Genomic DNA, 72,089 nt, shown 5'->3' with positions numbered 1-72,089 from the left:
TAAAACTCAAAATGTGGCTCAAATACATGTTGGATCCTGCAGACAGAGTCCAGGGAAAGCCTTCAGACAAAACCAACACCCTCTGTGGTCTGAGACCTCCCCAGCTCCTCGCTGGACTCCAGAGCACTGCTGGGATGGGTTTTATAGGGATGCAGTGACATTACCAGCCAGCACTCTACGTAACTGTGGCACTTTCCTAAGCTGTTACAGATGTAGATGAATAAAATCAAACCTTCTCCTAGCACTGAACCCCCTTGGTGGGCACAGGGCTCCCTCAGTGTGAGGCTATTTATTCTATTTATTCTAATTTACTGTGCTCTTGGCTGTGTTCATGAGGCTCAGGACACCCAGGGAGAAGGGGCTGTTTTCCTTTCATTTCTCCCAAAGCCTTGGGCTGCAGCAGAAGCTCCCCTGCCTCACCAAGTGTGCTGCTCCTCATGGCAGCTCATCAGCTGGGAAGGTGTCAACCATGCTACAGCCCAGCAGCAAGTTTATAAAGAAATGTAGAGGGAATGAGAAATTGAAAGATCTAATCTGGAAGAAATGTGTGTATTACTCCTGTTACTGAAACGCTGGAAGGCAGGCCAAAACACAGATGAAAGAGTAATATGACCTCTAGAAAATTCTGAATAACTGTAGAAGCTAGATCTATTTAAACTTCCAAAGGTGACCTGACACTATTTTGACCCTAATATAGAGTGAAATGTGGGGAAAAAAATGGTACTAGAGGATTTTTAAAATAAAGCATATTAAACAAAGACAGGCTGAAAGACTGGAAGCTGAAGGCACATAAATTCAAAGTGGAAAACGGGTGATGACTTTTCCTCGGTAGCAGTCAGTCACTGCAAGAACTTCTCATGCATGGTTTCCCCATCACTAAAAATTTTTAAACAAAAGTGGATGTCTTTCTAAAACATATCCTTTTGTGGAATAATGCAGTCTGCCCTGGGTTACATAGGAAGTCAAATATTCCCTTCTGGCCTTAATCTAGGAATGGTTATGTTCTTTTTCTATAAAGTTACTTGCTCCTGTGGAACAAGTTTGTTTCCTCCCCACTCGAGGTGATATTTTCAAGACATCAAATGAAACTAGACAAGGTGTGTTTGACAAAAACGTGCTGTCAGCTTGATTTCTGTGAATCACAGCTGGACCTGCAGGGTCCTTAGCAAGTCAATCTTGAGACAGGGGTCTTAGAGCACCCCAGATACACTCCAGGGCTGTGTCACACCCATGGGTGTGCCATCCTGGGCTGCTCTGGAGGGGACAGCCACCACCTTTGGCCCTTTTCCTCATCCTTGTGCTGCCCAGTGATGATGGGGAGGTGATTTTCCCTCACACTACAATTACTGGTGTGTGCCCATCTCATTGGCAGGAACAAAACATCACCAATAAATAAAGAGGTGCATTGCTTTCCTGCCTTACAGATGTTGTTGCAACAGCTTTGCAGAGAACTCACAGGTGGGCTTTGGGCTCCCGTTGGGTGTCATGCAACAAAGCCTTGCAGGTGTTTCCCACATCTTTGTGGTCACTCCTTGGGAAGCACAGCTTGCCCACTGCTTCAAAAAACACAACCTGGCACTGCTGGGTGTTTGCCTTTGCTTTAACTGCCCACCCACACCGAGGCAGAGGGTGTTTTATGGTGTTTAGGAAGGCTGTGGGTACAATGTGAGGCTTTGAACAGTGAGGCTCTCCCCTCCAGAGCGGGAGGCACGGTGAGGAAAGGTGACCCAGGGCTGTGGTCACGTTTTTCACCTGGACCTCCCTCTCCAGGAGCTCTGCTGTGATGGTTGGCACTGGCTGCTCTCCCACCTGCATCCCCTCAGCCTCCCAGCCCACAACTGCACAAACCCCAGCCTGTCCCAGCTAACTGCACTCGGAAAGCAGAGGCAGGTCACCCCGCCATCACACATCTTATTAAGCACCTCATGATACCTAAAATTAAGATAAATGAAAGCAAATTTCCTAAAACACTTCTGTGGTCACAGGCTGTGTAGTTGACATGAGTTTGGTAAGCTTTCCTAGGCTATGAGTCTATACTTCCTATAACCTTTTGGAAAAGCTGTGATTTATTTTCATTTTGCTTCCGTAATAATTACCAATACCCCACCAAGCAATCAAAATAAAAGAAGCAATGGAAGCAGGGCATAGGAAAACAGACCCAAAAACTTCCAGCCTAATGTAGATGGAGGCTGTAGAAAATTTTCTTTTTAATTTTTATTGATCTAAAAGCTAAATTGGACTTTCAAAATATTCTGGAAGTCAGAGGATTATATTAGACAGTGCTAATCGACTTTAATTAAAACTAATCTTAATTTAATATTGATTAATTTTATTATAGGAGCAGCATAAGGTTGATTTTTTCCCCTTCAAGATATGGTTTAGACACCACTGGGAGTTATTTGGATGCTGCTTTCCAAACTCTGGGCTTTCACTTTTAAATAACATCATGCACTGGCTAGGCCAGCACTTGCCAAATTCGAGCCCATGCCTTTAGAAGCAGAGCCCAAACCAGACAGGGCCTCACTCACACCTAATTGCTTTTGGAAAATAAACATTTTACTTCATATTTCCAACGCTCTGCCTGACAACATGGTGGGTCCTGTGCTTCTCCTGCGTGGAGAGGGATTAAGGAGGACTTGAGAGCCCATCTGACCCCAGCCACAAATGGGAGGGGAGAGCTGCTACTTGGTGCTACCTCTTTTCTAAACCAGGCAATCTGTTTGGCAGAGGATCCCAACTTTTAAACAGTTAGTGGCTCATGCAATACGCCCAACCTCTGCTGTGAAGCTTTAAAAGTTCTTTTTCAGGAAAAGTTTTGCACTGGAGGCAGCACCGGTAACTGTGGAGGTACCAGGGTGCTCCTGACCCCCAGCAGTTCTCTGCAGTTTCCATAGGACAGCAATCTGCACATTTGCTTGCCTGCTAGAAAAAAAATCTTTATATTTCTGGTGCAGTAGATGCCTTGAAGAGAACATCTTTGCAGCCAAATGCTCTGTAGAGCAGGTTCCTGCTATTCTGTGCAGAAATTCTGTGTAATTCCCTTCCAGCTGGGTTAGTTCTAAGCAGCATTGGGATCTCAGAATGAGGACTTTTAATGCACTGATGTGTTATGCACAGGAGCCCTAAGTTCCCAGGTTTTTCATGATTCCCAGTATTGTACTGGTGACTATAGAAGTTTCAGAAGAGCAGCTCTAAGCAGACAAAATCCTTCCAGTCAGAATGGATTGGTCAAGACAGCTACCACAGACTAATGAGTCCAGTCCACAGTCCTGATATTAGGCTGCTATCTAAATATATTTCCTTAATTACATTATTTATCTGAATGACAAAGTTTTTATGTATTTTAATATTTTGTGTCTTCTCAGATGGTATCCTGCTCAATTTTTCTTAATAAATTCCACCTCCTCCAAAAAAAGAATGCATGTTGATAGATTAATGAATAACTATTAATGAATAACTATTTCCCACCCTCTCTTGTTCATCTTTTCCCCCTGGATACCTTGGTCTTCATACCACAGGTACTCAGACAGCTTTCATCTTCCTTACATTTTCATTTCTTTTTACCTCAGGCATAGTAGGTGTTTTAATGATAAGATACACTGACCTAGCTTCTTATTTATAAGTCTGAAAAATGTATTTTCACCCACAAAGCACAGGTCAACTGCATTTGAAATAATTGCCCTTAAACAAAACCCAGCACATTCTATTTTGTTTTGCATCCCTGTTAATGAAATTCTGGATGGGAAGGGAGAAGTGTTGAGCTGGGAACAGGAGATCTGTACTGAAGAAAGTGGGAGATGGAAAAGGAATAAAGCAAAAATGTAGGATCATTAGAGGTTTGCAGTAAAAAGAAGGTAAATAAGATGGGGGGATACAAGAAGTTTCTTCAATATGTTAAAATATATCAAAATATTTATATAAAAACATACAGAGCCATTGGATGGCTGATAAGTTAGCACCTGTGTTCAAATTGTGGTAAAAACTATATTAAATAATAAAGAAACTATATTTTCTAATACTAATGTAAGTATTTCAGATGGAATTTCATGTTCAGGCCTGAGAAACTCTTACTATGCTTATATAGCTAAAAAAACAACTAAACTGAAATGTGGGTTTGTGTTTATCACTATTAGAGAGTAACATCATTTGGAAGTTGTTAGCTTAAAATAAATTTATTCCATGTAATGTCACCCCAGACAACTTTGTTCTTTTTAAAATTGGCTTGAATTTCACTGAAGCCTTTGGTATAGACACCAGATTTGGCTCTCAAATGCTAAATTCCTAAGTGAAATACTTTCAAAATAGGTTTTTGAAACAGTTGGGACAGAAAAAGATGACCTGTACTCAGATAGTGTAAAACCAAACAGAATTGCTTTCAGACCTAGAATCCTTTCTCTTTTCCCAGAGTGGTTTTAATTTGTTCTCTCTACAGCATTACTGCCTGATCACTCAAATAATGTCATCATTGAAAACCAAATAATTAATAAACCCAAGCCCACTGGTCTTCTCAAGCCCTTTAATTTCCTGAAGGATGCATTTCCCACCAAGTCCTCTGCAGAATGATGCTGCACTTAGGTTTCACTGGAATTAGAGCAACACTTTGCACGTTCCCCATTTCCCAGCTTCAGGAAAACGCTGGCAGGACCTGCAGCCTCTCACCCTCCCTCAAGCTCTGCCCTCCTCTGCAAATTCTTGCTGCTGTCTTGTCTTCAGGGAAAGCCTTAGAAGTGCAGGCTTATCTCAGTGATTTAAACTCAGCTACCTGAGGATGTGCTGGGTTTCCTCTGCTGCTGATGGATGTCTCAGGGCCATGTTACAGCTCAGACACGCAGAGGTGCCCGATGCAGAAATTACAGGGTCAGACTCCCAGACCTGCCTTCTGTGGGAGGTCAGGCAAGGTGAGCTGGCTCTTCAAACCAGTGCATCTGCTCTGTAAATCTCAAAGATGTCTGCAGAACTGTGACAGGCACAAGGAATTAAATGGAAAGCACTTACTTTTTCTTTTTTGTCTGAGCTGTAACCCAAGGCTTTGCCTTTCCACCACATCATTTTGAAAGGAAATTGATTTCCCTGCTCACTAGTTTAACTGAAATTATTTAAAGCAATTTTTTCAGCTACCACTTAGTTGAGCATAAAAACTTTCTTAAGGCCAAAGCTCTCTCATTTCAACACTTCCCTCCAAAAGGAGTTCCACCTGAAACAAAATTAATTTCCCTACCTTTCAACTCAGGACTCTCTACTCAGCTTTAATTATAACTCTAGGGAAGAGGATTTCCCTCTCCTTTTCCTTCATATTTCCTGTGCCCTGCTTCTTATGTCCCAGCATCTTCTGAGCACCTGGCTGTGCCACATTTAACTTCTGGAAAAGATTCTGTGGAGGAAGAGTAGGCACAGAGGAGGCTGGACATTGCTGTGGGGTCATTTCTGGGCTTGGAGAAGCTCAAAAAGAGAAGGAAACAACTCTAGCAAAACAAGTCTCCAGCTTTGTTACAAAACAAGGCAAGGAAGTGCCAGGTTATCACGACATGGAAACAGCTGAGACACTTGCAGGATGGAGAAAAGAGGTCATTGCAAACAGTGCTGGGGGGAAAGTGGAGTCCTGTAACTCTAAACAGGAATGGGAGCAGGTTGGTTACCTGCAAAACCACAGCCTGGAGAGCTGAGACAGCCTCGGTGGGCTGGCAGCAGCTGCCCAGGGTTCTGAGCACTGGGCCTTTATGAGCTGAGCACTTTAATGAGCATGTTTTCTTTAGTGTTTATTTCCACAGAGTCAGACTGATCTCATGTTCCAAGAATGAAACCCTGGCATGGAAGTGGCATATCTGCCAGTTAATGTCAACAGTTGATGTGCAGAGTGCAAACAGGATTTCATGTTGTGGTAAAAGTTGAGTTACTATTTGCTTTAATTCTGTTTTCTTTGTGTCAGATATATTAAGAGTAAAAAGTAAAAGAATTTTGGTTTTGCTTAAAAAAAAAAAAAGAGACAAGAAATACCCTTATTTGCTGAAAGAAAATAAGCTGAAGAAAAATGTTCTATCTACCTACTAATGAATAGCTTGAAATGTCCTCTTCAAAAGGTATGATAATAAAAGACCCCAGTGATTTGCACAGCGCTGTTAAGGAGGGGAAGAACACAGCTGTGAATGAACAGAGTGAAAATCCTCCCTGATTTAAACACAGGCAGATGAAGTCATCACACCAGGCAGGTTCAGCAGTGTCTCAATCTCACAACAATAGAAACCCTGCCCTGCGTGAGCAGCCCAGCTCATCCCGTGCTGATCACTTGGGTGATCACAGGAGATCACCTTTCATCCATCGTGTCCCAGCTTTGGGGACAGCAGGCCAGCCTGGATTCCCTCAGCTCTGAGCTGCTGCTGGTGCTCAGAGCCAGCAGGGTTCAGTCTTAGGCTCAGAAATGCAGAGATTAATGGCACCCACCCCTGGCAGAGAACACCTGTGGCAGGGCAATGGAGCTGCTGAGCTCACAGCCCCTTCCACCCCCAGCTTCTGGGGTTTCATCAATTGTCAGTCACACCTAGGGGTGATCTGGCTGTAAAACCCCAGCCATGCAGCAAAGCTGGCAGGGCAGCCCTGTGGTCTGAGGTACATGCAAAGGCAAAATCCAGTTACACAGACAACAAACTCACCTGGAGTTTGGAGGCTGTAGGACAGATGCAACTGAAAAAAAAAAAAAAGGAAAATAAACCAAATTCCATCTAAACACCACCTGTATGAAAAAGAGACTGACACAAAGGTGTTCAAAAGGTTGGCAAAGATTTCCCTGTGTTGCAGGAGGTCCCCAAAACAAGGCAAGGGAGCTCAGGAAGGCTCTGTACCCACTGCTGGCTCTCAGCTCAGTGGAAGCAATTGAACACTGGGTTATCCACAGCACCTACCTGGCCACTGTGACCCTGACCCTGGGGCAGAGCTCCCTGTTTATTTATCCCTGTTTATTTATCCCTGTTTAGGGCTTGTTTCTGCAGGAGAAGCTCTCTTTGTTCCAAGCACAGCAAGTCTAATAAAGCAACAAAAATATGTACGAAACAGAGAGAAAGAACTGGTTTAATCTTCCCCTCCAAACTCCTGTGATGGGAAGGGAAATGCTGGAAAGCAGGTTTTCAAATCACACACCAGCACCCTAAAGCTGTCACTGCCCTTCATCTCCCTGGGTTGTGGTGTTGTGTTTATGTGGCATGGCATCTGTGCTTGGTTTAAGTCATGCTATAGACAAGGGCCATTCAAAGTGCAGAGCTGGAAAGTGCTCATGTAAAGTGCTCTGCACTTTTAAATGAGATTTCAGAGCAGGTCCCTCTCCACCACTGTTGGGAAAGGGTGTTCAGAGCTGCCATGGCTTTCCCAGGTGTTTCCTACAGGGACAGAGTGTGGAGTGAGCAGTTAATCATGAGTGCATTGCAGTGTCCTTGGGTGAAAGCTGCTGCAGACATTGAAAAGTGTTTAATAATCAGAGCCCCATGTCCTGAGTGCAGCCTGGGTTCACAGGAGTTCACACACCTCTGAAGAGCTTCAGGCCAACACATAAGGAGAAGCTGCAGCTTCAGGGCTGCACCTTGCTGGGACTGCAGCCCAGGAAAAGTCAGCCCAAAGGGCCCTTTGGGTGACCCAGGCAATGCTCCTGAGATGCAAACTGATCTCAGAAGGTGCCCAGGGAAACCCCTGCAGGCCACCACCCTGGGATCTCTGTTCTCTCTCCAGGGGCACTCAGCTCCAGATTTCCATGCTGCACATACAGTCAGGAAAAAAAAAAAACAAGTTCACAAAAAAACCACCCCAAAAAGTTCACAAGAAAACCACCCTAAACACCAAAACAAACAAACAAAAAACCCACCAAAACCAAACCAAAAAAAACTCAAACAACCTTTTTATCACAACTAACTCACAAATAATTATCTTTGAGAATACATGTAACAACCACTCTCATGAGGAATCAGATTAGGGGTCCAGCTCTCTGGAAATGCATTGGCAAGTCAAAATGCCTTTTTCTGCCTCATTTGCATTGTGCTCTCATAAAAGGAAACTGGAGATATGAAGGCATTTTTCCACTAGAGGAGGAGGATGAGGAATTTGTTTTTCCCTTTCTCTCTCTTTATCATCTGAGGGGAGAACAAACTCAGCAGGTCCTTCTCACAAACAGAGATTGGGTTTGGGTTGGAAGGGACTTGAAATCCCACCCAGTGCCACCCCTGCCATGGCAGGGACACCTCCCACTGTCCCAGGGCTCCAAGCCCTGTCCAGCCTGGCCTTGGGCACTGCCAGGGATCCAGGGGCAGCCCCAGCTGCTCTGGGCACCTGTGCAGAGAAGAATTCCTTCCCAATATCTCATCTAAACTTACTCTCTTTCAGCCTCCATCTTCTTTCCAGTCCTGGTCAGCAGCCACTGCTCTCTCCTGAAGGGTGGAGGTTCCCTGCTGCCCTAACCCCAACCCCAACCCTCCTCCTCCTGTTCTAAAGGCTGTTTAGTACGACTTGAATGCATTTCAGGTTTCACTTCAGACAGTGCACAAAACTCCTCCACACCACTGTGAGCCAGGCCATGGCACTGGGCTGGCTGGGGGATTTTTTCTACAAAAACCTATTAAGTATTAAGAGAAGTTAATCATTAGCTGGCTGGTTGTGCATTAGGACAGAATCCCTCCTTTGTCTCTCAGCGTTATTAAATGCTTTCTGCTTTGAAATGCCACATAAAAGTGACAGATGCCCTTTCTCTAAAAGCCAGGCTTCCAGTCAAGCTATGCTTGATGCTAGCTCAGCCACAGAGAGCCCCCCTTGTTTAAATCCTTGTTTAAATGTAGAAGCCTGAGGCTGATAAGGTGAAGCCAGGCTGGATGCTGCGCCAGGCTGTCCTGATAAGGAGCCGCAGGGACAGGGGAGTGCTCCCTGTGCACCATCCCCACAGCTCAGCTATGGCTGGGCTCCAGTGAGAGGCACAGCAATGACTGAGCTCAGGCCAGGGGTGCAAATGCTCAAGTGCATTTGGGATGATGAGGTGGTGGGAGGCTCTTGGCATTTTGAAAGATGGTTTAGAGTGGAAGCTGCTGCTTAAAACAGCTTCAGAAACAGCAAATCCCACCTGTGTAGGCTGAAAAAGGTTGTGTGTGTACCCACTGTGGAGTTTATCTTTCCAGTTGGGTTTATCCTTCTAGCTGGGGTTAACCTTCCAGTTGTGATTAACCTTCTAGCTGAGTTTATCTTTCTAGTTGGGTTTAAACTTCTAGATGGGTTTATCCTTCCAGTTGGGTTTATCCTTCTAGCTAGGATTAACCTTTCAGTTGGGTTTATCCTTCTAGCTGGGGTTAACCTTCCAGTTGTGATTAACCTTCTAGCTGAGTTTATCTTTCTAGTTGGGTTTAAACTTCTAGATGGGTTTATCCTTCTAGCTGGGGTTAACCTTCCAGTTGGGTTTAGGCTTCCAGTTGGAATCAACCTTCCAGCTGGGACTAAGCTCCTAGATGGGTTTATCTTTCCAGTTGGGTTTATCCTTCTAGCTGAGTTTAACCTTCAAACTGGGATTAACCTTCCATTTGGGATTAACCTTCCATCTGGGTTTATTTTTCCAGTTGGGTTTAAGCTCCTAGATGGGTTTATCTTTCCAGTTGGGTTTGTCCTTCTAGCTGGCGTTAACCTTCCAGTTGGGTTTAAGCTCCTAGCTGGGTTTATCCTTCTAGCTGGGTTTAACCTTCCAGCTGAGATTAACCTTCCATCCAACCATCTGTGTTCAGAGAGCCCCAGGACTGCTTTCAGGAGCAGTGCCATCTCCTCACACACACACACAGAGCCCTAAACAAGAAATGAGTGAACAGGGAGGCAGCAAATCAGGGCTGAGTGAAAGAGCAAGCAAATCCCCCTCCCAAATCGCTAGGAAAAAAAAAAAGTTTCTCCCCAGAGGAATGATAAACTATATTTTTGCCTAGCAGCTTTTACAAGGTGAAAGTGTTGCTCAGGAGAATAAATGCCTGCTTTGTGTGGCCCCCCCTGGAACCAGGGGGCAGTCAAGTCTGGGCTCAGCTAATGTATAATCTATATTTACATGTCAAAATCCCCCCTTATTTAGGCTCTTGATTTACAGTCCCTAGTTTTCATAAAAGTCAGTCATTCCTAGTGAAAGAATGCAGAGCAGATTTATAGGATCTGCATTATGCCTTAAATCTTAATAGCATTTTTAAAGCATTTTTATGACTCGTCCTAAGTAATGTTTTCCCTCTTTTTTTTCAAGGCATTACTGTGTAAAACCAAATACAAATCCTTACATTAAAAACAAGATCATTTTAACCAACCCTGCTGCAATGCCAAACCTTGTCAGGAATGTCCTTATAAGCCTCTCTCTTCAAACATTCATAGCTTGAATATAAAATGTGCTTTTCACTAAGGTTTGCCTGATAAGATCTCGACCTGCATGAGCAGTGAATTTGTTTTCACCATCACAGTCCAAATAAAATAAACTTCTGGAGGCTGCTGCGAGGTAGATGAAGGTAGAGGACCTGATTCTGTGCCTTCTCCCCCACACCAGGCTGCTCCTTGCTTTGCAAAGTCTGCTGGAAATATATCTCAGCTCAGGTTTAGTCCAGTCTGGAGCAGAAATACCCCAAGTCCATTAATCACAGGCAGAGACACAAAAATACTGGCTGGGCTCATGTCTTTGCACCCATGGGTGGGCCCAGCACTGCAGTGTTGCTGGTTCTTCACCAGCTCTCTCAAGAACTCTCAACCTTTAGACAGAAATTTAATTTTCAAAGAATAATCTCAGTGGTGCGTCCCAAAGTGGTTTTGTGGGGAATGAGCTTCTCAAGCATTTTCTTTTAGGGAACCAAGCACCAAATATGTTTTGGGGAAGACCTTGGAGCCCCTTCCAAAGGGGCCCCAGGAGAGCTGGAGAGGGACCTTGGACAAGGGATGGAGAGAGAGGACAAGGGGGAATGGCTTCAAACTGAAGGGGAGTGGGTTTAGATTGGATATTAGGAAAAAAATTCATCCCTGAGAGGGTGGGCAGGCCCTGGCACAGGTGCCCAGAGCAGCTGTGGCTGCCCCTGGATCCCTGGCAGTGCCCAAGGCCAGGCTGGACACTGGGGCTTGGAGCACCTGGGACAGTGGGAGGTGTCCTTGCCATGGCAGGGGTAGCACTGGGTGGGATTTAAGGTCCCTTCCAACCCAAATTCTGTGATTCTGTGACTTCACCTGGCAGAACTGACAGTGATGGGGACCAAAGAAGTGTCCCCAAATTCTCCTTGGCCACAGGAGAAATAGAGATTTCTTTAGAGAATATATTCTAACCTCTAGTTACTTAACCTGAACATGATCAAAGGAAATGGAAAATATCTGTTACACACTGAGTTATTGCAAGCTAGAGTAAGTATACATCAAATACTATCAAGAGAGAAAGAAAAATAAGTTGGGAACAGCAAATATTTCCAGTAAATTATAAATATACTTTAGGATATCTTGAATAACATTTCAAAGAACTCAGAATATTCTCCCACTAAATCAAGTATTTACTCTGGATCCAGACTTGCAACCTCCAGTCATAAGAGAGTCTCATTCATAGTAATTGGGTTTTGAAGGTGAAGACCACTCAGTTGAGTATACAGTCTTAAAGCCTCATGTTATTCCCTTAAATGCTTTAAAATTAAACATTTCCATTTACAATAGCATTGGATATGAGAAACAGGTTTTAAAACACCAGTCTCCATTCCAAGCTTGCCAAAATTCACAGATAAAAATCAATCATAAATGCAGCTATATACCCTGGCAAATATTTAGATATTTCAACAGGCTTTGTTAAAGTGTATGAAATTTTGTGTAAACAACAATTAAAATCAGTATACTATGCAGAGAAAAAAAATACATTAAAAACCCATCACATTGTGACAAATTATATTAAAAATACCTTTTCCTCAGGCAATTTATTAAATAGCCATAAAGTTTAACTTAATGACTGGGAGATACTGAAAAGCTAATCATATTTTGGATACCTACATACTTGTTTTAAATCCCCCAAAGAGGTCAGCATCAACAAGTAAATAAATCCCAAATTCTTACCTCCTACCTTCCCACAGACAAATACACATTGATATTTGTATACAATCAGTTAAGCATATTCTAAGAGAAGCATAAATGAAGAAAATAAAAAAGAAAGCCCTGAGGACTTATCAACAGAGCCGAAATTGCTTCCAGAAATCCAGCATTAATAATACACACCTGCTCGAACAGGTATCAACCTGAGATGTGATTATACAATATTCAGAGTTCTTGGCTTTGGTCAGACATGGTTAAACTGAAATTGGAATATGTGGAGAGTGGAGCTGGAGCATCCTGGGACTGTGTGCCAAGCACTGGAGCTCTTCAGGCTGCTCCTCCACACCATCATTTTGCTGCTCTTTGGCAATTTTCAGTGATTAAAGCTGAAACCTGAGTGCAGTTTCTGTGCTTTGCTACATCTTTGCAGTGAATAGGAAACAAACAGGAAACCTGTCCTGTATTTCCCCATGGAGGGCAAACAGGGGGGGCCACACCAGCCAGAATTCCTGGCTGCTGTCTTCCTAGAGGTGTCCAGCCTGCAAACTCTTCCTGGAGATATCCTATATCAGCTGGAACAGCTCCACGGACAGGCTGGATAAACATCCCCCCAAAACAGAGCAGGCAATGACAAAATTCTGTCCCCAAAACCCAAAGCTCTACATTCCTGCCTGTTTACAGAAAGAGAATTGTCTCAAAGGCCACCACGGGTCCCATTTTCTCCTGGTTGCCAGTCTCTAGAGCCCAGTGCCTGGCAGAAATCTCTCCCTGACAAGGCCAGGGGAGCAGCTGAGATCCCCCATCCTTGGAGGCTCCCGAGAGCAGAGCACAGGGAGCCCTGCAGAGCCCAGGGAGATCCCAGCGCTCACCCTCGCAGAGCACAAGGCTGGACAAGAGCTCTCCTGGGGTCCCTTCCAGCCTGGGGTGCTGAGAAATCATCCTCCCTCTCTCCCCTGCCTCCCCTAGGAATATTTTCATTTGTGCCTTAATATTTTCTTCAGGAAGTCTGCTGACACTGAACTGAAAGTTGTGTTTGAGAGGGAATTTCACTGTCAGCTGTCTCACAGTTTCACTGTTCTTTCATTACTGTCACAATCCCTTTCCCCCCACAAAGTGAGAGCTGCCAGCTCAGACCATTGTAATGAAACACTTGATTTCCAAATGTTCATTGAAGCAGGAAATATTTTACACCCCCTGAACTTTCCAATAGCTCAGGAGCACACTTTTTCCCTCTTAGCAAAAGTTTCTAAAAGCTCTGATGTGTGATCTGTGTGGAGGAGTTTATGGCTGAGCACGTTGGGATACCTGGATGCCAACTGAAAGGCAATGTCTCTTTAGATAAATTAGAGAATGTCATTTGTACAGGCTGTGAAAAGATATTTTTCAGAAATAAAACTAGAGTGTGAGACCATGAGATGCCAGTCACTCAACTCTCTGCCCCTGGACAATCAATCTGTGTTGCTCCCAGTAAATGTGCACCCTGCTTTCTTTAAAAATAAAACTTCTATTCTACAGATTCCAATATCTCCCTTAAGAGTTTTTTAATTCAAGAGGCAAGGACACTATAACATGCTCTGATGCTTTTGGCTGTTGCTGTTATTTGAAACCTCTCCTTTTTTTGCTCTGTTTCTATTTTTTGCCAGTGCATTATGCAAGGGGAGCTTGGACACCAAGTGACCTTGTTTTCTAAATAAATGTGATTACAATCCACCTCAGTGCCTGCACACCTGGGGAAAGCATTCCCTGCCAGCCTGGGAGTGCTGAACCCCTTGACCACTCAGAGCTGAGCATTCCCTTGGCAGGAGACAATCAGCAGGGACAAGCAGGGGCAGGTAATCAGCCTCAGACACAGAACCTGTCAGAGCACGAGTTACTGCTGCCCTGGGACTGCATTAGCTCACACATTCCTCTCTTGAAAGCTTCTTTTTATGAAGTGCACACCGTGGATTCCTCCAAGCCAGCACTCCCTTTCTGGCTCCAGCCCATCTGGAGTGGGAATAAACCACTTCAGAGGGAGCTTTTCTGGGATGATGAGAGAGACACTGGCTAAAGCCTGGAGCTGCCAGCCTCACCTGCTGGCCCAGTGCTGGCCCAGGGGCTGGGATCTGCTCGCCCTGATCAGGAGCTCAGCCTGGCCCTGCAGAGCTCTCCTGGGAGGGTCTGGGGCAGCAGGGCTCCAAGCTGAGTCACCAACACAGCTACAGGGAGGCTCTGCGAGTCAGGAGGGATTCAGAACCACAGAATTCACAGAATCACAGGGTTGGAAGAGACCTCCAAGACCATGGAGTCCAACCCAGCCCCAACAGCTCAACTCAACCCTGGCACCCAGTGCCACATCCAGGCTTTGTTAAACACACCCAGGGATGGGGACTCCAGCACCTCCCTGGGCAGCCATTCCAGAGCTTTATCACCATTTCTGTGAAGAACTTTTTCCCAATATCCAGCCTGTATTTCCCTTGAGGCTGAGTGCTCTGGCTGTGTCAGTGCTGCTGGAGAAAGAGCCCAGCCCCAGCTGAGCACAGGCACCTTTCAGGAGCTGTGAGAGCGATGAGGGCAGCCCTGAGTCTCCTTTCCTCCAGGCTGAGCACCCCCAGCTCCCTCAGGGCTCCTCACAGGGTTTGTGTTCCCAGCCCCTCTGGATGTGCTCAGTGTCCCAAGGCCCTTCCCAGGCTGAGGGGCCAGGACTGGGCTCAGCACTCCAGGTGTGACCCCAGCAGTGCCCAGGGCAGGGCACAGTGACCTCCCTGCTCCTCTGGCCACACCATTCCTGACCCAGGCCAGGAGCCTTTGGCCTCCTTGGTCCCCAGGGCTCTCTGCTGGCTCCTGTCCATCTGTCCGTCCACCAGAGCCCCCAGTCCCTTTGTGCCTGGGCACTGTCCAGCCACACCATCCCAGCCCAGAGCACTGCAGGGGTTATTGTGGCCAAAACTGGCAGGACTGGGCACTTGGATTTATTAAACTTCATCCTGTTAGACTCTGCCCATCCATCCAACCCTTCCAGGGCTCCCTGCAGAGCCCTCCTGCCTTCCAAGAGATGGACACAGCTCCCAGCTCAGTGTCATCTGCAGATTTACTGATGAAAGACTCAATCCCCTCATCCATGTCACCAATAAAAATATTGACCAGAACTTGCCCCAGCACAGAGCCCTGAGGCTGGGCTGGGAGTGATGAGACAAGGGGAATCCATCCTGCAAGAGCTTGGAGGAGACAAAGGTGGGGAAGCAATGGCAAAGCCAACACTGCTCAGAGATTGACCAGCTGGGTGGGCAGTGCTCACCGTGGCCAGGGGCTCACAGGGAGCTCCAGGTGCTGCCTTGGCTCTGACCTCCTCACCAGAGACACAACAGCTTCAGCTGCAAGGTCTCTCTTTGGAATCAGATGCTAAAGGAAACCTACAGGAAAGATGGAGAGGAATTTGTTACAAGAGTGTGTAGGGACAGAACAAGGGGAAATGGCTTCAAACTGAAAGGTTTAGATTAGATATTAGGAAAAAAAATTCCTCCCTGTGAGGGTGGGGATGCCCTGGCACAGGGTACCCATCCCTGGCAGTGCCCAAGGCCAGGCTGGAATCAGGCTTGGAACAACCTAGATTTTAAATTTGGGCTCAAAACACTACCAGAGGAAAATTATAAGGAGCAACAATCCCCAATAGACTCAGTTTATCTAAAGATCATCCAACTGTAGTATGTTCTACTCAGTTTTTCTTGGTAGGAATACAATTCCACAAACAGAGAAAAATGGAACTTAATAAAGGAAAGCAGTTCCAGTTTAGAACAAGGTGTTTTACTAAATGGAGGTTTTGCATTTAATCAATATTAAAATAACTGTCACCGAACCTGTTGTGCATTTCTGCATGCCTGAATTGGTGATGATGAACAGAATTTAAATGTCTGCATTTAAACAGAAATCTCAAAGGCTTGAGAGGGATTTTTAATCCCTGAACAGCAAATCTGACCCTGATTCAAAACCATATGAACCAAAAAACTCCCCAGGCCCCACTGATCCATATATCTGAAAGTTTGTACCCAAAAATCATTCTGCTGCTTATATGCCACAAACCTTTGGTGAATTTTGTGTATTTTTTAGCCAAAGTTGAGCCGGACAACACTGGAAGGATTGAGACCAGCAGAGAGAATAAATGTGCAAGCAGGGGGATGGCAGAGGAAGGGGCAGGGGCACATCCACTGTGTGACACCAGGTGGGAGCAGAAATGTGGGTGCCCCAGAAGGGGAAGGTGCTGCTGGGATCACCCTGCCCAGGGGCCAGAGCTGCTCCCAGTGGCTTTGGGCAGCAGAAAAATCCCCAGCTCCACCCCAGGATGGATGGCTACAGGCTGAAACCAGGCCAGCTCCATCTGGACAGGCAGCACACGGGATTTTAGCAGAATTTGTGATTTTAAATGAGACTCCAAATCTGGGGAGGGCGGCTGAGAGCTGAGCCCCTGCCTGACCAGAACCGGAGGGGCAGACGTGGGATCATGTGGCACCTTGGGACACAGGCTGGGTTTTCCACCTCAGGAATTCATGTGTGTCAAATATGAGCTTCATTTTTATCCTCTCCCACTGTCCAGAGATGTCAGAAATCAGTATAATTGCACAGGCTGGCAAGACTCCCTGGGAATTATGTGTATTTTCTCTCTTTCTCTGTCATACAGAATCCACCTCTCTGAATAATTACTGCCAGAGCTGAATCAGAGCCTGCCAGCATTACAGAAAAGAATCCAACCCTTTTCTACAAACTTTCAAAACAAATATGACTTCACTTTGCTGATTTTTTTTTCCTTAATTTTTTTGTAGATCCGCTGTCATTTGATTCTCTCTGAACAACTTGAATGAGTTTAGGGAAGGCGTGGTACACAAGAGATCTTGGGGCAGACCCTCAGCTGGTGTACAATTGGCTTCAGCAAAAGCCCTGCTCAGTTACATCCTGAAGATGCCTCCCAGTGAATTTGAAAAGCTCTCCTGGAGATTATTCACCTCATGTGAATGCCACTGCTCCCACCAGCTATGGCATTTTAGGGATTTCAGCTGTTAAGCCAGAGGGCAGACAATAGGATGGGACAGAGCCCAGGCAATTAACTCTCCACTTGGTTTTATTACTGAATCCTGAACTGGACTCCCACAGGGAACCTGTAACACGTTAGTCAAAGGAAAAAGGGCAAAACTTTAAATAATTAAAAGTTTGGAAGATGAAATTAAACAGCAGCACACAGAAACTTTTAAGAAAAACCCAACAAAACAAAATAAAACCCAAAAGGACATTAATTGAAACCTTTAATCCCAACAAAGTATTCATCCTGAGATAATTACTGCCATAAAACCCTCTGACACTGACAGCAGAGATGTCTTCAAAAGCTACACACGTAAGCAGCCTGGAACTGAGAGAGGAGCTGGCAAGGATGAAATCCTGCAGAGATGTGAGAAGGAGGGAAGATCCTGGAGGGAACTGGGCCTTGCAGTGTTAAGTCATTTCTCTGTGAAAACATGTTTTCATCTACCAGGGACTGAAAGAGGAAAAGGATGGGGAAGATTTGCCAGCAGAAAGGCAGCTCCTCCTATAAGTCAGAAACCAGTGGGTTAAAAAGAAAATAAGTGGCAACAAACTGGACCTTGAAATGGATTTGGGACAAATGTCAGCAATACAAGGTGGTTAAAACTGGGATCACACAATTCCTAATTCATGGTGCATGAAGTGATGCAATCTAAAAATCTCCTGCCAGTGTTCCTCTGCTCTTCCAATTACAGACTTTTCTGAGATGCACAAAATTGAAGTTTTCTCTGTCCTTTGCTGCAGTCCTGATCATTTTGGCACTTCCCAAAGATGACAGTGACTCTTGGAGCCCAGAAGGGTGGGGTCTGTCCCTGGGATCAGTTCTGCTCCATTTGCACCTTGCAGTTCATTGTCCCATTCCAGCTTTAGCCCCTGCAGTCCCACCCTGCTTGTTTTTCTCTCTCCAGCCCACGGGGTTTGTGCTCTTGGGCTGAGATTTGGATCATTTGTCCTTGGTGCCCAGCTGGAGCAGGAATTGTTTTGTCTCCCTGCTCTGTGCACAGAGCTCAGCATCCCCTGATGTGAACCCAGACCCACACACTAAAGCAGCACAGAATGGGAAAAATAGAAAAGCCAAACCTGAGGCATCATCAGCACAAAAATAAACGGAACCAGACTTGACCACAACCAAATTCTGAAGCAAACCCCACCTTTCCAGCATTAGATGCAACACAAAGCTTTAAATCACACCTATTAATGCATTGCCAAGCATTTCCTTTTTGCCAAATCAGAACAGATTCCAAGTGAGGGGTGACTTTGTGTTTAGTGATGACCTGAGCTCCTACTTTTATAGGAAAACTGGACACTCTCGATGCCCTTCTTTCCTTTCCTGTAGCTATTTATAGCTGATGCTAAAATCCATATCTGAGATCATTCCTGCTCGGTGGTGCCTGGGAGCTGCCACTCCTCCAGGACTGAAAAGAGGGAAAGAAAACCCCGGTCCCTTTGGCCGAGGCTGTTCCAACCCTGTCCATTCGCTGATCTCTGCTGCCCTCTCCTGCAGCACCTGCGAACTCCCAGGATTTCAGGGAAATAATAATTCTGTATTAAAGCTGCTATGGTGAGGTGTTCAAACTCCACGGGGATGGGGCAGGAGTTTTAGGAGTAGGGAAAATTTAAGCTGAAAAGGAAAAGTGCTCATGGCAGCGTATTGAGCACAGCAAGAGGCAAAATAATGATAAGAGGCAAAATAATGATAATTATAATAATGCTAAAATGATAATAATGATAATGGTAATAGTGATAATAAATGTAATAAAATAATAGGAACAATGGTAATAAATTAAATAATGAGTTGGAAAAGACATCCAAGATTAACAAGTCCATCTTTTGACTTAACACCACCATGCCCACTAGTCCAGATTGTCCCCAAGTGCCACAGCCACTTGGTTTTTGAGCACTTTCAGGAATGGTGACTCTACCACTTCACTGAGGAGCCTGATCCAGTGCTTGATCACTCTTTCAGAGAAGAAACCTTTCCCAGTATCCGACCCGAATGTCCCCTGGGGTAACCTGGGGCCGTTCCCTCTGCTCCTGTCCCTGTGCCCTCCTGGCAGGAGCTGTGCAGAGCCACAAGGGCCCCCTGAGCCTCCTTTGCTCCAGCTGAGCCCCCTCCCAGCTCCCTCATCCTTCCTGGGACTTATGTCCCTGAATTATTTAAGATGTTGTCTCAAAGCGCAGGAGTTTCACAGAAACGCAAACATTTTAAGAGTTCGTCAAACGTGAAAACGTGGAGGAATGGGAAAGAGAAAAATGTGCTTTGCAAATAATCTTGTGGCCAAAGGAATTTGCCTGCAAAGCAGTCAGAAAGGATAAACAGATGATTTCAGTTCAGTTCAAAGAATGTGCCTTGGCTTTTTGATGAGAAGGTTGTGGCACAAAATAAGAATAAACTCCCTCCACATTGGCTTAGTCCTACTGGGAGAAAAAACTGCTACCAGAAAACATCATATCCAGGTGATGTCTGACAAATTCCCTCCCTGCTCTCTTTCCATATTAGCCAGGCTGCTTTTCCTAGCATTAATCTGCCTTTCAGCTGCCTTTTAATCAAAGCCAGGCTTAACTCTCCAGTGGAAAAAGAAAGCAGATGCTGAGGTAAACCACAGAGCAGAACTGGAAGAAACAGTCAGAAAGAAAAGGCTCCTTGGCTTGATAAGGATTTAAGAACTATTTTTCTAGAGGGGAGGGAGAATGAAAATGCTCCATTTTTTTTCCAGCTTGGGTAAATGGCTATGCCTGGCTTCTTTTCCCAAATGTAGGAAGCATGGGGTTTGTACAGTACTTTGCATGTGCCAGCTCCTATTTAGTTGTGCAACATAGAAAAGGCAAAAAATCAATCCTGACAATTTGAAAATCAATCTTCAGATTGTGGAAATGAAATTTCTGTGCTGTCAGCAATTAAGTAACAAGCAAACAAGTACTCCAAACAAGCCAAGAACTCCAAGTCATTCAGCTGCTCTAGGAAGGGATTGTATGCCAACAACCAGAGACTCAAATCCAGCACTGCCATCACTGTAGGTACCAGTTAAAATTCCAGACACAAGAAATTATTGAACTAGAACATGGCAGGAAAGAAAAGACTCAGATATTTGAGGGGAGGGAGAGAGGGAGGGGTTGGTTTTGTTTTGGTTAGTTGATTTTTGGTGGTTTGGTTTTTTTTTGGGAGGGGAGGATTTGTGTTTTGGGGGTTTTTTTGTAGGGTTTCTTTTGCGTTTGTCAGCATTTTTTAAATTTTGTTTTGGGTTTTGTTGCAGAGATCCCCAGCTGCCTTTCAAACATTAGGTCCATTGCTTTAATAAATGTCCTCCTGTTCCTGAGGCAATTTTCTCCTCAAAAGAAAAGTGGTTGGTGACCAAACCACTGAGAAAAAAGTTCATTTAGGAGCCAGGAAGGTAAGAGCAAAAGCTGGTCTTGAAGAAATGACATCTGCAGCAGCAATCTAGCTGGTTTCTCCTAGCACAAGCAAACACTGGAGCTGAAGCCACACAAAATAATTACACAGTAAATCCAGACAAGAGATACAGAGCTCTGGAGAAGCTCAACACTTTCTGAAAAAGCTGATCCTGCCCACTGCATAAAACACCAAATGAACTTGCCTTTTATATAAAGAATTACTAGAGAAAGAAACCAAAATGTAAAAAGAGGTGTGTGTTTAAAAGTTCACAAACAATGCTGGAAAAAAGCATTTCCAAAGGGTCACCAATTTATCCCATTATTCATGAGCCTGCAGTTGGATTCCAAAAGCAGGGAAAAAAATATTACTCAGTAGGGCCATAAATATGAAACCAGTTTGAAAAAATGACCACACACACACAAAAAAAAAAAAGCAGAAAGATGACCTTTTTTTGCAACTGAAATTTGCTGCCTGTAGCTTTTTATTAGTTACAGCAAGTGAAATAAAAGCCAGACAAGTCTAATATAACTCTATTATCTCCTGCTACACCAGGGTGAAAAGCAATAACTGCATTTTTAAACAAACACCTGTTGGCATCTGTTTTGCCCAGTGGATGACACAATCACCCAATAAAGCTCTGGAAAGCAGCCACTGAAGCAGAGTTTGCCAGGGGAACCCTCCTGACCTGCAGCGACTCTTTGCTAAGTGAAGCAGCTGTGACAATGACATGGACAATAAAAAAAGCATTTTCAACTTGAGGATCTGATTTCCAGAAAGAAAACCTTAAAGCTGGGCCAAGGAAGTCACACTGGAGAAGGATTTCACAGCCTTGCTTCACCATGTGCAGGGTTTGGTCTGACAGGGGCTTTGGCTTTCCCTGCTCAGGAGCTGCTCCCTCCCCAGCACCCAAATTCCTCCTGGGATGCTGCACTTGCAGGGAAGGAGGAGGAAACAGAAAGGTGGAGGGGGAAGTTTGACCTCTGAAAGGGACCAACAGCTTCAATGAATAGCACAGAAATAAACTGAGTGTCACCTCATTGCAATTGCTGCTCTGAGATTTTCAAGACTGAAATAAACTTGCACTTACCTCCTGTGGCTGCATTTTAAATGTGCTGCTTCCCTCCTTTGGGGATCCACTGTTTTCCTTTTCTTCCAAATTGTTGTATCCAAGTCAGAAAGCCATTTTAAATCTCAACACAAAAAAAAAAAAAAAAAAAAAACCCCAAAAAACAACAACCAAAAAACCAAACAAAGAAAAAAAAAACCACATAAAAGCCAAAAAGCCATAAAAAAAACCAAAAAAAACCCAAACAAGCAACCAAAACCCACACTAATAGCAAATTAAACACAAAGAAATTCTAGAATTTATTTTAAAAAACCCCAACTTTAACAACTAAAACCTAGATGCTCTATTTCAGCTACATTTGCACGTTTTCTGGTTTTGTTCTGCCAGAGCAGATGGATGAGGTGCCAGCTCTAATCCCTCAAAGTGTGCCTATGATTTCCACCTGGATGTTAAATTTTACCTTTTCCAGTATTTCCCCTTTTAATTGGTGGTTCCACACCCAACTCATTACAACTTAATTTGTTCAGCTGGGCTCAGGAGGCAGAACAAGAGAGACCAGGGCAGAGGTCTCTGTTACAGGAGGCTGGGAGCCTTCTAATATTTAATTCTTTAGGACAGGCTGTATTAATTCAGTTATGGCATTGTTAAGATTTGCAGGAAATCACTTAAATTATCAGTGAAGTTGTGAGGATGCACTTTGGTAGGAGGGCTTAATTCACCACACATAATGAATACCTGTCAGAAACCAGGCCTGTTTCAAGAGCTGGATGTTGTCTTCTGATTAGAGGAGCAAAATATGAGAGGAAGGAAAGCACTTTGCACATGGACAGTAAATTTTGACTCCATATTCTGCCAAGCTCTGCCCATCCTTGGGGAAAGCAGAATTCAGATCTGCAAATAAAGTTTGCACGGTCCTTCCACAGAACAGAACTTGAACGAGTCCAAATCCACCAATCTGCTTCTTTAAAAATTAATGTCATGTTTTAAAGGTGTTTCTTTCCCCCTGGAATCACCAGGAGTGGACAAAATGCACTTTGCCAGTGAGGTAATTGTGAGATCCCAGCTCCACAAAGCAATGACAACACAGCCCTGACTCGGGCAAGGGGGTGTGGAGTTGGAAAAGAATTTGAATCAGCTTGGGAAATGAACAGATATTGACTTTGCAACTCAATCTTTCAGTACTGCAGCCTTTGGAGAGGTGAGAGCACAGCTCTGCTGAACCCCTCAGTGAATACTCCTGTATTAAAGCTGCCACTTTTAAGAAAAATGCTTTTGCCTTGAGTATCTGCAAATACTTCAGCAGCATCCACCTCCTGGTTTTGTTTTGCAATTCTCCCACTCCTACAGAAGCCTTTTAAACACTTTCCCCCCATCCTTATTTTTTCCTCATTCTTATCTTTCCCCCTCCTTATCTTCAGTGTTTAAATAGAAACAATTTACTATGAGAATTCCCAACTCAAAAATGTCAGTGGGTCAGTATCAGCCTCATTGAAGAATTTTATGTCACTGCTTGGATCTGTGGGTATCAGTTTTTTACCCTGAACTCATTAATGAATGGTGCACATAAACATCAAAGTTGTGATGAATTATGCTAAGAAAGTAATAAATAATTATAAAAAAACCCAAACCCTACTATTTTGTAAGCTATTCTCCTTCTCCCCAGCAATTAAATTTTTAGCTGACCTTTTAGAACACAATTTTGGGCAGCAAGTGCTCATCCTAACCAAATCCATTTCCCATTGAAGAGTCTGTGATTGTCCTCATTTTCTGTCTCCAGAGTCAGCTGCACCAAAAATGATCTCTCAGATTATTTGCTCAGACACTCAACATCAACACTCTGGGCCAGGTTTATTGATGTATAATAAATGCCTCTCTCTGGCTGCAGTGTCTCTAAACTGGCAGACTGCATTTTAATGAAAGCAAATGATAAATAATTTGCAATATAGTACTAATAATTTTTACACTGCAATCAAGTATTTTGTGTTGTCATTTTCCCTAATTATTCCCTCTGAATCAATTCTATGTATATGTGTGTGTATGAACACATCCACACACCATTAAACTGAATTTTTTGAGAAGGACTTCAGAAATTGACCCAAGTTAGGCAATTTTAGACACTGTTGGTCAATATGTTTAACTTACAGGCTGCCTTTATTGTGAAGCACATGGTGATCTAATTAAAACTCTAATTAGGGCTTGCCTTTACTGAAGCCAAGCTGAAAGAACATTTTCTAGACTTTTCACTGACAGAATAAATAAATCCCTTCCCATAGAACTGAAATAATTTGGACTTTTTTGAAGGATCACATCAGAAACTGGAAAGAAATAAGCCCATTTTAAAATTCAGCTGTGCCAAGAGTCCCATGACAATATTCACCATGAGCTTGCCTCAGGTTGTACAACCACCAGTGGAATGTACAAATCTCAGATGCTTCACTAAACTGAAGACAATTTATGCAGCCCTGCAGACTCAATTTTAAGCTTTTTTTTTGGTTGTTGTTTTTTTGTTGTGGAAGGCCATGGAAGGCCAAAATTCTTCATATGAAACAATGAGAGGGGTAACCAGCACTAGTTGTGCTGCAAGATTTTCTCCACCTAGAAGTTCCTCATCTAGACAACCTAAATGCCCCAAAAATTCCTTATTTTCAAAGGTCCTGCCTTTTGCAAAAGAGTCTTTCAACAGTTATTGAATACTCTGCTAATCAAACATCCCAGTTAATTAATACACAGCTGGTGTTCAAAGGCAAATGCACAAAGAGTCTCTGTGTATTATACAGAATCTCTGTATATTGACCTGCAAACACAATTTTACCATTTCCTCATTGCCTAGGATGGTCAAACACAGGTTCCAGAGTTAGGGCTTCACTGCTGACAGAAGCTTCAAAATGCAAAGTGGAAAATACAGATTATAAACCTCTGGGGCAACTTGCAGTATTCACAGGGCTTTGAGGAAGGCATTCTCAAAGGGGTTTAAAGGAGTTAAAAACATATTTATTTAAAAAATTCATTCAGTTCACTTTCTAGCCTGTGAGAGCAGAAAGGGAGGAAGTTTCTTTCATCACTTATTTCTGTGCTTTGCAAAACTCAGGATGTGCAGACCGTGTCCTGCTCTAATTTAACCCATACAAATTTGATGTTTGCTGCTAAAGCCTGGGAATGAATACTGCTCAAACACAATGTTTCATTAGAACTAATATGGAAAATGTGACTCAGATGTACAAAGGATAATCACTTCCTCCATTAAAGCAGCCCTGAGCATTGTTCCTGTCCAGAAGGCAAAATGACAACAGTTGCACAAGCAGCACTCAATTCCAGTGATGGGCTTGTATTAAATCAAGGACGCACAGAGATTTTAAAAATATTTTTATTATTGTAATGAGACTGCAATATTATCTAAATAAACTTTTCAATCACTATTACACTCTATTTTCCTCATGAAGGTTCCAGTTGGGAATGCCACAAAGTGTCCTGCAACCTGTACACTTAAAAGTTTATAGAAACATTCAGTATGAAAAGGCCTTTGCAATATGTTGTTGTTTTTATTTTTTTAACCATCAAGAGTTATAAATCCAAGTGTTTACTGAAGTAGATTTATCTCAGAGACCCACTGACAAACAGCTTCAAGGGCTCTCAAAGAACAAGTCTGGGTGTGCTCACAACTCTGGGAGTCTTGTCCACCAGGGCTGCTCCAAAAGCAGGAGATGGAGCAGAGCTGTAGCAGTCAGTGTGAGCCAGAATTCAGGCCACTGCTAATTGCAGTTAATTTGAATTAATTCTGTTGCTCACGTAATACTTAAGGCAAATTTCCTTGTGTACTCATTTTCCCAAGCTAAAGCAACAACATAAGCACAGTTCACAATACACTGAACAAAAGGTGTTTTAAGGTAATTTATGTAAGATGTGGCAAGAACAAATACAACACATTGCAGTTTAACTCCTACATTTCTGCTGAGAATGATGGAACTCCCTTTTTCAGTTTGTATTCAAAAAGACTTGAACAGTCTTTTATCATTTTATTAGAAATGTTATTTAAGACTTGAACCAAAAGTTTTCTGGAGCTGGAGATGTCCCAAAGCTGATGGGAGTTCTGAACACAAATCCACAAATCCTTGAACAAAAGGAGAATCCAATGCCCTGTTACTGCAAGTAGACAACACAGAAATTACATTCAAATGAGAGACATTTTATAGGATTCTTTTCATGACAACAAACTCAACTTCAGTAGCTCCAACAAGCTGGGAAAAAGAAGAATTTAGGCTTTTAGCCTAAATGCCACAGTCTTCAGTTTGCAAGGGCAGTGCACCATCAGCAGCCACTCCTCAGCTGTAAAATTCCTCATCAGTAATACACAGAAAAGAGAAATCTGCCATTAGAAACAATAACACAAACAAGTACTGAAATACTGGCAAAAAATCAGAATAGAGGTTTTTGGTGGCATCCTTGTGTGTGTGGACCATCAGGTGTGTTAGCAGGAGAAATATCTCCTGAAAAAGCCATTGTTTGGCCTTTGCACAATGCTTTTTTCACCTTTTGTCAATCAGACATTCAATAACTCAGCAGTGACTGGGGACAGCACCAGCAGTGCCCTGACCCTGCTGCTCTGGAGGTAAAACCTTCTCCCACCCTTTGACAGACAGAACTCAGTCCCCAGGGTGTGCAGGGAGTGCACACTTGAAAATAAAATGGAATATAACACTCCCTTAACTGGAAAAAGTGATGTTTTATGGAATGTCAGGAGAGCAACATTTGTAAGTGAACCTGTTAAAGATTCCATCCCAGCCAGTTATGGAAATGTCAATAGTGAACTGATTTAAAATAACAGTAAATTTAAACAAGAAATTGGAGTGAAAAAGCCATGATGTTCCAGGAAAGAACTGTGTGCTTTGTGATCTCTATTTATTTTTAAATATATTTATATTTTTACAGTACAGACTAAATCATTTTTACATACAAATACAACAGTATTGAAGTTTTATTGAGATTTGATTTTTAGAAGTAAATGGACCGGACTTTGACACAGGTATGGAAGCCTTTCAGCACATCTTTAAATTTGATTCCTGCTACAACTGAAAAAGTGGAAATATTATTGTATAACTTTATCATCAGCTTCTTTCCCCTCTTGTGAAAGTGCAGACAAATTTAACAGAAAAGCAACACCACAGTTCTTAATCCTGACTTCCAAGACATTTAACAGTATTTGCTCAAATCCCACAGATCAGGTATGACAGTGATTCAAGAGAAAAGTGAATTTTCACCCAGTGGAATCCCAGTCTGCCAGACAAGCTCACAAGCACAGAACTCTCACTCCTGTGTCACCTCCTCCTTTGGCTGCTTGAGTTCACTCAGAAGCTCCTTCCCACTTTCCCCTGCTTTTGAGGCAAAGAGAGCAGCTCCCTCCTTAAAGCCCAGGAGCTTCAAGCTTCTGGCATAATCTGCATACACAGCATGGATCAATTTATGTAAATGAGGCATTAAGGAAAATACAAATTAATAGCAAAACAAAAAAAAACTCAGAGTCCCTTTTTCCCCCCTTCTTACTCCTTTCCTCTCCCAAGGTGAAAATGCTGAACATTGCTACCAATTGTGCTAATCCATTATTTTTTCAGCACAAGTAAGTAAAAAAAGTTGTTTTAATTCCTCCTTTTGAACTCATATTGGTATTTATAAAGTAACATGCAGAGTGCTGTAAACTAAACCAGACAGATTTCAGATATGCTTAAGTACCTACCATGATACAATGGCATAAATTGCAACAGAAATCTTTATGTCACAAAGATTTTTTCATTAATCAGACCTGAAGTTATCTACATGACTTATTAGTGGCATTTTTTATTTACAGGCTGATGACTCCATAGGTATTATTTACATAAGCATTATTATTTATAGTATATAATACAAAAATCTGGGCAACTGCTCAGCTTCCCAGAACAGCAGGTCAGATGTGAAGATTGAGTGAGCACAGACAGGATTTCAGAAAAAGGATATTTGTGTCATCATTAACTTCAAATGCCCCGTACTTCAGACAAGCTTCTACAAATAAAGCTGCTCTATCAAAGTACCTCATACTGTTACATGGAAAACAAAAAAAGAGAATAATTTGTTAGGATACAAACCAGAAAAGTATTCCAGGACATCACACCAAAACACTTGCAGAGACGCTTTCTAAAACTCTTTTATATCTCCCCTTCCTCCTTGCACTCATGAACTGACACTTGCTATAAATTTTCCTGAAAGATCAGGGCTGAAGTTACTCAGAAAAAATCATAGGTACTATAAATCATTACTGCTGGCTCCATGGGAGCTGGCAATCTGAAAGCCTGTAGTAAAATGAAATGCCAGTCAGAGCCCACAGGTTAAAACTAATTAAAGAAAAACATGCTTGTGGGAAATGGATTTGTAAAGAATTCTCAAAGTTTGACAGAAAGTTCACCTAGTATGCATTTGTATGTAAACTTTGAGATAAGAAATACTGACTTAGAAATGCTATGGAATTGGATAGACATTGTTGAGAGAGAAATGGAACTAGAAACAAGTTTTAAAGGATGGGTTTGTAAATAAGATTTAGATGCTTTAGAGAAATATAACAAGAAATGCTTATAATGTATTGTAATTAGGAAATAGTTGGCTTCTGACTGTGATAGCCTGAATTATAACTATGATATAATAGTTATATTATATTATATATATTATCTGTATTGTCTCACCCTTCACATGAGAATGAAAATAGAATAAAAGTTTGTAAAATGCCTCTCAGCTGCCCCATCTCTGGGTCAGAAAAGGACTTAGTCCGACACATGTGAAAATAGAAACAGATACCAGAAACAGGTGTGGTAAAGAGCAAACACAGGTTGTGCTGTTTCACCTTTACCTGTGTAACATCTCTGCAACTTTTGTGAAGCAGCCAAGAGACAAGAGGACCAGAATGGCCTTGGATTTCTGGTTGACCTGTGGGGAGCAGAGGTGATCGACCCACCGGCGCAGCACGTCCGCGCACTCCTCCGAGCTCAGCCGCACCTGGGGACAAGCAGAGCCTGAGGGAGCCCCCAGTGCCACACACACCCTGCTGCTGCTGCATTCCCCTCAGGGCAACACCCTGGGCAGGAGCAAAAGCATCTGAGACCATCAGTTTTTAATAAAAAGCATTTTGCTTGAGTTAATAGGGCATTAGGGAAAATCAGAGATATCTCGGTATAAAAATACCACTTGGGTCACTCCGTTTTTAGATGTGATTAACATCATTTTTACCCCAAGATGTTCTAAAGCTTTTCTAAATCAAGAAGTTACTCTTCATTCTTTACCGAAGACTTAAAAAAAAAAAATTCTTAATTTTTCTGAAAAGCAGCATTCCCTCACTCAAAAAACCTAAGTACTAACTTTTCCATTCTTTCTCCAGGAAACAAAACAGAAACTTTACTAAAGAGATGCTGAAAAATACTTACTAATTCCTGCCCATTTATAATATGGAGAATTAATGCTGTGTCTGGGTAGTTTTGCTGTAATTTGCTGTAACAGAAGGTGATGTCAATTTATGTGGGTGGTGGTAATTTTGAAATCAGCTCACACACTACACAGAGCTCAGCACAAAGTCACTTCTCAGTTCATTATCCACATCCAGGAGTGGGGTTTTGTAGTTTATTACCAGCTTTATACTGCTGAAGCTATATGGACCTTCCCAAACTGCTGAAAAATTAAGAAATTGAGTATGCTAAGCCTTTTTAGGTCCCAGTCCTGCAATGTGGACAAGGAGAGCAAACCTGTGAGGTCAGAAGGCTGAATAATCTGCCAGCGCTGATTGAACAGCCTGGCCTCTCATAGCTGAATGGTATTTCTAATTGATGTTTCAGTGATTCAGGGAACTGCAGCACCCTGCTCAGCCTTCCTAAGCACAGAAGCTGAGCAGGTGGTTGGTGCTCTCAGCCTGGGAAGTGGGGAATTGCTCACCTTGGCCAGCCACGCCGCTCGGTTCCACTCGCCGTAGGTCTGCAGGTAGCGACAGGCGTCGGCAGCCTTGTCAATCAGGCACAGCAGCTGCACCCCCTCTGGAACACAAACAGGCACCCACTCAGGAAATAATCCAGGGAAAAAGAGCTGCCAAGTGTGCAAAAGGATCCCCAGCACATGAAGATGTTGAGAATGCTCTCCATGTAACCTGGGTGCCAGTTATTGCATCTTCATTCTGGGCTACAGAGGCCACACAAAGCTCTCATTTATCTTTGTTTTGAACACAAATTTAGGGGTTCACAGGACTTCTTATCATAAAGACATAATGATCTTTGTTTAATAGATTAAATTAAATATTAAATTAAATTAAAGAAATAGATTTCATGGGTAGTTCTTTATTTTAATTTAATGTTGTCCACAGTGCAATTATTAACAGTCTACAGAGTGGAAAGTAGTTTTTTTTTCCAGGCAAGTACAGACTTTTAACTCTCTCAGCATGTTTATTTCAGTTATATGGTTGTAACTGAAATGTTTCAGTTATGTTTCAGCTCTTGCATTAAGCAAAATTAACCTGTACTTGTAAAAAAACACATATTATGAATAAAGTTCTGAACTGAAAAGGAGACTAAATCTGTATTTCACATTTTGTAACAGGGACACCAAACTTTAGTTAATCCTTTAATTAGAAAAGTGGAAAATACATGTTATGTGATCAGCTTCTTTTTGTGCAAACAACTGCTAAAAGATTTACTGCAGAAGTGAATTTTCCAGTGAAAATAAATCAAGACAAGCTGGATTTTATAACTCAGTCACTGATCATTTTTGTGTTAACTACTCCATGCAGTGTCTACTGCAGCACACCCAACATGTAAGATCCATCACAGCTGGACTCACTCCTATTTTACTGGCATCCTTAATGATGAGAATTATCAGTTTACAAGCAAAGAGAAAGAGATATTTTACCTGCAAGCTTTCCATTGGCTATCATGTTGGTTGCTACCAGTTTAATGGTGCTTTGAGATGGCCCTGATGAGGTGACAGTTGTGACCAGGCAAGCTTTGAGTGAATCACAGTAATAATGTGCATTCTCTGAACTGGTTTCCAGCAGTAGTTGCACTGCTCTGTCAGTCTGGCAAGAGAAAAAAAATACAACTTTGACCACAATATATTAATTTTGTTTAAAAGCCTTTCTATTTTTACCCTTTTAAAGACATGTAACAAATAAACAATGGAAATTATTCTAAAACAGGCTACAAAAATATCTCCTTGTCTAGTAATGACTAAGATTCTACTACAATAGGTCACTTGCAATAAGGACAGCATTGAAACCTCATCATGAATTTAACATAAGAATACAAAAACTCTGCACTGGGCTCACACAAGTAGGAAATAACAAATAAAGCTAGAAAAAGCTTTCTTTGAATAGGCTAAGTACACAAAACAGACATGGAAGAAGAATAAAAAATTCAAATATTACCCACAAACCTGGCCCAAGAGAAGAAGTTGATCAGCACATTTCCTGGTATGATCATATGTTGATCTCTTCACTTCCTGGAGATTTACCCTTTCCAGCTGGAATTTCTGGACAAAGAAGGAAAAATATTTTAAATGTAAGCCTACCATAAGAAATAAAACCAGGCTTTCACAAGATATTTACATATCTTGCCAGTTTTTTGACCAGCCTCTATTTTTAAGTATGAGGAATGTTTTACCACAGACTGGTATGTTACTAATAAAAGTGAAATATGTACAGGGAACTGAGTGTTTATTGTACTGATGACATTCCTTTAAATTTGGTTTTGAACTCTTTGACATACCTGGAAGTAAGAATTTTCACACAGCACATCATAGCATATATCCAGAGGATTTCCCAGCTGCTCCTGAAGCACAGCTGTGTCTGGCTTTGCAGGCTTTTCCTGGCATAAGCTGTGCAAATAGTGGGCAGCAATAGTCCAGAAGTGCAGTTCAGATTCATCCCCATACAGTCTGAGAAGATACAAAGCAGGATGTGAAACAGGCTTGTATTTTTTCATACACCACATAAAAATAGGAAATATTTCATTTTCTCAAGGACTGGGCATTCCTGTGGACAACACAAGAACTTTGCTTTATCAGTGGGACAAACTGAGAGAGGGGATTATGGAATGACATTCAGCAAGGTAAGTTACAACAGCAATTAAACCCCAGGAATGTTCAGCACAGAAATATGTGGAAATTGATATTTATTATTATTTTGCACTTAGTCACTGATATCCTCTTTCAACCACAAGTTACTAAGTTGGAAAACATCTCTGAATACAGACAGACTAAAATGAGCTCAGTTTAGGCAGAAGAACCACACAGAACAGAGACACTTGAAATAAACCCCAGGCCCTGCCCTGTTTGTACAGAGCTATTGTGAATTCTAAATGACATTTTGGGGCAAGATCAACTTAATGTAATGTGGCTGCCAGAGCTGCAGTTATAAAAGTGCCACCAAGACTGAGGGAAGTTCCTTGTATCCAGCAAGCAAATAAAACTGTTCCAGTGAGGTAAAATTTCCATTTTGGTTCTAAAGCCACTCCACTAAATGGGTAACAAAGTAATTTAGGGACTGTGCTAAGTTAAAGGACAACTGGGGGAGTTCCTAAACTTCAGCTCATTCCTGTGCATTAATAACATCAAGATTTTCCTAGGAAACATTTCCTGTATTCATCTGAATCTCTTTTACCTGGCAACCAGGAGACATCTCTGCAGGAGAGTAAAATCTGGATCAAGCAGAAGTTTCTTTATGTCACTGCAAAAGAGAAATTGTTAAACTGTAAAGTGCTGGGCAGGATTGTTTGGTTGCTTTTGAACACAAACAGGATCCATCACTTACAAACTGAAAAGATCAACCCCCAAAATACAGAATTTCTTTTCTGAAATGAAAAATGCATCTATGAAAACAATTACAACAGGAATTATATATAATTTGAAATATAACTGATCTCCAGGGTCAAATGCAGGGAGATCAGTTATATTTCAAATTATATATGAAATAATTTGGAACTCTTTATCCTTGCAATATAGGGAATCACCACCAGGGTGTATGCAAAGCTGCCAATTAGTCTGCAGTAATTCTAATTACAATATTAATTCAGCTACAAATAATCTTGCAGCTATGTGGTGTCACAGCAGAAGGGATGCACATCCATCAATTTAGGCTTTCCACAGGTGTTTCAGACTGGATAAAAATAGGCTGTTACCTTTGCCATCCTACTAAATGGAAGGACAAAAGGAAAAGGGACAAAGTTGTCTATTTACTAGCTTGAACTATAATTTTCAAGGTTTAAATTGAATGTCAAAATCTGTTTTCTCTGTAAATAGAGCAAAGTGCAACAACATTACTCTGGAATTATACCTTCAGCAAAGGATTTTTGGAATAATCTTTTTTTCCTCACAAATAAGCCTTGGAGTATTTAAGTAGCAGTGTCCAAAGCAGTCTGGATCAGCATAAAGAACCCCTAAACCCCTGAGAAGTACTGCCTAAAACACTCCAAATGTTCACAGGTCAGTTGCAAATCATGTACTGACCCTATCAGCACCAAGTTTAGAATTAAATAAAATTTACATTAAAAATCCTTTTTTTTAAATAAAAACTGTCATTACTCAGGCACATCTTTAGAGAAAAGAATTCTTTCTTCATTAACTGTGAGTTGCCACAAACTTCAGATATTTTGCCTTCTCAGAATTCCATAGCTTACACAAGTAAAACAGAAAAATTCTTACTTGGACAACGAATTCAACTGCTCTTGAAGAAGGTTTTTAATATTTTCATTCTCTGGATAATCACTGGAATAAAAAGAAATAGAGGTTTTCTGTGTTACAAAAAGGACAGAATTATCTGAAAAGAGCACTACTTGTAGGAGAAAAACACAGGTTAACAATTACATGTTAACAATTTTTCAAATTCTTTGGGTCAGCCATTGATACAGGATTCTTTATCCAGTTGCCAGTTCCAAAATAGCAGTGAAAGATTTGGTTTGCTTCCATTGAGCCTCAGAGTAAATTCCAATCTTTCTTTTCCCATTTTTCTTTTTTTCATCAACCATAAAATTAATAAAAATGGCAATGCCTAGAGCATTACTAAGTGATCACAAGCACAGCCCAGGACACAGAAATGTGCTCCTCTGGTGATGGGAATGTGGCTCTCCAAGAGTACAGACAGCTCTATCAGGATATCAGAATATCACTTTCCTTTACACTTTAGGAACAGCTCTGATGGCTGCATTAACTTCTAGAACAAAGAGAACACAGTTTTTGCCAGAAGTAATATAATGCCATAAAAATATTGCCAGGACTGAAAGCAGACTGCAGTTTTTAACAGCCAAGTGCTACTGAAAGCCAGAAGAAATACCTGACCTTAGAGCCTTACCTGTATTACTTTCAGTAATAAATAGTGAACTAATTATAATTTTGACAGTCCCCAAGAGTGAGGAAACTTATACATCCAACAGTTTTTTGCACAGAAAGACTAATAAAAGATATAGGCTTTAAAAAATAATAATATGTTTTATGTAGATGTATATTTCTTCTTACATGTCCATAATATCTAGAGAATATTTCTCATCCCAGGGTTGATGCAGCAGGAATGCTTTTAAAGCTAATGAAGCCCTTGGAACAAGCAGGTAGGGACACCAGACAGGTTCTGAAACAAAAAGAAAAGATTCATTGTCCAGAGAGTCATGTACAATAATGCTGTGTTCATTGATCAGAAAATGTGCCTTCAGAAAATATACCACAGAAAATGTATCACAGAAAATATCCCACCAGAAAATGGGCACCAGAAAATATATCATAGAAAATGGGCACCAGAAAATGGGCACCAGAAAATGTATCACAGAAAATGTACCACCAGAAAATGGGCACTAGAAAATGTATCACAGAAAATGTACCACCAGAAAATGTACCACAAAAAATGCACCATAGAAAACATCCCACCAGAAAATGTGCACCAGAAAATGCACCACAGAATGTATATGTCCAAAAATGTACTTCCAGAAAATGTATCACAGAAAATGTGCACCAGAAAATGTCCCAGCTTGTTTGCAAGCACCAGGAAAATCATACATAGAAGTCTTTTCACATACCCAGCACAGACTGCTAGACATAAAAGCTTTTCACTACACTCAACAAAAACATTTCATAGAGGGTACAGGGTTATCAGCCATGGTCAAATGAGAATTTCAGGATATTCCACAGTGACTTTAGCCATAGACTCCTGGAATGCATTTTACTGGCTTTGGCAGAGCTGTGTACAATGATTATTGCTACATGGTGCAAAGTAAGTAAAGCTAGACCATAGAAATATCATAAGGCATGTTTAGTTTTGCTTTGTCCCCCTAATTCCTGTACAATACAAGGATTAAACCCCATCATCTGGAAAGGATGGTGGGAGGTTTAGTAAGACACAAATGATACATCAGTGAGTCTGTATCCAGTACAAGGTGTGGGTGACAGGCAGCAAATGCTACCCAGTGACTGAGGAGTAAAACAAGTACAAAAAGCAGCTCCATCATGAAACATTCACAACTCCCTGTACTTGGTGTGCACTCAGTGATGTAGGACTCTTGTAAATGTGATTTGGTAATTAAAACATTACCACAGCAGGACAGCTCAACCACAGGCAGCCTTACAGCTGGCACAGCTTCCTTTCAGCTTGCTTGGCTTTACAACATTCATCTTTAGAACTTAATATTGCAGAAAACTCCTTTGGTAGCAAAAATGGCTGTGATAAATTACATGTTTCCTCAAACAAACCCACACCACAGCTCCCCACATCACAGTTTATTGCATATATCTTAGAATCTACTGGTTTTAAGGAAATTTTAAGAGTAAAGGTAGGATTGACTCAAAAGGCAACAACAAGAGTTATTTGGAAAACCAGTAATAATAAATACAAAAAAATGTAGTTTAGTTAACTAGTTAAATATTTCAACTCCCTTCTTAGACATATGGCTAAAAAGGCCAACAGCATTAATATTGCTATTTTAAATGTCAGTTTGAAGAGCAATGAATCAATCTACAGACACCTGAAAAAAAAATCAGAAAATACATTTTTACCCATCAACAAATGTTTCTAAATCATGTAATGAGTATCAGTGATGCAGGTACTGATACCTAATTGATGTGTCAATGCTTTTTGAGTCAATTTGATATATGAGTATCAGTGATGGAGGTACTGATACCTAATTGATGTGTCAATGCTTTTTGAGTAAATTTGCTAGATATCTGTACAAAAAGCTCTTATTTTCTTCATTTATATTTAAATTAAGATATTAAAAAGTATGTGCTATTTGGGAGATTAAACTTGTATTTAAAAAACCCATGCATATTATTGGTTTCTCTGGGTTTGGATTGAAGGCACTTGAGACAGAAATTCGTGTTTGGACTCAGGTGTTTATTATTTCTTATCAGTAAAACAGTCTCACTACTGGGAGTTTGGCAGCTTTTCATTAGAAGGCACAAAATGGCAACAATCTCTTGTTCCAAGGTCTTTTAAGACTAAACTATCCAATTAAGAGCTGACACCTGGATTATTTCCCTTTTAACCCAATAACTGATCCCACAGAGCCCACAATGGGGACTTTTCTGCCCAATTACAAAATGCAACCCAAGAAGAAGAAGGAGGAAGAAGCATGAAGAAGAAAGCCAGGATGACACCCTGTGCCTTTCATCTTGCTTCCATCCACAACATACTAAAAATCCCAAAACTTAAATTTCTCACCAAGTGATGCACCTATACTACTCTCTACAATCTATTGCACACTTTTGTGGATTCTAGGAATTGAATCCTACAAGTCTAGGAAAGTCTTGAAGTCTGGGAAACTTTCTCCATGAATGAGGGTCAAAGTCAGTGCTCCCCTGGGAGTCAGGGCACCCCAGAGCAGACACAGAAATATTCCTGATGCCCTGGGTTTCCACACATATGACCTAAGCATAAAAAATGACCTGTATCCATGAAAAGCAGCGGAAAGGCACCAACACCTCCACATGTGACAAGTGCCTGCTCTAACAGAAGGGCTGAGCTCCACTTTCCACAGAGGAGGGCAGAAGTGCCCAGCAGAGGGCAGCAAGGAAGACTTGACAAACCTATTAAATCCTGCTCATCCATCCTGAAACACGAGGGCTTCATGGACAAGTCCAGCACTCGGATGCATCCATCATCTGATGCCAGCACCACTTTGTCTGACGTGCACCAGTCCACGTCCAGGACCCGGAAATTCACGTTTCTCCCGCTCCTTAAACTGCTCACCATTTGTACCTGCAAAAGTTCAGTTGTTTTTTATTTTTAGCAGCCTCTCCATCACCCATTGTGAGGCTGTGTCACACACCCAGGAGGCACAGCACAAAATTCACCATGAAAGGTGAAGTTAGCTATAAATCATTTCAATAATGGTCTTTTCTGGAGAGTAGGGAATTTAGAAACCTTGGAGTAGGTCACATGCTTGCCCTGGAACAATAATATTTCCTAATTTAGGGCTGAGAAAAAATCCTTTTGAGCATAGTGTACAGCTGCCTTTTTGTTATCTTTTCTAACAGGACGGGATTAGATGTATAATAGAACTGAGACTATAAAGTATTACTACAGATATTCGGAAAGATTTTTGACTGAAAATGTGAATTTAATTTTAAATGCTTTCATGTAGGAAACTCCTTTATCCTAAAAAAAAAAAGAAGGAACAGCTACAGTATCTTGTGGCACCTAAACTATTCAAATGTGCTTCAAGGAGAGACTCATTGGGTAATATCCTACTCTGCTTATGTAATTCACAGTAGTTGTTCATATCTGCTGTCCATTCTTATCATCAGTGGAGTTTCATATTGCACTAATTAAGGGTCTGAGTTTGGGGCTGGTCCTCATTACAAAGGAAACAGGAAAAAAGTTAAAATTCCTCTTCCATACCCTGATACCCTGAACTTATTCCAGGGGCTAAGTTAAAACAGTACAATTGTATTTCCTTCTCCATGGTACTACAATCCCCTGAGAGACCTAAAAGCAAACCCTAGAAGGTTTGTGAACATATCTAGAGAGTTTCTGAGTAAGAAGAGAAGCTAGAGAGAGTTAATAAACAGGTGTCTGGTTTTCCCTAACAAATCTATTGACCATACACAGAAAACCTGCAGTGAAAGCAATCTCCTGTCCACAGATTAAAGTCTCAAACTGGGGAGTCCCTCTTAAATTTTCAAGGTCTGCCTCAAAACCATTACCAAAGGATGACAAAGAGGATCTCAGACACTGTCAGCTTTGAGAGTGGAAGACACTTCTCATTGATGGCAGCTCAAAGATAATTCATAGGGAGTAAAAGTCTTCTGAAGAAGCCATATGAGTTTATCATACAAGTGCCAGCAAGAAATCCTGACTCAGTAAAACTTAATCCCTCACTCATCCTCATTTTCAGAGCTGAGGTGTGGGCTTTGAAGAGAAGAGTCTATCAAACCCACAGCCACTTACCTCTTTGGAATCCCAAATTTCTACCCCATCATTGTACATTGCAAGGAGTTTTTGGTTTCCTTTCCCTGGGGCAAACCGTATTTTTTTCACCCAGCTCCGGTGAGTAGGAATCCCCCTGAGCAAAGACAAGATTAGGATCCATCATTCTGTACCAAATATTGTAGGAAATGGAATCCTTTCCAGGAACTTTACAGATCCTGCTATTGCACAGACTGAATAGAACAACCTCTCTATAGATGCACACACAAATGGATGTCCAGATTATGAATTTATTAAACTAAAATGATGAAAAGCTCAGAATAAATACTACAATACTTAATGTTTTACCAGAAGCTACTGCAGATTTAATGTAAAAAAAGATATCTAGCTGGTTTTGAAACCTTGATTAAATGTTAATTCTCCTGAAAACACAAGAGATTAAATGTAGGGAACTGTGACACAGTAGACATTTTCTGAATTTTTATTCCAAAATATTTGCATTTTTCCCTACAGTAAAGAACAAAAATGAGGAAGGATGAAAACATTCCACATTCTAATACTCATCATCTCATGTTTGACAGACTTAATTTGCATTCATACCTGGATACTCTAGCTTTCAAATCCCAGAAGTTTAAGTTTCCATCAACATCTCCAAGTACCAGGATATCCCCTTTCCAGGCAATACAAGTAATGCTACCCATACTTCCCTGAAAATATTTAAGAAACAGAAAAATATCTTGTGATTAACAGACTCAAACATATGAATAAATATTTCAACATTGGTACTCATTAAAAAAAATATTATATACCATGATAGACTAAACTGTACTCAGTTAAAACAGGAAAAATTATTTATAAGACTGTGAAAACAGAACTGCCATCAGTTTTTATGTAGGAATTCATTTCAGATTTCAAAGTACTACATTACTGACTTGCTGCTACAAAGCTTATTCTTGATTTTTTCTAGCAGTCAAAGCTAATCAAAAAATTCAAGCATCAATGATATAGAAAAATTGGAACTCACATCTGGGGGAATTCTTGCACTGTCTTTTACTGAGTTTCCCTCTACTGTGAGATGATAAACCTGCCCATCAGCACCTGTAAACACAAAGTGCTCCCTGGCAGAGATGTTCTGGCTCAGCTCTGATTTACTTTCAGCTTCCTGCAACAAACTTTAAAAAGAACATAATGAGACACAATTATTTCTTTCTTGAAATCAGAATTGCAAGACAAATTCTACCTAGTGCACAGAAAAAACACAAAACAAAAAGTACATATTCTTTTAAAGAATTTATATAACAGTTAACTATTTCTTACTCCCACTCTTGTGGAAAAGGCAAGTAACTTGTCCAAGGGCAAGTAGGAGTTTTACTTGAAGAACCAGGTCACCAATGGACTGCCATGGACACACCTGAGTAACGGGTACAGCCAAGTCCCACATGCAAAAACTAAAGGGAGGGCCATCGAGTTGTTTTGCTTGCTATGTACTCAAGAATCAGTTCCAAAATATTCTTTTCATCAGAAGAATGGCACATGGTGGGAAACCAACAATTGCTGTAGCCCAGGACTCCACCAGGAGGGGGGATACCTGATCACAGAGGATTCCACACTGCTGACTTCAGTGTCTGATGCCACTGTCTGCCGGGCCATGGCCTCCCTGGCTGCCAGCTGCTTCTTCCTCAGGCTCTTTAAGTTATGGGAAGGTGACCACTCCTGTGGAAAATGGCCCAGGAAAAATGGAAAAGATAAAGGTTTATTCTCTGAATGTACTGGGGCTTTAGAATGACATCCAAGGAAATTGCTTTCTGCAGTTCCTCCCTCCATTACCCAAGAGACAGAGCAGATTTCTTCACCAGAACCCCCTTTTTTCCTGCCTCCATTTGGTGACAGATGAAATGTTAAAGCAGTTCTATGTATATGCTACAGCTACAGTAACATTTTCTGCAAAACTGTTCAAAGATTTTATACTATTTCAATGTTATATTTATTAAAAGATAATAGAATTTATTCCTTACCAAAGCAGTGGCTGTAGGGGAGTTTTTAGACATTTCTCTGAGCAGAGTGCAAGTTCTGACATCCCAGATCTCCAGTGGTTTGTCTTTAAATACCACAGCTAGGTACTGCCTGAAACAAATGAGAATTTACTCCAGCAAGAGTCATTTGAGCATTTTACTTCACTGTGTTGCTCACAGCAGCACTCTGGAGACCCTCAAAAACTACAAGTTAGCAGAGCAAATCAAATCCCCCTCTGAAGCTTGTGATTCCCTTGAGCTACTGAGGAGCAAAAGAATGTCTGAAAAAGAATTCCCCTCAAAGCTAACAGAATTATAAATTTCTGCCAGGTGGTTCTGCACAATTACTGTGGAGGAGACAGGGGGATAATTCAGAGAGAGCAGCAGCAGCACCTCTGATCTCACCATGTTCAGCCTGAGTTGATGGCACAAAATACCAGAAAAACACACGAGACTGCAGGCTGGACAGAGTTTTCCCTCCTGCAGATGCATGCCACTTCCCAATCTCAGGATAAATGAGCATTAAATCATCCCACACTAAAACACTTTTCAGCCATGTCTTCAGACTGCTCATCTGTGGAGCTGGGTGAGTGTAAACACCTTTCATCCACCACTTTTCACATTTAACTTGAAAATACAGAGGGCATGCAGCAATTTGTCCTCTCAGGCACTGCATTCATCTCTCTGCAAGTGAACCTCCTTTCTTGTCTCATTCAACACTCTCCAGCCTCTTCATCTAAGCCCAAGGCTGCTCTTAATTTTTAATGCATTATTAAGAACATCATATGGTTGAACTCTTCCAGACTCTCTGGAACTCCTACACACAAAAATACTCCTGTGCAAGCTAGAGACATTATTTTTTTTTTCCTCCCCTATAAAGAAGAAACTTTTAAGATTTAGAGACCATGCCCTATTAAAATCAACACTATTTTAATTTCATTTATACAAGAAAGTGAAGTAATTTTCCAGAGTACTACAATTATTATTTTTGATACAATGAAGATCAGGACCTCCTGTCACAGGCCTGAGCTCAAAATAATGAGGACTTGAAAGGAAACAATTTGGTCATTTATCAGCTGACTTTTCAAACAACTATATCTCACACCTGGTTTTCCAGCAGACAATTATTGCAAAGGTGTGAAATATTTATAAAAGCTAAATAAATACGAATAATTTTTAATGCCAAACTTCCTAGTTTCAAGTAAGGCTTAAGTTATGGAAAAGTGAATTAACTCATAACAGAATCAAAGTTGAAAAAAGACTTTTATTCTCCTTAATATTATCAAAAAGCCTGTTCAGTAAACACAGTATCTGTAAGAAATAAAATATTAATTACTGCTTTTGCAATGTGTTTGGATCTCAAAGTGAACAAAATCAACCACAGAAACAATCACAGCTTTTTCACTTGGAATTAATATTCTGAAGCATTTTCCCCTTGATGCTGTTGAATATTTTCCTATACACTCTGGAGTGCTTTTTTTCCTGGAATATCTATGATATTCTGAGGATTTTCATGCAGCACAGTGAAATTTATGAACCTCCCAAGGCTGAGGCACTTACTTCAAATGAGACACCTTGATCATCTCGATGGCTGGCTCGTCATTGCCGCGCTCCCCGCGGAACGCAACGCTCCTGCCTGGAGCACAGAACGGGGAGAACAGCAACAGTCAACAAACTAAACAGAAACTGAGAAATTTAAACAGAAACTGCTCTGGTTGTAAACAGAACCAGCCTACTAACCAAACCACAACATCTCCAAATCACCTGTCATCTCTAAATGACTCTTGCCATTGTCAAAGTTTTACTGCGTTTCATTTTACTGCATTTCAGAGTTCAGCATTAAAATCTCCAAGTTTACATTAAATATATTGTAAACTCTGATGTCAAATCTTTACATTAAATATATTGTAAACTCTGATGTCAAATCTTTACATTAAATATATTGTAAACTCTGATGTCAAATCTTTACATTAAATATATTGTAAACTCTGCTGTCAAACCTTTACATTAAATATATTGTCAACTCTGCTGTCAAATCTAACTCCTGACTCACTTCCAGAGCACAGCAACTCAAAAGGATGCATCAGGATTACATAAATATAGAGTTCCAAGAGTTATTATTTTCCACTCAAAGTCAATGAGAGATTCTCTCCATTCCCAAAGGAGGAGATTCATGAATAGATTTCAAGTTTGATAAGAGAAATTAACTCTGCCATGAACTGAGTGTGATAGAATTTCATGCTGAGCTACATTCTACACTTATCAGAACCATTCTCTCTTCCTTTCCAGCTAAAATAGAAATCTTAAGCATTTATAATTTCGTCCCCAAGAAAATTTTCATCCACTTGTAGGAAGTGTTGCAGAATTATAGGTGTTAGAGATATATTTATCAAAATAAATCATGATCTACAAACAACATCTTCTATGCAAGTTTCATTCTCCTTAGCTTTAAAGAAAATTCAAGCTATAAACTTTAGCTCCTCTTGTAGCTCACAGCTAAATTACCTAAGCCAGCTACATGAATAAATCCAGTTATAAGAACATGAGTTAGAGCTCTCCTGTCAGAGGCTACTGGAATTCTTTCTACTCTATTTTCAGCATCTTAACAATTTCCTTTCATATTTCTGTTCAGAAACATACATGAGAATTTTGTCAAGTAAATCTGAATCAGCAGTTTTCCTGAGCCTAAAGCAGGAAGTTGGGCTCCTAAGTGAGGGAAGAAGCAAAAATCAAACAGTTAAATTGCTGTGCCTTTTTTGAAAGATTTAAAAGAGGAAATGTACCATTTTTAAGCAGACCAAGTGCTAAGGTCTCATGTATTAACATTTATTCAAAACTTGGTTGCCTGCAGAAATTCTGAACCTTTAATGACTTCTGCCTATAATTTACAAGCTGAGTGAAAAATCAGATTCCCATTTTACATGAGATTAATTTCCCAGTGCAAGTATCTTTTCTGTTTTGATTTTAAACAGATGAACAAAAGACATTATATGAAAAAACTTCACAGTAATATTATGCTACCAGAATAGCCTCTCTGTGCAGCACCCTGGAAATACAACAACTGAGGTTTTTCCATAAGTTAAAAAAAAACCCAATTAAAAAGTCACTTTGTATAAACCAATTCAGAATTAGCCATGTGCTACAAGATTGAGGCTCTTCAATTAGAAGTTAAGTGGCTCCAGGTTTTCACATTCAAAAATAATGTAAAATTATTGAAGTCCTTCCTGTTCTGGGCTGTGTAATCTCCCCAGTTATACCTCTTGTGCAAATACTGAGTTCATTACAAATGTATTTATCATCCACTATGAGGCCAAAATAGTTGTAACCTGTTAATTTTGCTATCAACAGTATCTTTTAACAGTTATTTTCTCTTTAACCTTTCCAATTCTTTATAAAAGTACCAGTTTTTATTGTTTAAAATCCCCTTTACACTCATTCACACTCAAATCCTGACCATGTGCAATACAACAAATGGTTTGACACTATTTCAGGGGCACATGAAACAGTGGGTGCAGACTTTGACAAAACACATTTGGAAATATGGAAATATGTAGAGTTTGTGAACAAAATCCACCACTAACACCCCATGTGGCTGCTCTTAAACTCTTTGCTGACACTTATTATTCTCTTAATAAATTCTTTAAATTTGACAAAACACATTTGGAAATATGGAAATATGTAGAGTTTGTGAAACAAATCCACCACTAATACCCCATGTGGCTGCTCCTAAACCCTCTGCTGACACTTATTGTTCTTTTAATCACCTTTGCAAAAACAAGATGTTTTTGCAAAGGTGATGCTTCAAGTCTGTCTGTAGAGCACCAGACAAAACACATCTTGTGGCTTCACAAAGAAGAGCAGGAAAAGTTAAAGCTCCTTTATTATTTTATTTTGTCACGACAAGAGAAAGAATTAAAAGAAATAGAACTTGTCAGTCCCCAGCAAATCTGTCAGCTCCTGGAGCAGATTTCCCAGGAAACACAAACCTGTTGGAAGGTCCACCAGCTGCAGCTCATTCCTGACCAGTCCCAGATTGTTGGGTGTTGATGTGGCAAAGGAAATGAAGCCAGTCAAGCTGATCCACTCAATTCCCCTGTGAGCAGAAGGAAATACATGGAGCATATCAGCTAAAATATTTCAATGGTTAGAAGCCTGAACTGAAGTATTTTTTTCACATATATTCTTAAAAACTCAGCACAGATGTAATTTCATCCATTTTCTGGAAACATCATATTTAAACATAAAAGGAAGCTACACATTAACAACTATGGTGTGAATATAAGTTACTGAATTAAATTTAAGAACAGCTTTCTTTTCAGACTGCATTAGCTCTACTTTGGTTAGATAAAAAATGCATTAGAAACACTGTTAACTTCTGCAAAAAGCCCTGACAGATACTCAGCAGTAGAGTGGATTAAAAGCCCTGCTCTGATCAAATCAGGGTTGCTATCAAACAACTCCAAATTCCCAGCACACAGGAAAATATTCATGTGGGTGGCAGTGTGGGTTGCCTTATTTCTTTCAGTCCAGAGAGAGGAGAAATAAAGATGATATACAAAGAGAGGCCCTGAAGAGATTTCACAGAAGAACCAAAAACCTGAGGTTTTTTTTTTTTTCATTTTTGTTCTTTTAGATCACACCAAAGCAGCTCCCAAGCAAATCATGTTGCAGTGCTGCAAGGATGTAAAGTTCCAGAGCTTTAAAAATTAAATAAATAAAATTGAACTCAACAGAACATTTTGGCAGCACAGATGGACCCTCAGCCAATTCCTAACACACACCACAGGGCAAAAGGGACAGAAAGTGGCACTGGGTGGGACTATCCCTGAACAAGACCCTTCTCCAGCCCCATTTCCCACACACACTTGGTGCCTGCAAAAATTGCTTTATCTGTGAAATAAATCAAGGAGCTCTTCTAAAGAAAATTGAACTTTAATACACACACGTGCCCAACTTCATTTTAACACAGATAAAAGGATTTAAGGTTTCCTCAAAGCCTTCAAACACAGATTACTTAAGAACTGTTCCCAGGACAAGTATTCTGTTCATCAGCTGCCTGCTTTGGAAGAATGTGTGTGCAGCATGAGAAAAATAAATAACAATATTTATGATTTACTGTCAGTAAATCCAACTCACACTGCATTAAGTAGGAATTTCCTAAATACAATGTACATGTGTGAAACCAAAAAGCACTCCCATGATATTCTGCACATACAATTTACGGCCATATTTATTATTTTAGTTCAAGCTTTAAAAATATGGGAAGCTTTATTCCTAAATCCTCAAGAAAAGGTAAAAATTTAGGACCCAGTTTTTTTCCCAGCAGGACCTATGGAAGTTCAACCATTAATTTCAATCAAAATGAGAAGCATTCAATTATTAATTGAAACATTTCAGGCATGATTGAATAGAAATCTACAAGTGCAGTAATGGGTGACATTGTAAGTCTCCAACAGGTCATAAATCCAGGGAGCTTTCTGAAATGGAAGAAATGTGAATTCTGACACTTTTCCATTTATCTCAGCTATGTTCTTTGGGAAAAGTCCACTCCTAATGCATTGTTATTGCTGGTACTTATTCACCATTCTCCTGCAAAGACCTGAAGCATTTTCTACATTTCTTTCATCAGCTCAGACTGAACAGGGCAAGTCCTTTTTCTCTGCTGCTGCCTGGCCATCTGTCAATACCTATAAAAATCCACAGAAACCCAAGACACTCGAAATCAAAAGGAAACCTTAGCTCAGCTAACTGCTTGCACCTGAAACAACATAATTTTTGTCACTGTCATACACAGAAATTGAGAATCTGAAGACAGTGTTTCAAATTTTAATGATGGAAACAAGTAATGCCTTCCCTATTGAAAGAGCAAACATTTCCTAATAAAATCATATTTGCCTATCAGAATTAAGGGTTACATTCAGCTGTCAACCACTTCTCAGACTGAATCCACTCTTTTAAAATGCAATATTTAGAGTTTCTATCCATTCAACTTGTCTCAGTTACTTCAGGAGTCAGACTCAGTTGTCTTGATTAATGTTTCCAATGCAAACAAATCACAAAGTGCACTGAAGTGGATAAAAACACAAATTACATTTCTAGTTGGGAATAGATTGTTGTGACTTTATGACATGGCAGCTGCTACTTAAATTTAGGGATTCTAAGAAAAAGAGAAAGGCAAAATGGGAAATTAAACCATATGTACTCCCAAAGTGGTGGTAGATATTTTTCATTCTAATTTCTCTATTCAAGGGAAGTTGTTTTAAAGAGGTGATGAATGTTTGCAAAGCAGTTTTGCAAAGAGCAGTCAGCTGAAATTCAAATGCTGAAACAGCTTCAATTGAACAGCTAAAATTTGGATGTAATGTAGTAATTTTCAAGTTGTGCCTGCAGGCCATAGACATTCTTGTTACAGTCAGCAAGATTTTAATTTTAAAAATAAAAGCTGTTGCAGCCTTGAACTTGCTGAGCTTCAGTGACAAAGAATGAGCAGCACTGCTCCAGTCTCAGCTATTTCAATACCAGGATAAGCAAAAGCAGAACTGACAGCTGCAAATGTGCCACTGAACTGAAAGCTGCACTGCAGGCAGTTTATTTGCATGTCTCAAGTATATTCTTCTCTGCACTGAAGGTGTTTTATTATCTCCTGTATTGCCTACTGTCCCCAGGTATCACACTTGGTTGTTTCTTGATTTTCCCCCTCACTTACACTCCTGGCAGTGGCTTGGTTGATTTTCCCTCTTTGTGTGTTTTAAGCATTTCTGCTGCTTCTTACTCCATCTTCTTATAAAAATAAGATTAAACTCAACAGAAAAGTATTTACTTCCATAATTCTAAACAGACAGTGAAAGCTAAGTAATAACCATAAATAAAATTAATATTCAAGGTTACTCACAAGTATGAAATATCTTAAAAGGAAGGACAGAAAGGTAATTCTTCCCCTTTTAGTCACAGCACAAAGTTTAAATAAAAACAAACAAAAAACTGACCATACAAAAAAATCAGCAAAAATAACTATAAAATAAATAAATCAGCATGTGACTACATATGTAGAACACTTTAATCTCAAAAAAAAAAAAAGAAATCATAGTAGCTAACACCCAAACAACTCAGTGGCATTAATTCAGAACACTTGTTTTTGTAAAGGGAAATTGCCTGATTTTTATTACATTCTCTTCCTAAATAAAGAGCACTGAGCTCTGCTAGCCTTGAGTTACAATTTCAGGGTATTCTCAATTACATACTAAAATAATGATGGTCCCTGAAGGTGTTCTCTCAGATAAAATGGAAACAGAGGCATTATTCAATCCATCCACATTTTAGAGGTAAAGTAACAATTCCCAGTGAAAGAAGAACTTTTGCACTCCATGAAAATTAATTTAAAAAAAGAACCTCCATGCCTTCCTCTAAATTGGTTGAAGGATTCCTTTGAACTTGTAAAAATTATGTAGAAAATCATTCTGATAATAGAGGAAACTAACAAATATTTAAATGATGTACCCTGATAACAGCTTAAGGCTAAATAAAATTCACAAACATTTTTAGGAATTCTAAAAAGATCTGGTGAGGGCATTTGCTAGAAAAGCAATATATAATTTCAATTGCTCAGAAGTTGCAAACCCTTTACAAAATTGAAAAACCCAAACTAACAATACTTCTAGTAATGCACAAAGCTATTTTTTTTTTTCAAAATTGTGTTTATTTCTTTCTCCCTCTTCATTTTACTTTTTTTTTGACACATTAAATGCAAATACGGGTTTTTATTCTGAGTTCTATAATTGCTGTCATAAAAAAGGACTCTCCTCTTGTGCTGCATAACAGAAAGTAAAATTAAAATAATTTCATGTGTAGTTAATGGTATGGAACCAAGAGGTTTAAATGGTTTAGAAGAGAAAGGGCCAAGTAATCACACCACAAACATAAAGAAAGTTCCTCATTTTGGTGGTAGATTCCAAGCAGGTTTCCACAATGAACTCTCAGAGCTGTCTATGCTCAGCAACCTGCACTTTCCTTAACTTTTTGCAGAATGCACAGTAAAATGTAGACCTTAACCAGAGGAAGGCTTCACAACACAATTCTGATACAATTTTTTATTAATATTTGTACTAGAAATTAGTATTTTATTTTCATGTTTAAATCTGCCTGGAAATATTTATCCAGCAAGCAGCACCTTGAATATCTGTGCCATCAGTTATCCAAAAATTCTGCCATTGTGTGCAGACAAACACACAGTACAAAAGCTCTAAAACTTACTCTGCTCCTTCCCTGGATGGATAAATATTGATTCCTCTCTTCAGTCTTTAAAAAATTATCTTTACTTCCCTTAGGATTAAAACTCTCAACAGCAATTTCAGCCCCAAAGACAAAGTAAATAAAGCCTGACATACCAACCAGCATTATTTCAAAGGACTCAATCCCAATAGTTATAGAATAAATAAAGTTTCTTGTCCTAAAAAGACTTTGTCCTGCAGTGCACTGAAGAGGCTGGAAGTAGTTGATATGCATCCCAGATCAGCAGGCACAGATGCAATTCCAGTATTTCTTTCAGGGTAATTTTCATTACAGTTCTGTCAGGATGTTACAGCTCTCACCCAGCAAAGGCAGGGTAGGCACTCTACCCTAATTTCATTAACAATTTTCCTGATTTCATTAACAGCAAGGCAAGACACCCACACTGCTGGGTAACATCACTCAGGTGTTTCAGCATTGGTTTCCTAGAAGGATTAGAGCAGGGATGAAAATGAAACTCACTTGACTTCACAGGAATGGATGCTCAACTCTTTGTGAAGGAGTCCACTTGTGAGGTGAAACACCAGGACAGAGCCATTGCTGGTACCTATAAAAATTGATTAAAAATATAGGCACATATATTTCCTTTTCTTCCATGCTTTAGTGAAAATGCAGGATTAACAGCAATTTCTCTCTCTTTCTCTCTTATTTTTAGATACCTGTAACTATATATATATATATATAAAATCTATATATAAACTATATATATATAAACTATATATATATATATAAAAAACTCTCTTATATTTAGATACCTATAACTCTCTTATTTTTAGATACCTGTAACTATATATATATATAATATATATATATATAAACCATATATATATATATATATATATATATATATATATATATATATAAAACTCTCTTATATTTAGATACCTATAACTCTCTTATTTTTAGATACCTGTAACTATTAATATCTTACAATTTTACAAAAACTATGTGAATTTCTAGCACTTGAATCCCAAATATTAAACTCTCTGCAGCCACTGATATCCCCTTGGATCAAGACATTTTCCCAAACCTTTTTGCAGAGCTTGTAGAAAATCTGATTATTTTCCTTACATTTCCACAACACACCCATCCAGCTGAAGAAGAGAGGGATGTTCCTGTTCCTTTTTTTTTTTGATTAGTGGAGATGGGTAAATGCATCAAGGAAATGCTTTAACTGTTATCCCCCAATAATGCCAAGGGAGAATCCTGGGTAGATTTTATGGAACCATTAAAGCAATTCTGCTTTCTCATCCTGAAATAATGACTTCTTTCAAATTAGAAATCAGTATTCTAGTAGCTTTGAGCTTCAATTACATCAAAAACCTTCTGAAATACTGAAACCTACACTTTTCCATTAGACACTGCATGAAATTCATATCAATCCTATGAAATACAGCAATGGATACCTAAAGAGCCATTCAGGTATGTCAAGAAAAAAGACCTTGCTGTAAATGCACTTTACACCTATTTGTTTTCTAATCTTTATATTTCATCTTTTTTAACAGTTGCAGCTCATGGGAAACCACAAGTTACATTTTAGCATCATCACATCATGTCATGATGGACTGCCTATGGTTTAGAGCACAACTCTGAAAGAAGATGCCAGAAAAATCAGCTTTAAATAGGGAAAATTATGAGTTAATACATCAGGTGCTCACTGGCAACTATTCTAATAGCTAGATGAGTTTAACCACATTTGTGCTAAGACAGAATAGATTCATCCAGAAAAAATAATGTGCTGCAGGTGTAATTTTAGAAATTCATATCAGAGCAAAAAAAAGTAAAGTTCATTTGCTTGTTGTAGGAATGCAGGCCTCCAGAAGTCCCTGCTTCTTGACATTCAGAATGAAGTGGGAGCAATACATAAAATGCTGAGTATATCAGCAGACCAATATCACAATAAATACCAGGATAAATAAAAACTTGCTACTATATTGCATTTTGCAGGTAGCATTGCATAAACCCAAGGCAAGAAAAAAGAACCCAAGGACTTACAGAACCAAACCAATACACGGGTCAATAACTGCAATAAATTACACAGCATCAACAGATACATTTTTTTTTCTGTACCAACAACTATATTTGAATTGAACACAGGTTTTATTCTTTTCAGAGCAATGAATACCCTGCTGAAGGCACTCACCAACAGCAAGGATGGGCTCATACTGTTTGATGTTTTTGGTGGTGAGGGGCGGGCACATGCGGATGGCGAAGGGAGGCAGAGGCAGCCCCGACAGAAGCCCTGTCAGCAGGAATTTGAGGTGCACTTCCTGCAGGAGTGAATTCCTTAGCTCTTCTCCAGGGCTTGCACCCTGCCCTGCTTAAAAGTGAAAGCTCTTGTTAGCATGAAATTTTAATTGGAGATGTTATACAAAGTTTTCAGACAGAAATTTGTATAAGACACATTTCTTTCTCTTAAGCTTGGCATGATGAAACTTTTCTGAAGACTGGTTGCTGTTTAGAGTTCACAAAGAGGGGATGCATCAGATAAATTGGCTTCTAAGATTAGTTAGAAAAAATCAAAGTGTTTTGTCCAAATTCCATTCTAAAATACTTTTTATCCTCAAAGAAAATGAACTTGGACATTGATCCTCAACATAAAATCCTCAAGAGTATTCATTTGATGATTTCTTTAGCAAACAGGAATCCTTCTATTTCAGAGTTACTATCAGAATATAATTCTAAAAAATACACTTTTTTAAGTAAGGTAAGATGTACAAAATGATTCAAAACCATAAGAAATTAGTAGCAGTGGGATCAATGGAAGAAATTCTTACCAATCATGTTGTCTAACGAGAGGTCTGGAAGTTTATTTGGGAATGCTCCTACAGGGATTCCACAGAAGGAGACTGGGGAATACAGAGGTGAAGCACTGGAACTGCTGCAAGAGAAATGGGACCAAGTTCCTCATGCAGGCACCATCTCCATCCCCAAACTTCCCCTTCATTTTGGGCAGCCTTGGCAGCTGTGTCCTGCTGGGCTGGGGCAGCTCTGTGTCACCAGCTAAGAGCACAGACTTACCTGCCTCTTGTAATATTATATTTTTCCTGACAAAGATCAATGTTTTAGAAATAACCCATAAGAATAAAAGAAGTAAAAACCAATTTAGATTCTGAACAGCTTTCCTGGATATGCAGCACAAGGAATGCATCTAGCACTGTTTTTGGGAACACTAAAAATAAGAACACTAAATCTCTGATGAGCAACAAGAGGATCTATGTTGAAAACCTGGAACTACTGACATTTAAAAGAACTCTATTTCTTTTATGGCAGTAAGTTATTTCTTTTATTCCATAGGACTTTGAAGGTTATTGCAGCAGAACAACCTTAATGCATTGACTGTTCCAAGCACTGTATCACTTCCCACAGTATTTTGAGAGACTGCTCCAAATCTAAAATTCTAAAGGCTCTGTGTATAAAAACATTTTTTATGCCACCATATTCCAGTCACCTACTGTGCAGCTTCATATTGCTGTGTCAAATTCACACAAATCCAGCCCAAAGCCATTCCTCTACTAGAAATGTAATTCTTTACAGACTCATTTTGGTCCTTACATGTGACTGAAAGTGAGGGATTCATTCCTAAGGGAAGTTATATGGTCTGAAAAAGCCAAATGAGAGGAAAATGCTCCCCCAAAATAAAACAAATAGTCATTCTAACTTTTGTCTTCTCAGTCCAGAGACTCAGTGTGGAACTGCCTATAAAAAAAAAAAATAGAGTAAATACAGTTCCTGCACTTCCTCAAAAAAAGGGAACTGATCTGTCTGGATGACATAATTTGTTCCTCTTCCTTCACTCCCACACATGCAGAGCACATGAAACACTTCCAGGCACAGAAGGATCGCTGTTGCCTTTAAAATACAAAAAAATACTGAACACCACTTGGAAAGAAAAAGGAACTTTGGCAAGAAAAGTAAATCTCGTTACCTGTTGCGCACATTTCTGCCAGAAATGCTGGATTTTAATTCCCAGATCATCACCCTGCCATCACTGACTATGAGGGCTGCAGCATTCTCATTCACTGGGCAACACACCATGCTGAAGGGTCGCACTGTTTTGGTCACCCTGATGGCATCACACTGACTTCTTAAATCATAAACCAGCTCCTGAGCTGGCTCTGGATCTGCAACAGCAACAGCCCCCAGAGAAAAGTCAGAGTGAAAAACATGGGGTGGGGGCAATCAACAAAAGGGGAAATGTGAAGGATGATTGAGCACTTGGACTGAAATCCCTGTGCTTCCTGGGCAACAATCAGGAGAAGCAACCAAAAACAACACACTCTTGATCTTGCTGTACACAACAAAGCTCTGGAAAGTTCTCCAAAATGTAATTATATACACATATTTAGATGTATATACTTTATAGACACATATAATTTATATTTCTAAAATATACATATATTTTGAATATTTAATATATTATTCCATTTGAATCTTGAAAAACTTAATAACTGTTGCATAGCTGGGCAGAACCTGCTCTCCCACAATCCAAAACTCCAGGTTTATTGGTGAACTTGGAAGCCAGTAATGTAGCTCACTAGAAATCAGCAAACTGTCCAAACCAAAATGAACAAACAGAACTCACAATGTTTCCCCTTTTTTCCAGTCTCCACCATTACATTTAAAAGACCATTCTTAGTAACATTTCATGAGACAAAAGTTTAATAATTCAGATTTTAATCTAAATTTAAGCCCACATCTTAGGTCTAAAATCAATCTTTCCAATTGACCAAATTACTTCCAAAAGCTTGTGTTTGTCAAAAAAACGTTTTTTTCTTTCAGATAAAAAGAACACACTAATATTTTATTTAAAACATTACATGTGCCTATTAAGCCACTTACTAATGTAAGTATTAGTCAGCAATTAAAGGGTATTCAGGATATTAACATATATAATATATATATTAATATCCTGAATACCCTTTAATTGCTAATACCTACATTATATAATTATAATAAATAATAATTATAATTATAATAAATAATTATATATTTAATATAATTAATATAATCTATTTCACACTTAATATCAGAGAATTCAAAAGCTTTTTGAATTTATTTTCGGAATTTGTTCTGGGAATTTGTTGTGGGAAAATACAGCATAAATTTAAATTTAAATTCAACATATAAGAGACACAACACTAGAAGGGTACAAGATTCACCATCCTGTAGGAGGCATGATGGTCATTACTGGTGTTAAATTATTAATTAAAATGCATCAAAGTTAATTTCTGGACATTTTTGACACAAAACTCACCTGGCTCCTCATTTGGAGTTGCAGTGATGCTGCAGTTGGATCTGCGAACCCTCAAGGTGATACAACCATTTTCATGGAGGCAAAATAACCCATCCCTCTGGAAACAAGGGATTACCTGGGCAAAGAGAGGGCTGTTAGATTGCATTTTCAAAACCTTACCCTTTGCAAAGGACACTTGCAAGGGAGCCCACAATTCCTGATGTTTGAGCAAATCATTAAAAATTTTACCATTAAGGCAATACTTCCACAAATTTCTTCAGCTACAGGATTTGTCACTGAGGAAATCAATTATTGGAATAAATAATTGAAAAAAATTGAAGTCTACCTCACCTGTATGAAAGGCACCCCTGTCCTTTCAATAGCAATCACACCCACTGTCTGATTCACTTCCAAGTCAAGAATCAGAATTTCCCTGGGATACAGTAAGAGCATGTAGTTTCTTTTGGAAGGCAAATATGACAACTGAAGACAGTCATTGAGTGTTACAGATTCAGCACTGTAAAATCAGACATGAACTTTTATCAGGGTGTGTAATGAACAGATCAAATTCAAAATAAAATTTAAAGTTTCATTTTTCCTGCAACTGCATTTTTTCAAGCAACCTCTATTTTGATCACAAGCAACTGCAGATTTCCATTTCTCTGTCAGAGCAGTGCAAAGCACCGCTGACTTCCAAAACCACATTCTGTTGACTTTTGTCTAAATAAGATCACAGAGTAATTTTAACAATTGCACTTCATTCAAATGGAACCAGTGTAATTCCTGCACATCTCAAATCCAAAGCAATTCACTTAGGAACAGTGCTGGCTGCCCTGACATTTACTGGCATTCATGGGAAATTACCCTCAGACACACTGCTCACCTCCATTTGAAATCTTGTGTATTTTACCTTAGAGCCTTTAACCTCACTACATTGACAACATCAAGTACACAAAGCATTATCTGAGAAGTATTTGCAACCTACCTTGGTTTTTCATTACTGATGAGGATTTTGACTTTATCAAGGGCCTTTTTGGCTCCTGTAGCAGCAGCCAGCTTGTTGTGAGAAGGACTGGAATGAGGACTGGAGATGTAAACTTTCTTCCCTGAGCTGGCAGGAGCTTTGGAAGGGGAGAAGTCAGAGATGAACACTATTCCTTCACTGGTGAGCACTGCACCAAGAAAGAAAAATAGCACAATTCAGCCTGCAATTTGACTGTGGCATTCCATTTCAATGACATTTTGGTGAGGAGAAATGCTAATAACTTTGCTAATACTGTATCAGATAGAAAACTCCTAATTCTAGACAACCAGCACTTTCTAACTGAAAGAGCACCAGATGATCCATTAAAATCAATTAACATCAAAAACCCCTCAACTTTTATATTAGAAACTATGCATTTCTGGCAGAAACTCAGTTATTCTCTCTCACCAACTTTTTTTCTTTAAGATTCACAATTCAAATAGAACACAGAACACACACTGACTGTATCACCATTTTTCGTTCTCATGCAGAACATTGCTCAAATAATCATTAATTCACATTATTTATGTTGCAGTACAAAGCTCAACTGTGCAGCTGAAGTGTTTACAGAAGGTTAAATGATATGGCAGATAAAAAAATCCCTGAACTACAAAGGCTGAAAACTGCACTGTCTCATTACAGGTCAGGAGTGATGAAGCTAAATTCAAGAATAAAATGGTTAATCTCCTATTTCTCTCAGTTTCTCTCTGCTAAAATTAATAAATCTGCACTGCATCCCCCTTGATATCTGGATCACTTCAGGTACTGATCTCACACTGAGTCCTCAAAAATCCTTTCTGTTGAAAATAACTCTTATTCTTGGTCTACTTATCTCACTGGCTTCTCCCTCAGCACCCATCCCTTCATAGCCTTTTACATTTCACAGGGCTCTCTATCCTTGCCTTCCTCCAGCTGCCTCTACACAGTTCCCATTTCCTTTTGGAAAGCCTCAAACTTTTCAGATCTCTAACTTCTCCCCTCATGCCTGCTTTCCCCCTTCCCACACAGCAGCACCTTCTGAACTAAGATTCCACACTGGCCAAAGGCTCCCTCTTTGCTTTCTGACTTCTTACTGGCATTTCTGACATTATTCTCTCCAATCCATTACTTTCAGTTTCAAACATTTACATTCCAGTTTAACAATTTTCCTGCTCACACATAACCAGGCCCCACTGTTTCATACATATAAACTTACAAGCCAAATGTGAGGGATCAAAGGGGTCAAATGAAAAAGACAGGATATTTTCAGCATAACTCTTCTTCCAAAGTTTAGTGCCTGTGTCTGCATTCCACAGTACAATATAATTTGGTGGGTGAACAGCAAGCAGTAAATCTCTGGAAGCATCTTGATTCCACAGCCACTGCATGTCTGTCAAAAGAAATAGGGAACAAAATTAATATTTGGGATGGTATCAGTTTGAACCTGGACACAAATATCTTCTTCACTCTAAAACCTTTTAATCAATCTTAAGCTCAAGAGTAAAATGAAACTAAATATAACACTCAGCCCTTTCAGAGGTGGTAAGAGCTTTCCCTGGTTTCACAGAAAATAAAAGGCTCCATTTGGTCTGAAAAACTGTAGAAATCTTCAAATGGCAGGGTCAGGACTTCTTTAAACCTTCAGTGAATCGGTGTCAGGAGTAAATAAAATCCAATTTATAATGCACATAAACAAAAAGTGATGAAACTAAAATGAACTGTAGACAACAAAAAAAATTTCAGTGGCTCAGTATGAGATTTAAAAAGTTGCATTTTCTTTCACAGGATTTATAAAACAGAATAATAACAAAAACCAAACAACCTGATTTTATAAGAGGACTTTTACATAATAGATTTTAAAAGCCCAACAGGTATAAACATAAGCACCATCACAAATTTTTTAAATGCCCCAAAATATCCCACCTCCAGCTGAAGAGCAGGAAGATGTACTTGACATAGTAAATGTTATTATTTCAATCAATAATGTTCATAAAAATAGACTCAAATTTCATTTTTGTCACAAGAATTTGAAAAACATCACCATAATGAATTGAATCTCACAGCATTCCTCTGGGGGACAGTAAATCTTTCATTTACAAGCAAACACACAGAGGGCTAGCAATCACAACAGGAAAATTCCCTGTCAGAACTGAGCAGAGTTTAGAAAAGGCAGGTGATGGATTTGGCCCCAATGCTCCATCAAACAACTCCCATCTCACCAGCAGGCACTATCCTTACCTTGGATGGGCTTTGAGTGCTCCTGGATTTCACAGCGAGCTGTTCCTGTGGCCACATCCCACACAATGATTTTCCCTGTGGCATCAGCAGAAGCCAAACGTAAGGAATACGGAGAGCCAATATTGTGGTGGTAATTTTCCTTAGCCCATTTAACCTGAAAATGCAGATGGGGATTGGTTAAAGGAGACAAATGGATGGCACAGGCACCATAGTTCATGTTTTTCAGATCTTGAACTCAATAAAAAAGCACAGTAATAGTCAATGCCAACAGCACCTGGGACATACCTTTAGGCCACCATCACCTGTGCAAATTGAAGGCAGGTCAGCACTGTGCTGCATGACTGCATGGCTGATATTCTCCAATTACAGAAATCAACAATACTTGTTCCTGAAGGTAACTACAACAATCCAAACATATCAACCATGTAGATCAAGAATTTACTCAAATATTTAGAGGAAACCAAATGGCAATGTTTAAGGTTTTGTGGGCACCCACAAACCTAAAGCCACTGACTTGCAATCAAATGAAAGCTGAAAAATTATCATTTAATTTTTATACACATCCTAAAACATTCAATTTTCCTAATCTGACAAATGTATTGTGGTATTGGTGAGGAAGGAAGGTTAGTCTTTAATTTATGTGTTGCCTCATAAGAAAACAAAACCAAGTTATTGCTGATATTTGCTACATTTCTGGTTATTTTGCCACATTGCCACAACTGATTTCCAGGTACCACTTTCCAGTTTGTGATTTCAAGCTGCACAGGACTGTAAATTGGCAATACTTATGAGAAATCTGTGTCTGAAATCTGAAACACTCTGTCTACAACTCCTCTCAGATTACAAGGGGAGGGATAACACTGACTTCTTCCTTATCTACCCCACATGTTTTTTCCTATCTGCTTTTAAGGTGAACTTCTGCCCCAGGACAGACTGTAGACAGTGGCAGCACACAATCTCTATAAACTCAAAGTATGTTTCTACCAGAATCACAAAGAATTCTTTAGAGACTCTCCTCTACCTACAAATTTCATTTTTGCAATTCCTGCTTCCCTGCTGTTCAAGAACGAACTATCCCTGAGGATATCTGCAGGTGCCTGTGTAACTGTAATTGTAAAAACCCACAAAGCCATTTATTTCTCAGTTAAATGCATATTACTTCAAAGCAAATTTCCATTCTGGAAGATATCCTTTCTCAAGGGAGGAGCTGTCACTAAGCTCAAAACAAGAAAAAAGGAGATCTTTATATGACCAGCCCTGGGCAGAGCCCATGTGGTGCTCCCACCCCATGAACCTCTTTCCTCTCTGCAGTCACACTGATCCAACAAGTCCCCACATAGGATCTGACCAAAAAAGAAATTATTTTCTAGCAGTATTAGTCACTGTCTACTTGGCTTCAAAATACAGCAGAATCAGGTGAGTGTTTTAAAATTTTCACCACTCATACCACCTCATTTATGAAGCCTTATTATCACTGCTTATTAATGCATCAAAAAGGATGCATTAATAAACATAATTTCAGTCCTCTCATTCTTGTGATGGATTAAAAAACTTCTCGTGTAATTAGATTTTCTTCCATAAAAGTATGCTTTCAATATTCTTTGTAAAGGTAAAATTACGTATAATCTACTCCACACAAAGTCTTCAGTTCTGTGAATTCTGTGAATACAAACAGCATTTGGACAGATGGACAACTGACATGGATCCATTTTCAGGGAAGTTTTCACCTATTCCATACAAAGTTACAACAGGCAAAGGAGAGGATGCATTTAAAGGAAAACAGCAAAATGGACTGTAAAGGGATTATGAAACAATTGGTTTTTCTTTGTTTTCTTCATAACAGATGTGGTGTGATTTGGAATTTTTCAGAACTGTGGCACAGGTTTTTGGGGAGAAGATCCGCAGTGCACTGAGTTTGCTGGCATGGAACTCCAAGGAGTTTAAGCCAGACTTACACAGCAGATTTCTTACAGATCCATTCCAGCTTATTTGTGCTCTTAGCATTTACAAACTCTTAAAAAAAAAACCCCAGGAATTGAAGAAAATTTCTTAGCAATGTAAAGGTGTCTGCAATGATCATGGCCCCATAATCATTTCCTATATAATGCCTATTTTTTCACATAGAAGGGAATTTTTTTTCATTATTCCACCTCATAAATTAGCCATTTTCTTACAGTCTATTTCTGCTCATAAAGCTTCAGGTAGTGGCTTTGAAAAATTAACTCACAAATTGGACTTCAGCACTTCTGTTCTCTTCTGTTCCTGTTGAAATAATGTAACTTCTCAAAGCTAGTGAATGTAACAAAACTCATTTAAATGCTATCACTGCATATATCAAACACTCATTTTGCTACAATTTGTTACCTAAGATAATCAAAAATGTTAAAGCAGAAGACACATTCAACCTTCTTCTTCTACTACAAAAAGATCCCACTAAAAACCCCCCTCTCTAAGACTCTATTATTCTTCATAAATTATTGACAGCCTTCTAATAAATACAGCACTTGTGCCAAGGAGCATCAAACACATCTGCCAGCCAAACAATCCTCTAAACCCTAAGTGAAATCTGTCATTGTTCACAATCCAAGAAAAGATGAACCAAAGAAATACAACCTATTCCACACTCACCCAAAGTCAAACTCTGCAATTTCAAGTCAAGGACCTTCAAAGGAAAGTACAGGTATCCTGCACTTAAACTAAAATTTTAGCCATTTTATATCACTAAATTAAGGTACAGTTTTGCCTGCTATTGCTCCTTTTCTATAGGTGGGAAAACAAGGAAAAGCTTTAAAGTAACTTCCTAGACAAATGGTGCACTTCTCCCAAAAGGGAGGATCAGAAAGGGCAGCAGCAGAGAGCTTCATTTGATATTTTGTAGTGTTCCTTTGAAACCTCTTATGTTAACAGCCTTCCCACAAACATGTTCTGTAACACTAACAAACGTTTCCAGATATATTATCTTTTATATTCTACATCTTCTAGCAAGATATACCATCAACCTCAACTCAAATTTCAGCATGCATGATGTGACTTAGCTGCAGAAGAGGTCAGGTAAAACATATGTATTTCACATCAGATTTCATGTCAAAATCATATCAATGAACATCATGTCAAGTATTTACAGCCATTTAGAAGGATAACATAAACAGCAGAACCAAGCAATATACCATAAACCAGGAACATCTCACCTTGACAACACTGGCTTTGTGTCTTTCCAAGACCTGCAAGGTCTGAGCAGAGTTGGCATCCACTACGAGCACGAGGGAATGGCATCCATAGGCAATCAAACCTTGCCAGCCCCTGGGAGAGCACAGAGCATCATCAACAAGGAAAACACAACAAAACCATCAGGAATGAGGGGGCTTTTTTGCTAAGCTGAATCCATGCTACTAGACACCCTATTTGACGTTTATCATATCATATTTAGTAACATAAAAGCTTTATAAAATAATATTGCATTCTCTGCTGGAGCCCTAAGCCACCACAGAGCAACTCTTTGTGTCAAAGCACCTCAGAATCTTCAAACTTCTAAGTTTAAAAAATCACATAGGAATTGATGAAGAGCATTCCCAAATTTTAGATGTAAGAACACAGATAAGAAATACATTTGCAATGATATAATTACTGCATATCTTTTTTTATTTATTACTTATTTATAGACAAAAAAGGAGCATGTCAAGAGTCATTACAGGAACAGGGAAAATCTGCCGAGGCTTGTCTGACTTCAGGAGAAGTTAAGCACAGAATCACAGGATGGTTTGGGATGGAAGGGACCTTAAATCTCACCCAGTGCCACCCCAGCCATGGCAGGGACACCTTCCACTGTCCCAGGCTGCTCCAAGCCCTGTCCAGCCTGGCCTTGGGCACTGCCAGGGATCCAGGGGCAGCCACAGCTGCTCTGGGCACCTGTGCCAGGGCTCAGCACCCTCACAGGAACAATTCCTTCCTGGTATCTGATCTCAACTATTCTGCTTCAATGGGCACCCGCATGTCACTGCCGGGGGGGCTGGGCCGCGCTCGTCCCTGGGCACGGCTCTGTCCCTGCCCCGGGCCGGCTAGCGGCACTCCCGGCCTCTCCCGGGCCGGATCCATCGCTACCCGGGCCGCGATTCCCGCCGCTGCTTGGGGCTCTGCGGAGGCCGGGCCGGAGCCGAGTCCGACCCGCGGCTGCGGCCACGGGACCGCGGGGGGACCCGGCACCCCCCGCCCGCCCGGCCCGGCCCGGCCCGGCCCGGCCCTCACCAGTCCGCCGCGCCCCGGTTGGGCGCGCTCAGGGCGCCCGTCAGGGTCCGCGCCGGCAGTTTGATGTTGACGGTGAAGCGCTGCATGGCGAGGCCGGCGGGGAGCGGAGCGGGGAGCGGAGCCCGCAGCGGAGCCCGGCGGGGCCGCCCCAGCCGCGGCCGCCGGTGCCGAGCCCGCGGCCCTGCCGGCACCGCCCCGCAGGAAGCGCCGCCTCGGCGCCGCCGCCGCCGCCCGCTCCGCCGGGGCCCCGCGGCCCGGGAACGGCAGTTCCGCCACCCTGCCCTGCCCTGCCCTGCCCTGCCCTGCCGTGGCCTGGCCCGGGTCTCAGAGCGGTTCGGGTCGCAGGGACCTCTGGAGATCATCCACGGCAGCGGCACCCGGGCAGGTGGCGCGGGAACGCGGCCAGGTGGGCTGGAGTGCCCTCAGGGAAGAGAGATCTCCGCCCTCCCTGTGCTGCTGTCCCGCCTTCAATATGAAGAATTCCTCCTCATGCTGAGCTGGAACTTCTTGCGTTTTAGTTTTTGGCCGTCGCTCCTCATCCTGTCGCTACCACTGAAGAGTCTGGCACCATCCTCTGGCACCCCTTAGAGATATTTAAATGCGTTGCTGAGATCCACTCTCATTCTTCTGTAGCCCAAACACTCCCTCAGTCTCTCCCCAACAGAGAGATGCTCCAGACCCCTCATCATCTTTGTGGCTGGACCATCTCAGCATCTTCGTGGCTTGCACTGAAGAAGCCAGGAGCTGTCACGGAAGGGTTCCCCAGATGTGCCACCCGTGGCCGGGGACACAGTGTTGGTTGTGCATCCATGGCTGGGAGGGGAAGGAGCTGAGAGATGCCAGAGCCTCCATCTCCAGGGATGCTCGTGCTCCTTTTCAGGCTGCAGCCTGGGCCACCTCACTGGGAAAAGGGCTTCCTGTCCCATCTCCAGCTGCTTGGATGCTGCAGGACTGCCAGAACATTTTTTTTTTTCACTTTAGTGAAAAGCTCCAAAGTACCTCTTCAGGGACAAAACACAGTGACAGACCTCTGTCTGTCACAGCGGCACACATTGCACCACAAGGCACCAATCCAACCTCCAGCTGTCCCCAAGGTGTCACTCAAGCCAGGTAAAGTCACCTGGGATGACACATCCCTGTGCAGGAGCACTAGACATTTGCACTGGAGCACACCAGGCTGCAGAGCATTGAGGTTGGACTCAATAATCCCAAAGGTCTTTTCCAACCCGATTGTGTAATTCTGTGAAGCTTCTAAACCAATTTTCTGTGCCACAGCATTATTAAGATGACAAGAATTATGTACTTGCAAACTCATTACTTAACATACATGGGCTGTTGGGGTGTTTGTTTCTCTTTGGAATAATAATTGTAATTGTTTATTTGTTATATTTTGTGGAGAAAAAGATGCCACTAGATGGCCAGAGTTGGCAAGAATGTAATGCCAGCTACCCACTCTTACATTGCTGCAGTGTCACTTTTGTCACAGAAGATGCAATAATGCTGATCCTCTTTTCCCCTCTTTTCATTCTAATCACAATTGAATTTGTACAAGTGTGAACTCAAGAAACAACCTGCAGCTGATGCCTTTTTCCATTCTAAAGAATTCTGCTCCTGAAGCACAGAACATCACTCACTGCCACTTCCAGGTCACCCTGCCATTGGAACTTTTTTCTTGAAACTGTCTTATCCCAAAAGATTTCTCTCTACTTTTAAAACTGGAAAATACCTGCTTGGAGAAGTTCCCTTGGAGTTTTTGTTCCCTTTTCTTTGTCATTATTTGAGGACTACATGATCTGCACCTCTGGCGATCAATTTTCTAAGAGCCCGAGCAGCTACCAGCTTCATTAATTTTAGTTATTTTTGCTAATGGTGTGTTTTTACTCTGTGTCCTTGGGCAACATTCTTCTGCTCATGTTTTTGCTTATTTTCTTGCTTTGTGGGATTTGTGAGAAGGGTCTTTTGCAACTTTTATTGTACAATAGAAACAGAAGCTTTTCTTGACAGTTTTCTATCCATTTTCTTGACATCAGAAAAGCAAGCAATGAGTGAAATGCCTGAAGGAAATAGATACTTCAAGGCAGTTGAAGATAAGGACAGATACCAGAAAAAGGGAAGCAAAGGAGGAAATGAAGGCTGTGTCACCAATTGCTTGGAAAAAAAAAAGAATCTGAGTGGTTTTCAGGGTCAGATAGGGTGAAAATCAGAGTGCATGAGCCATGTCAATACAGACTGAAGATTCATGAGGGGGGTAGGGAGGAGATGAGGAAAAGGTTTGTGAACAATGATAAGGATCATTGGAAGAGCTGAAAGGAATAGGAACGTGCACTGGATGAACTGATCCCACTTCTGATCCACAGCTACTCACCAACACTGAGTACTCAAACTGATGCACAGCAAATGGATGTGAACTAAAGATGTTCAGAGATGTTAAATTCTTATTTTGAGGTGCTTAACTGGATGTCGTCTTTCACATCTTATTGTTAATTTAAACCACTGCCAAGCAAGAATGCAAAATACATCAAGGCACTTTGTTCTCTCACTCTTCTGTAAATATAATAATAGACTTTTGGCTGCTGTAGAAAAAGCAAATCCAAGCTTTCAGCTGTTTAACTGCATAGTCAGTAATGCCATTAAACCCACTAAAACCTCTCAAGTACCCAAGATGTGATGCCCAGTGGGAGAGACCTCATTCCAGACAGCTCCAATAGTCTTCACTAAGGATATATGAAGAATAAAGTTCTGGGTGATCATAAAAACCATTTTAATAAATTAATGATTAAATAAATGATGAGAAGTACAATTCTACACAGCTTTTGGCTCATGACTGTAAATGATTTTTCTGTGAGTTTGAACAAGAGACAGTGGTACTGAAGTAGAGATGTGTGCAGTCTCCCTTTTAGGCTTCTCCTTTACAGAGTAATTATTGCAGGAATATTCCTGTGAAAGCTTCTGGGACCTCTTTGATTTCCATGGCCTTAAGTTAGAGCTGCAGGAGCTCCTGGGATCCACTGGTGAACTTTGGATCCACTTTGCATTCCTTTATCCCAACCCCAGTTTGACTGGGGGTGTGTAACAGCCCCCACATGGGGCAGGGCTCTGTTTGCATTCCAAATCCCTCTGCTCTTGCCTTGCTGGTGTCATTTCTGCTCTCTGCATTTGAAGCTCCTTGAGTTTTTTGCTGGTGAAGTCTCCCTGCTTGAAGAGGGGCTGACTAAAAACTGATGCCAACCTCTCTTATCAGAGGTTTTGCATAGAGCAAGAGATTTGCACAGTTGAGTTTTGCCTCACACTTTGGGTTTTTTCCTTTTCTTTTTCAAAGGGAATATATCTCAAGTCAAGATTCGTTTAATCACAGTCTAACTTCATAATCCCAGTAGAGATCTTTTTATTTCATGTTGTATTTTCAGAAGAAGATTAAATAAAAAGTATTGATGAAGGAGATTCTATTTCTGGTGTGTCAGAGTTCTGCTAAATTTAACACAAAAACAAAACCAATATATGAATTTCAGAGTGTGGAATATTTAGCTTCTAGAACTCTATCAGCTTGATGCAAAACCAGATGGCTTTAATCAAAGACTCAAACACTTGTCTCCCTTTCCAAATGCTTTCAACTTCAAAGTTTAAAATTATCCAGAAACTTCCTTCCAAGTGAGCATGGTCTAATCCAGTTCCACTGAACCTGCTGGAGATGCAAATTTAAATTCTCAAAGGTTGTGGAGTGAACTGTGAAAAGACCCTAATGACTGCCTGCAGTCTCATTTTGTTTTGACCAAGTTTCACCAAAGAAAAAATTTCTCAGATGCTGTTGTGGTTTTTGTCTGAAAATATTTTCCTTCCCCTTATATATTTCTCTTTTTCTAAGGGTCCAAAAAGATGATGAAGTGTACAATTATTTAATTCACGTATTAAAGTATGGGAATTGAATAATAGAGCTGGTTTTGGGCCATTTCTTTCTAATTTCATCCATGACTGCTGTAACAAAATCACTGAGGAACCCTGGCCCTCACATTTTTTTTTTTTTTGGTCCTTTCTTTGAATATTCCTGCACATGAACATTTAACCACCTCCCTGAAATACAGGGAGTGAAAAATCTCTGGAGTGAGAGATTCACAACTGAGTGAAAAATCTCTGGAGAAATAGTGCAGAGAAAAGAATAGAGATCTGGAAGAGGTGTGATCCCTCATGGACACAAAGAGGGAACAAGAATGCCAATTCCAGATGCCAGCATCCAGGACCAATTTGATTGATCTGGACCTCAAAAATTGGGGATTTTCCTAAGAGGAGAAATCAGAATTTCCACTAGCAGAACCCTGAGGTTTTTTAGTGGTGAGTATTCCTGGAGTTCAGACTCTGGCTCTTGCTTTAGGAAAGCACAGAGGGGTGCCAGGAACTGTGATCAAACAAATGGGTTAAAGGGGAGAATTTTTGAAGTATTTCAGAGCTTTGGAAGCATCCTAGCAACCTGAGAGAGCATTTGGTTATTATTTTATTAGGTACCAAGCAAGGACTTTGTTTTTTTCTTTTTTTTTTTTTTTGTAGCTATTAAATTTTTTTTGTAGCTATTAAGTAATTTATCAGCATCAGTGCATTACGCTGTAAAATACAGGATGAGAGCAACAGTGGTGTGAAATTGGGATTTGAAATCTGTGTGAAACAATGCAGGATACTCAACACTGATGAATCAATCAGTGCTCCTGACAACATGAGGTTCCAGGACATAAATTTTTAAAGAGGAAAAGGTCTCTAAGAAGACAGACTTCCTGAAAAAGTAATGGAAAATGAAGTAAAAACTGATTTTAAGAGCCATCAGCAACTCCATGACTACAGCTAATGAAAATGTGAGCACAGTAATTTACTGAGTTTGATAAAGTGCATATTGAGAAAGAGAAGTGTGCTCATGTATATTGCATATTAAACGGATGGAAAAAGTTTTAATCCATGTTATTAATGTTTGGGGTTGTGCAGGGTTTTATAAACTAAATTAAAAAATTCAAATGTCCAGAAACCATGGTAACCATGTATATCCAGTAAAGTGTTATTAATTGCTGCATGTTATATAACCTACACATTAATATTTAAGGTTGGATGCAGCCCAGAAATAATTCTTATGAGAGCATAAACCTTAATTATTTCATGATGTATAACACTTTCATTAAATGGTTTTCACATTCTTTGGGAAAATCCATATTAGGACTTGTTTGTATCCAATGTCCAATGGAGTTTGGGACTCAAAGTGTGGCCCTGCTTCAAGGCTCAGGATGGAAGGCACAGATGGAAAATAAAAGTGTAGAATTCAGTATGTAGCAGTACAATCTGCATGTGGGCAGTAAAAAACCAGCCTGGCCCATCAGCCACTTGAAGCACAACAATTCCTTCACCAGTGCCTCTCCTCCACAAAAAAAGGAGGGAATTCTGTGCTCTTTGGTTTATGAGGCAGTGAAACTTTGAGTCTCTGATAAGCTCAAGGGACACTGAAGATAATTAAACCCTGGCTTGATAAAACAATATAAAGCATCAAATAAAATGCTTGGATGACCTGTGACAGACAAAAGCCCTCTATAAACACAAGGAGCATTAGCAGGGTGACAGTGACACTGAAGCAAGGTTCTGCTGACCACATTTGCTGTTCCTCAGAGCTCCTGGGCTCTCAGTGTCCCTGTGGCTGCCCAGGTGATGGATGCATTCCTACAGTCCCTCTGAGAGGCAGCAGGTAGCTGAGAAGGTTTCTGAGAAGGCATCACATATTCAGCATTTAAAGAAGCTTTATAATCACTCTTTTTCCCTAATAAAATATATTTTCAGAGTGTTATGCAATGTTTTTGCTGTGGGATTTGAGCTTTTTGGTGGAATTTATTGCTCTTTTTTGTAAAGCATCCTGGAAAATGCTCTTATATCTTTAAAATACTTGCATATATTAGGTGGAGGGCCTAAATCTAGCAGGTGAACAGGAGCAAAAAGTAGAAGTTCCAGGAAAATTCCATAATTATGATGCACAAATCTTGCTTTTCTTCTCAGCACAGTGATGACCTGTGACTTCCCTCTAGCTGTGCATGATTTCTTTTTCCTCTGGAGTAATTATAAATTGATCACAGGCAGGAAGAAAAGATGCAGTTTTTGGAACACAATTCCCTGACAACTTGATTTGGGATTTTCCACTCTTCCAGCTTAAATAAAAGCAGGAGTGATCACCAAGGGTCTTTAAGAAACAGAATATCATGCAGCAGTCTGGCAGAACAAAATTATCATCTAGTGCAATCTGTGTGGTGGCAGCAGAAAAAAAATACACAGATTTGTGTCCGGGAGCAATTCCACACAGCTGCTGGAGTCAAGACATTAAATAAAAGTAGTTTAAAAATCAGCTTCAGGAGCTGGTTCACTGATGATGATTCAAAGGTTGTGGCTGTTGTTGACAGCAATTAAAGTTTGGGAACCACAGGAAAGAGGAAAAAATCAGTGCACTGAAGGTAGAACACAGGAGCTGCTTCTTCAAGGCAGATTCCTGCCAGTGCTGCTTTTCACACTTTAAACTTGCTCAGGAGCCACTGAGTTACAGAAAGGAATCAAATGAGTCTCAATGCTCTATCAGATTTCAGGTTTTAAAGAGCTTATGTAAATATTTCCCATAAGTACAATAAATATTTGATCTGACTTTGAAATAGTGCTGAAAAAGCAAGTTTTATGATCACTGATAAAGGCAATGGAGAGGTAAAAATCCTCATAAGGCCCATCACTTTTGACATATTAAGTGTCCTGTCCTCAGAAGTGTCTGCAGGGTAGGAAATGACTTGGCTGAAATACTGAATCTATTAAGAGACAAATACAATTTATCCATATATATGAAAATCATCCTCAGATGAGTCCATTAAAAAAAAAAAAAGATCTTCTGGTAAAGATCAGAACCCTGCCTCACCAACCATGAATAAAATGTATTTCTTTACAGCCCTGTCTGAGCTGTAAATGTTGGTTTATGTTCTGTGGCATTAGCAGTATCCATCTGTTTTTTCCCTTCAGTGAAAGTGGTGGAGAGAGAGGTTATGGCTTTGCTTTACTGGTGATTTTCTGCAATGTTCACATCCTCTTTTTTAAGGATGATTCCTTAAAACATGAAATTGTTCTTCCAGCATGCAGTGAGTGCCAGAAAAATCATAATATCTGCTGGTTTAGTTCATCCTCATATGTGAAAGAGAGATTTTGATAGGCCTCAGTGGTGATAAATTGACTTTAAGGCCCTTCACACTGTGGCAATGTTGCAACACTCAATTTTATGTATTTTTACTTACCCTTCCAGTTCTGACTTTTCTCTCTTTAGCACAAGAAAACCAAAGGCAATTAAAACCAAAAAATCACCAAAACCACTTACAGACACAGGTACAAATCCCCCCAAAACCCAAAGAGGCCTTCAGGAGTTGGCCTAGAAAGGCTTTTTAGGAACTTGCTCAGTGAAAGACATCTCATGCCTGAGAGGAGTGAGTTCAAGTGGGAATTATGATGAAATGCAGGAAACAAAAACACCCCTGAAACCCAGGACTTCTACAGTGCTCCTCCAAAGCTCTTTCATTAACCTTGCCTGAAATCAGCAAGTGTTGAAAGCATTCAGAAACAATAAAGAATTTGTCCTTTTATAACTTCACTCTTTGTGGAGTCATAAGGTATTTTTGTTGTTGATAATGAAGGGATGGGATTATTTTTAGGAATTTATTTTTAAGAATTAAAAATAAATTTATTTTTAAGAATTATTTATTACTTTGATGAACATTCCTTTTAGAGGTTATGAGATTTATAGATTAAGTAGCTGGCTATAGTTTTAGAGTAGTTACAAGTTTTTTTGTTGTAAGGTAATATATAACATTCCAACTCAATATACAGATGTTACAAGGTTTGTTTTGTTTTTTAACTTATCACTTTTACTTCATTTTGTTGTAGTGCAGATATTTTTGTTTAATGGGTTTCAGTTACACATATCTGTTTCTATTATAACTTCTAAACTCTCAGCTTACTCTATACAACCACACCCCTACATTATAAACTCTTTACTATCTTATTAATACAACTTTTAACTTACTTAAGGTAGGTAAGAAACATTCTTAACTACAGAAATAGAAATTTATGATTTTCTGTTTAATGTTTGCATGTGGTATTTTTATTTTCTGTTTAATGTTTGTATGTGGTATTTGCAGCCTTAAAAGAAGCTTAGATTGATGTAAAAATCCATCAATCTAAGCTTCTTTTGAGGCTGCAAATTAAACTCTTCAGTGTCTGTGGAAGTTTCTGTTTTTCTGATTCCCACAATAAAGCAGAGCTGTAAGAAATGCATCTGTGAGCTTCAGCTTACAACAGGTCAGTTTGTGCAGGAATGCACATGTGGTGTTTTTTTGTGTTTTTTGTTATGTTGTGTGGTGGTTTTATCCACACAAATAATATTTGGAAACATCTGATAACAGCTTTGTCATGACAAACTTACACGGAAATAACCTTTAAAAGCACCACTGTATGGGGTAATTTAAGAAATTAGATTTTTCCAGAGTGCAGTTTGGCTGGGGAATTGAAAATCTTTGTTAGATTTTCTTGGGTAAGGAAATGCACCTCTGTCTCTCTCTTTCAGAGCATTTTCAGGTTGTTGCCTTGAAGCTCAGCCCTGAAGGAGTGGCTGTATTCCTGTGCTGCAAATCCTGGGGATGGTTTCAGTATTTCATTTTTTCTGCTCTCCAGAGCAGGACTCCTGGGAGGGCAGGAAGGGTGGAATGTGTTCACTTGGAAGCCAGTTCACTCAGGATGTGTTTAATATAATATATTCATGACTGGCATTCTTAATGGGACATAAATTGTGAGAATATTTCCAAATACTCTCATATCTAACCTCGCCCCGTTTCTTTTCCTATAAAACACTAAAACAAATTTCACTCTAATCCAGATCTCCAATTCTGACAAAAATGCTGATTTCCATCAAACTACAGCTGAATTTTTGCCTCTGAGCTGATGATTTCTGTACCTCCAACCCAGAGGAAATGCTCTTTGTGCTGCACACTTGGGCTGAGCATTTGTTTGCATTTGTCTGCAAACCTTACCAGACTTGGCAAGTTTACATATGATATTTCTGTTCTTCGTTATGCTAAAAGCCACCAGATCCCTGAGAAAAGGATTTCCACAATATCTCCTGTAAAGGGGAACAAGAATATTCTCTTACTGGGGACATGACATAAATTCATCTTCCCTTTGAGAATTAATTAATTGAAAAAACTTTCTACTCTGAAATTTGCATTATTTAAGGACTATTTATTCCTTAATTCTGAATGGTTACCATTCAATGAGTGCCTATCTTGATGAGCATGTGGTTTCAGTATACTTAAGGCTTTCAGAATTGGATGAAACACTTTGCTAAGACTGTCAGTGCTTTTGATGGGTGCTGGCAGAAGAATATTTCTTGAACTCTCTTTGGGGAAAAAAAAAAAAAAAAGAAAAAGACTGGTTTTCAAGGTTTCAATATCAGTATTAAAATCCCAGGATCTGCTGTCACCAAAGTCCTCATCTTCAAACCTTCAGCAGGTGAAAGCAGGTGGCTGCTTATGGCAGCAATGGGGAGAAACTGGAGATGAAGGAGCACAGACAGCAATGAAGATCCCCACGAACCCCATGAGCACAGCTCAGAGCTCAGCTGCTGCCAGCCAGGGCCAATAGTCTGTGGTGAACACAATTTCCACAGGCCAAGTGTTCAGCTGTTCTTTAAAGGCTTCCTCCCTTTTATTTCCTATTCCCCTGCAAACTGTTTCTTCCAGCAGTTCTGGAAGTTGTGCAATAAGGAGCTGATATTCAGTTTTAATACAAATTAAACAGCCACTTTTTGACTGACAAGGGCAACAGACATAAAATGGTGAGCCCAAAGCATCCTCCCCCTGCTTATCAATTCTGTTCCATCTGCATCCTTATATTTTCATGTTCCTTCTCTTTGTCTCTCTTTGCTGCATTTTGCTCTTAGTGCTATAGTGGATTATTGTAGATGAGTTTTCCATAATAAAACTGTTCTCAAGCTCACTATTCTCCACAGAATTTCAAATAAAATATCCCTGATTTGAAGACAGAATGATCAATTTGAATCAGGTCCCAGACATGAAAACTTCAGAGCAGAAAACATAACAAAAAATTAAATATTTAGCATGAGTTATACAATATTAAAACCAAAGGGGACTCAGAGTCAGAGGAATGATATTTACAAAGCATTCTTGATTTTGACACAAGGAAAATGTTTAACCTATTAACAAAAATATTCTTTAAATAAAACCACAAGTTCCTAGACCTAACTTCCCAACTTTTTATAAATGTAGCTTTAAAATATTAATACACACTACTTAAAACTTCTGACTTGCATTTTTAATAACAAAACTTTTTTAAACCAAGTAAAACATGTGACAGCCCTTGCAGGGCTGTTTCCAGCCTGGTGGGAGCCCTGGTCCTCCTGTGTCCGGCAATTTCCTCCCTGCTGCAGGAAAGGAGGAGAAGCCTTCCAGAAACAGAGAATGTAATTCATCAATTAATCCTCCTCTTGGCCTGAATATAAGAACCTTTTGTACACCCTACAAATGTAAAATTGTTGAGCACACAAAGTGAGCTGTAGAAATTAGACATAAATCCATAAGATTTTCTGTTTGGCAAAGTTGTTTTCCAGAGGGTTTAAAGTCCCCTAAATTTCCAGGGATTAGAGATGCTGATTGGCCTGGAAAAGTCAACAAATTGGATGGATGCAGGTGAGTTACCTGGCCAACAGTCTTTATTTCTTGCAGATTTTTAAGGAAAAAAGACAGTTTTGGAATGTAATCTTGTAGCTCATAATACATAATAGTCCTTTGTAAAGTAATTTAAACACAAGTCATCTCAGGGGCTTGTTTTTTGCAGGATATAGACAAACATGACTAATCCATTGTGCCACAATTTACTGAGGGATAAGTGCTCCTTTACAGAGATTAAAAAAAAACCAAGCTCAAAACAACACCACCAAAACACCAAAAAAATTAGTACTTTTTCCCCTTTAAAAGATATCACCTTTCTTCAGTTTTTGTTTTATTTAACATGTTTTAAAACTTCTGAAGGACTAGTTATGGGACTTCCAGGAAAGTATTTTTGTAACAGGTAAGACTATTTGACACTG

The 72,089-nt window shown here is 40.2% G+C and overlaps 1 protein-coding gene across 4 annotated transcripts; it reads right to left on the bottom strand.

Moving 5' to 3' along the window:
- Window positions 1-24,882: 24,882 nt before the first annotated feature.
- WDR11 (WD repeat domain 11) lies at window positions 24,883-61,372 on the bottom strand. 4 transcript variants are annotated; one of them, XM_071446110.1, is made up of 29 exons: window positions 60,950-61,372; window positions 59,896-60,007; window positions 56,708-56,861; window positions 55,686-55,859; window positions 54,452-54,638; window positions 53,818-53,983; window positions 53,488-53,602; window positions 52,159-52,354; window positions 51,008-51,108; window positions 50,374-50,550; window positions 48,693-48,777; window positions 43,931-44,037; window positions 41,505-41,580; window positions 39,948-40,056; window positions 39,521-39,645; window positions 38,957-39,104; window positions 38,533-38,639; window positions 37,954-38,068; window positions 36,591-36,762; window positions 34,038-34,146; window positions 33,228-33,290; window positions 32,188-32,253; window positions 31,295-31,463; window positions 30,963-31,058; window positions 30,441-30,606; window positions 29,478-29,575; window positions 28,405-28,550; window positions 27,522-27,601; window positions 24,883-26,995 (listed from the first exon to the last, which is right to left on the bottom strand). In XM_071446110.1, the coding sequence occupies exons 1-29, from the start codon at window positions 61,309-61,311 to the stop codon at window positions 26,838-26,840; spliced, it is 3,939 nt and encodes a 1,312-aa protein (XP_071302211.1). In that variant the 5' UTR covers window positions 61,312-61,372; the 3' UTR covers window positions 24,883-26,837. The 4 variants fall into 4 exon arrangements, with proteins under 4 accessions (XP_071302211.1, XP_071302212.1, XP_071302210.1 ...); XM_071446111.1 differs by having other exon boundaries at window positions 50,374-50,547; XM_071446109.1 differs by having other exon boundaries at window positions 50,374-50,547; window positions 51,008-51,111; window positions 60,950-61,371.
- Window positions 61,373-72,089: the final 10,717 nt, after the last annotated feature.

This window comes from Agelaius tricolor, unplaced genomic scaffold (assembly GCF_023055355.1).
Source record: "Agelaius tricolor isolate 1412-34295 unplaced genomic scaffold, bAgeTri1.0.p SCAF_22, whole genome shotgun sequence".
Taxonomy (NCBI): domain Eukaryota; kingdom Metazoa; phylum Chordata; class Aves; order Passeriformes; family Icteridae; genus Agelaius; species Agelaius tricolor.
This window is presented reverse-complemented; position numbering and strand designations above follow the sequence as displayed.

What these genes read in the sequence shown, in the direction of transcription:
- WDR11 (XM_071446107.1), bottom strand. Translation starts at nt 61,311, where the DNA reads ATGATCTCCAGAGGTCCCTGCGACCCGAACCGCTCTGAGACCCGGGCC. An exon ending in AAATTTGGGATTCCAAAGAG is followed by an intron (nt 36,763 to 37,953) that starts GTAAGTGGCTGT and finishes GAACTTTTGCAG; the next exon opens with GTACAAATGGTGAGCAGTTT. An exon ending in TCTCTAGATATTATGGACAT is followed by an intron (nt 33,291 to 34,037) that starts GTAAGAAGAAAT and finishes TTTTTATTCCAG; the next exon opens with TGATTATCCAGAGAATGAAA.